Source organism: Moschus berezovskii, chromosome 11 (assembly GCF_049115385.1).
Source record: "Moschus berezovskii isolate FMDL1 chromosome 11, NW_MosBer_1.0, whole genome shotgun sequence".
Lineage (NCBI taxonomy): Eukaryota > Metazoa > Chordata > Mammalia > Artiodactyla > Moschidae > Moschus > Moschus berezovskii.
In genome coordinates this window covers 7,167,291-7,238,854 of record NC_142470.1, presented here as the reverse complement: position 1 = coordinate 7,238,854, position 71,564 = coordinate 7,167,291, and the positions used below count along the sequence as shown (strand labels likewise).

At 50.0% G+C, this 71,564-nt stretch overlaps 1 long non-coding RNA gene across 1 annotated transcript; it reads left to right on the top strand.

Moving 5' to 3' along the window:
• The first annotated feature begins 31,175 nt into the window (after positions 1 to 31,175).
• Positions 31,176 to 64,109, top strand: LOC129539807 (uncharacterized). The gene is made up of 3 exons (XR_016038518.1): positions 31,176 to 31,473; positions 58,483 to 59,939; positions 61,286 to 64,109. It is a non-coding gene; the product is annotated as an uncharacterized LOC129539807 (long non-coding RNA).
• Positions 64,110 to 71,564: the final 7,455 nt, after the last annotated feature.

Genomic DNA, 71,564 nt, shown 5'->3' with positions numbered 1-71,564 from the left:
GTTCTTTCGGGGGAGAAAGAAGAGATTTGCACAGGAAGGGTTCTGGATTTTCCCACCGCAGCCCTCAAAATCACTCCTTGAATTTCAGAGATTACAGTGCATTTGTCTACACTCTGTCTGTCTTCAGCTCCGAAACAATCACCGTCTCCTTCCCTGTCTTAAAGCCTTGTGCTGTACTCCTGCAGACCCAGCGCAAGTAATTAAGTATTTGTGCGGTTAAATCTCCCGTCTGTCTCGCTGCCTGGACTGTGTGCCAGCAACGGCGGGGGACCATGTCTGTCTTCACCCCTGTCTTCCAAGAGATTAGTTCAGGGCCTGGCACAAAGTAGCTGCTCACGAAATAGAAAAGTTTGTGATGCTGCTGCAGCTGATGGTGGTGACGACGACGATGAAGATAAAGAAGAAATGATGCTGGGAGACACAGCTACTGGAGTGGAGGGAGCCCCAGCCCGGCCGCCAGCGTCCTCAGCCCCTCCCCACCAGCGGGCAGCGGAGGCTCCGGATTTCCCTTAAGAGACCGCCCAGACGCCTCAGTGCCCAGGCCGCGCCCCTCTGGGGAGAACTACAGTCCCCAGAAGGCCGTGAGGGGCGGTGCTGCCGGCGCTCGCTCCGCCCGGGCACACGACGGAGCGCGGCATTATGGGAGTTGTAGTCCAGCCCCATTGCCCCGGGCGCACTACCGCCGGCGCAGGCGTGCGCCGAGCCGCCGGGCACCCGGGCACCCGTGGGGCTCGTTGTCGGCGCGGGAGCGCAGGCTCCTCTCCTGGATGGAGGTCACACTCGTGGAAGACCCTTTGAATTAACCCTCAGGACGCTGAAGACCCCTGGATAACTGGCTCGCATTCCCCCGGGAGCTCTTTAAGGGGCGGAGCTGGGCGCCTGCCCCCATCCCTGGTCACCCACCCTCCTCTCACTGACATCAGCCCCCAGCGGCGTCCGAGCCCGCGCTGTAAAGCCCGTGATCTCACGGAAAGCTTTCCAGTCTCCGTTGGCCAAACGTTGTCAACTGTGTGTCTGATGCTTTGGGGTTAGAGTGCGTATGAAAGGGGGATCACATTCAACCATCAATAACACGATGATGACTCCACCTGAATTGTAGGGAGGGTGGCCCAGGGGCCTGAAAAAGGCCCAAGGTACTGGACGGTGTTATTAAGACTGGGCCTGGGCTGGCCAGATCAGGAGCAGGTGAAGGTGTTCCAGTCGGAGGGAACAGCACGAGGGAGGGCTCTCAGGCTTATTAGAGGGGTCTCCGGGCTAAGGCCAGTGTGAGAGGTGGTGAGTCAAGTGTGGGGCCTCCCAAGGACCTGGAATCACGGGGAGGAGTGTTCATTTGATCTCAAATGGATGGGTGACTGTTTCTCAGGCAGGATGTCCGGCCTAAGGGGTCAGTGGCAGAGCCTGGACCCAGCCCAGGGGCCCCTGTTTCCAGGTCCTGGCTTGTTCCAGGGCAGGGTTGCAGCAGGAGCCGGTCTACTGCCCTCCTGGAGCTGTTCCAGGAGTCAGGCAGGGAGAGGGCAGAATTGTGGGCTGGGGGTGGAGGAGGCTCAGCATCCCTGTTACTGGGAGGGGAAACTGAGACTTTGGCAAATTTCTGCTGAATGAGCTGCTTCTGTGTGAGATCCAAGAGGAGCCTTCTCCTCCTCCGACTCTTCCAACTGTCAGGGACCAGCCCTGGGTAATAGGGGAGGTCATTTTCACACTCTCCCTCCCATCCCAGATGTGGCAGAAGCAGGCCAGATGTTGGGGGTCCGCAGGCCCAACTAGTTGCATGGGGGTGTGGTGGGGGTGTGTGCGTTTGGAGCTCTGCTGTTGAAAATGAGCTCTGACTGGGTCACTGCTCTGGTTTGCTCTGCTCTGGCCCTGTGGCCAAGAGACCCTGGGGACGTGCTCCTGGGCTCTGGTCACATCTACAGGGACTGGCGGGAAGCCCTGCCTTACTGCTCACAGCACCTGGGTTTTTTGCTTCCAAGGTAATCTTGGCAGATTGTTCTCAGCCTACTCTCTTCCCCTCTGCCTGGAACCCAGGCCCCCTAACTGGCACCTCGGGCTCCCGGACTTCTGAGGAGTGTTCTGGATTCTCAAGAAAGTCCAGCAAGAACGAAGCTCCCGGGATCCCCTCAGAAGCGTTGGGTGTCTGTGGTCTGGGTGAGGATGGGGTTATCTCAGAGTGGCCACGTCCCCCAGATCAGAGGCCTGGCTGGCTATAGTTTGTCTTTGATTAATAAAAAATGGGGAAGTGAATCAATGACCCTTTCACAAGTGCAATTCAGACGGTAGGAAAAAAATCTATCTTGAGGGTCGAGGGCCTTTTCTTCGTGAGAAGATTGGAACACACAGAAAGTGTTGGCCTGAGACCTTCCCCCCATGCCCCCTGAAATCCTGGTGGAAACTACACATTTGTGCTTGAACAGGGGTGGGGACTCTGAACATTTCAGTTAAAAAATTGGAAATTGTGGGGCCACGAGGAGGGGGAAAGAAGGCCAAGGGGGTGTTTCTCACTGAGGTCCTTCCCCAGGGGGGCCCCTGGGGACTGTCTCTGCCTGGCTCCTCACCCTTTTGATGGGGATGTTCTGGAAACTGAATGGTTTTCCCAGCCTCCTGCTAGTCTGGCTGTATCAGAATCTACCCGGAGACTGGCAAAATGCAGATTCCTAAACTCCTTCTGTCCTGAGACACTGGTGCAGAGGATCCGAAGAAGGGTCCAGGGATAAGGCTTTATACACAGCTCTCCAGGCAGTGGTGACGGGCATCTGAGTGTGGAGACAGTGGGCTGGAGTGAAAGGCAGCAGCAAAACGTTGAAAACACAGCTCTGGGGTCACCCAGACCCAGGCTGCAGTCCCAGCTCTGCGCTTACTGTGGGACACTGGGCAGGGGACGTCCTTCTCTGGCCCTCGAGTCCTTGTCTGGAAATGGTGATAACTTGGTTGCAGCAGCTTCCCAGGGTTGCTCGGGGTGTGGTGTGCGTATTGTTATTGTTATTGTCGTGGTTCCCAGGAGGATGGAAGAGGAGGTGACAGCTTTTGAATTGATTGCCATCTAAATGACTCCAGTTCTTATTGCCTTGAGTGCACACTGTGGGGGGCAGTGCCCTTCTCTCGTGTGTTGGGGGAGACCACCCTCCAGATCAGAGCCAGTGGGAGCTGGAGACCCGTGGGCCTCATCATACGCGGTCTGGGTGTGGCCTGATGGGGGTGGTGGTGGCAGATGAGCCCGTGGGAGGAGGATCTGGGATGCCTGGCCAAGGTGGGTGTGATGACCCTTCTCAGCTTCTCCTGGGGATGCCCCTCCTGACCACCCAGGAGGCTTCCTCCTTGGTTGCCTCCTTCAGGCCATCTGCATGGCTCCTGTGGCCGGACAACGAGGCTCCTAGTGATACGTTTACCCATCTGTTTCCTCTTTGGGGCTGAGTTCTCTGAGGAGGGCCCTCTTGTCTACTCTTTCCACTTTGGTCAGAGCCAGACCTGGCCTGCAGATCCACTACTGGGGCTGGGGCTGGGAACATGCGATGTGGCTGTTGTTTTTACCTGTCTAGCACCCCAGCCTCACCCTCAGTTTCCTGGTTCAAGTGGTTTCCTCATCCTCTGTTGGGGATGAGCCTGTGATCCTGGCCTGGCCATCCCCCTGGCCATAGGACTTGGTGGGTGTCATCATGTGACCCAAGGCAGGCCAACAAGACATAATCCTGATACGTGGGCTCAGATAAAGGGGAATGTGAAACTCTTTTCTGCTGGTGGTCAAGGTTGGTAGGGTATAAGATATATGGTCAACCATCAGTGGACAGCCTGGGGAAAGATAAAGCCTACATAATAGAGAGTAGTGCTGAGAGATGGAGAGAGATAGAGAAAAAGAAAGAGAGGCCATTGTTTGAACACCTGGATCCGGCTTTGCCTGAAGCAGTCTCTGCCTTCTGGTTTACAGTAGTTTGAGTTGGGTTTCTGTATTCGCAACTAGTTCTGACTGATGCAGAAAGCTCATTTCATCCATTCTTCTGTCCATCTGTCCACACCGCCATTGACTGAACTTCTGCTCCATGCCAGCACCTATGATGGAATCTCAGCCCTCAAAGACCAAAGGGGGAGGTGACAAGGTGACACAAGCTTCTTACCTAAGGGAAACTGGGCACTGCCACCAGAGGTGAGCCCTGAAGGCTGTGGGTGTGAGAGTCTCTGTGTTGAGGGGAGGGGGAATCCAGGCAGGCTTTGCAGAGGAGGTGACCTTTGGGCTGGGCTTTGAGGCACAGGCAGGATTTCACTGGCTTGAGAATCAGGGAGGGGACTGTTCAGAGCAGAAAGAGTCACAAAAAAGCAGGTAGCAAAGGCCAGGAACACTTGAACCAAGCTGCTTGCGGTGGAGGGCTTGAGAGTTTGTGAACTGCTGGGACGTGCATTGTGTTAATACTGCTACTGATGATCGGTAACTAACCCTTGCTGAGTGAGCACCGTGGTAGCCCTGGATTTCATTTTCTCATGATTGTCTCTGCCTCCCTGAAGGGGAAGCACATTCATTATCTCCATTTTATAGGCAAGGAAACCGAAGCCCAGAGAAGTGATGACCTTACGGCTTTGCAAATGCCAGGTGTGCCAGCCAGTCTCTCTGATCTCCATCCCAAGTTCCTAACCTTTCAGGCCCATGTGGACTCTTTGCAGCTCTTCGGTTTTAGCCATGTCTTCCTTAGTGCCCTGGCAGGGGACTGGGGTGGAGGCCAAAGAAGTGGCCCTGGTCATTTCTGGAGTTTTCCAGTGCCGAGGGTGGTGGGGAGGGGGTTTGCCCTGTAGGTAGTTTCCCAAGAAGGCGCTGGCGACCCTCCGTGATGCTGTGGAACCCTCCAACCCATCTGCCATCTTCCACCCTGCCCCCCTCCTACTTCCCTCCTTTGCCACAGCAGCTGGAGTGATGGGACTTCCGAGGGCATATGTGCTTAGTTCTCCCTCTCTTACTGAACAGTCTTCGGTGGCTCCCTCATGCCTTTGGGTAAAATCCAGACCTTTTGCCTGCAGGCCCTTCATTCCCTGGCCCTGCCCACTGCTCAGCCTCTTTTCTGGAGCCCCACTTCACCCTGAACCACGGCCACCCTCCCCTCTGAGCCCCGAGAGGCACACTGCCTCCCTGTGCTCCAGAGTCTGCCCAGGTGTGCCTTCTGGCCCGGGTACCCCCTTGCAGCGGGCTTGGGGCCCTCTTTGTGCCTGTACTTCTCCCATCATGGCACTTGCTGGGATGCATTGCCATTGGGTGTGTGTCTGGCCCTCCAATTAGACTGCGAACCCCTTGAGAACAGAAATCGGGATGTGTCCACCTCTGTCTCCCTGATGGTCCCAAGTCTTGGCACATGCGGGCTCACAGTGAGCAGATAGAATGCATTGGCCCAGCTTTCTTAGGTTCTGAAAAGAAGCCATCATCACTTCAAGAACCACCCTCCTTTCCTGGACGCCGATTAGGAAAGAGAGAAGAAAGGCATTCCACTTCTCTCCAAAAGCTTGTCTGTAGGGCAAGCCCTCTCCTGTAAGGGCTTCCCTGGTGGCTCACGTGGCAAAGAAACCACCTGTCATGTGGGTGACCTGGATTCCATCCTTGGGTCCGGAAGACGCCCTGGAGAGGGGAATGGCTACCCACTCCAGTATTCTTGCCTGGAGAATCCCACGGTCAGAGAAGCCTGTAGGGCTACAGTCCATGGGGTTGCAGAGTTGGGCACGACTGAGTGGCTGACGCTTTCACTTTAAAAGCGGAGGTGACCCCTTGAGTCTTGCTGGGCTGGCCGGCCTGACAGGCAGGGCTGCCTGAGTCCAGTGTTAGGAGGGAGGGATGGAGGGGAGGGATGAGTGGTCACACCCTGGATGGGTCAGGACAGTGATCTTGATGGGGTGTGTGGAATGGCTCTGCTGTTGCCCTTTGCTTGGCTGGTAAACTTGCTCCCTTTCAGCCTGACACCCTGCCAGAACTGCCTAAAGCACAGGCCTGACGTGCAATGCCCTGTCCCCATGCCCTTGAGGCCCCTTGCCCTGACAGGTCCCGTGGGACAGGCAGCTCCACTCAGCCAGGGGTGTCTCTGTCTTGCTCAATGGGGGATCCATAGACTCTAACATGGCGCCTGGCATTTAGCAGGTGTCCAGCAATTTTCATTTTTTTATTTAAAAATTTTTGATCATGCCACATGGCAGACAGATTCTTAGTTAGTTCCCTGATTAGGGATTGAACTGGTGTCCCTTGCACTGGAAGCATGGCGTTTTAACCACTGGACCACCACAGAAATCCCCTAATGTGTCTTATTTTGTACGTTGCAGGAATGTCAGGCCATGAGTTGCCACTTCTGATGTGAAAAGAATGGCTGCCTTAATTATCTTCTTCAGTGCAGTTCAGTTCAGTTCAGTCGCTCAGTCGTGTCCAACTCTTTGCGACCCCATGAATCACAGCACGCCAGGCTTCCCTGTCCATCACCAACTCCCGGAGTTCACTCAAACTCATGTCCATCGAGTCGGTGATGCCATCCAGCCATCTCATTCTCTGTCGTCCCCTTCTCCTCCCGCCCCCTATCCTTCCCAGCATCAGAGTCTTTTCCACTGAGTCAACTCGTTGCATGAGGTGGCCAAAATATTGGAGTTTCAGCTTTAGCATATTCTTAGAGAAACTTAAAAGGATATTTATACAGCCATGTTCATCACAGCATTATTTGCAATAGTCAAATTGTGGAAGCCACCCAGGTGACCACGGATGGATGAATGGATAAGCACAATGTGGTCTATACGTGCAATGGAATATTAGCTTAAAGAGGAAGGAAATCCTGACTCATGCTGCAGCATGAATGAAGCTTGAGGACATTGTTGTTGACTCACTAAGTTGTGTCTGACTCTTTGCGATCCCATGGACGGGAGCCCGCTAGGCTCCTCCGCTGTGTGAAATAAGTCAGTTACAAATGGACAAATGCTGTATGATTCCAGTCCTGTGTGAGGTACCAAAGGTGTCAAATTCATAAAGACAAAATAGAATGGTGGTGTCCAGGGGCTATGTGTGGTGTCCAGGGCCTTCTAGAACTAACAGCAAAAACAAAAGATGCCCTTTTCATCATAGGGGACTGGAATGCAAAAGTAGAAAGTCAAGAGATACCAGGAGTAACAGGCAAGTTTGGCCTTGAAGTACAAAATGAAGCAGGGCAAAGGCTAACAGAGTTTTGCCAAGAGAACACACTGGTTATAGCAAACACCTTCTTCCAACAACACAAGAAATGACTCTACACATGGACATCACCAGATGGTCAATACCAAAACCAGATTTATTATATTCTTAGCAGTTGAAAATGGAGAAGCTCTATACAGTCAGCTAAACAAGACTGGGAACTGACTGTGGCTCAAATCACGATCTCCTTATTGCCAAATTCAGACTTAAATTGAAGAAAGTAGGGAAAACCGCTAGACCATTCAGGTATGACCTAAATCAAATCCCTTACGATTATACAGTGGAAGTGACAAATAGATTCAAGGGATTAGATCTGATAGACAGAGTGTCTGAAGCACTATGGACAGAGATTTGTGACATTGTACAGGAGGCAGTGATCAAGACAGTCCCCCCAAAAAAAGAAATGTAAAAAGGCAAATGGTTGTCTGAGGAGGCCTTACATATAGCTGAGAAAGAATAGAAGATAAAGACAAAGGAGAAAAGGAAAGGTAAATCCATTTGAATGCAAACTTCTAAAGAATAGCAGGGAGAGATGAGAAAGCCTTCCTCAGTGATCAATGCAAAAATATAGAGGAAAACAATAGAATGGGACAGACTAGAGAATCTTTTCAAGAAAATTAGAGCTACCAAGGGAACATTTCATGCAAAGATGGGCTCGATAAAGGACAGAAATTGTATGGACCTAACAGAAGCAGAGCCACTCCAGTACTCTTGCCTAGAAAATCCCATGGATGGAGGAGCCTGGTAGGCTGCAGTCCGTGGGGTCGCTATGGGTCGGACACGACTGAGCAACTTCACTTTCACTTTTCACTTTCACACATTGGAGAAGGAAATGGCAACCCACTCCAGTGTTCTTGCCTGGAGAATCCCAGGGACGGGGGAGCCTGGTGGGCTTCTGTCTGTGGGGTCACACAGAGTCGGACACGACTGAAGTGACTTAGCAGCAGCAGCAGCAACAGAAGCAGAAGATATGAAGAAGAGGTGGCAAGAATGCACAGAAGAATTATACAAAAAAGATCTTCATGACCCAGATAAAACCATGATGGTGTGATCACTCACCTAGAGCCAGACATCCTGGAATGTGACGTCAAGGGGGCCTTAGAAAGCATCACTATGAACAAAGCTAGTGAACAACAGACTGGTTCCAAATAGGAAAAGGAGTACGTCAAGGCTGTATATTGGCACCCTGCTTATTTAACTTACATGCAGAGTACATCATGAGAAATGCTGGGCTGGATGAAGCACTAGCTGGAATCAAGATTGTTGGGAGAAATATCAATTACCTCAGATATGCAGATAACACCATCCTTATGGCAGAAAGTGAAGAAGAACTAAAGAGCCTCTTGATGAAAGTGAAAGAGGAGAGTGAAAAAGTTGGCTTAAAGCTCAACATTCAGAAAACAAAGATCATGGCATCTGGTCCCATCACTTCATGGCAAATAGATGGGGAAACAGTGGAAACAGTGGCTGAGTTTATTTTTTTGGGAGCTATGGTTTTTCCCGTGGTCATGTATGGATGTGAGAGTTGGACTGTGAAGAAAGCTGATCGCTGAAGAATTGATGATTTTGAACTGTGGTGTTGGAGAAGACCCTTGAGAGTCCCTTGTACTGCAAGGAGATCCAACCAGTCCATTCTAAAGGAGATCAATCCTGGGTGTTCATTGGAAGGACTGATGCTAAAGCTGAAACTGCAATACTTTGGCCACCTCATGCGACGAGTTGACTCACTGGAAAAGACTCTGATGCTGGGAAAGGTTGGGGGTGGGAGGAGAAGGGGACGACCGAGAATGAGATGGCTGGATGGCATCACCGACTCTGTGGACATGAGTTTGAGTGAACTCCGGGAGTTGGTGATGGACAGGGAGGCCTGGCGTGCTGTGATTCATGGGGTCGCGGAGAGTCGGACACGACTGAGCTACTGAACTGAACTGAACTGAAACTCACTGCAGATGCTGATTGCAGCCATGAAATTAAAAGACGCTTGCTCCTTGGAAGGAAAGTTATGACCAACCTAGACAGCATATTAAAAAGCAGAGACATTACTTTGCCAACAAAAGTCCGTCTAGTCAAGGCTATGGTTTTTCCAGTAGTCATGTATGGATGTGAGAGTTGGACTATAAAGAAAGCTGAGTGCCAAAGAATTGATGCTTTTGAACTGTGGTGTTGGAAAAGACTCTTGAGAGTCCCTTGGACTGCAAGGAGATCCAACCAGTCCATCCTAAAGGAGATCAGTCCTGGGTGTTCATTGGAAGGACTGATGTTGAAGCTGAAACTCCAATACTTTGGCCACCTGATGGGAAGAACTGACTCATTAGAAAAGACCCTGATGCTGGGAAAGATTGAAGGCAGGAGGAGAAGGGGACGACAGAGGTTGAGATGGTTGGATGGCATCACCAACTCAATGGACATGAGTTTGAGCAAGCTCTGGGAGTTGGTGATGGACAGGGAGGCCTGGTGTGCTGCCGTCCATGGGGTGGCAAAGAGTTGGATATGACTGCGCGACTGAACTGAACTGAACTGCCCAGGGGCTGTGGGGAGGGAGAAATAGGGAATTGTTTGACGGGGACAGAGTTCCAGTTTTGCAAGATGAGGAGGATTCTGGTGATGGATGGTGGTGATGGTTGCATAACAGTGTGAGTGTGCTTAACGTTACTGAATGGTAGACTTAAAAATGGCTAAGGCAGTAAAATTTATGTTTCTCTGTGTTTCCAATAAAAATCGGAAAAAAACCTTTCTAAATTTTTTTTTTATTATGGGGGTTATTTAGGTTTAATCTCTCAGGATGGAAAATGTAAAGCGTTTACCAAAAGTGGAGAGGACGGTGCAGTGAGCACGTGTGTCCGTCACCCGGCTCACGATCAGTGTCATTTCACCTCTTGTCCCCACCTGGTTTTCCTCTCTATTTACCTTGAAGCAAATCCCATACATCATATTGTTTCATCTGGAAATACTTCAGAATGCAGCTCTGGAAAATAAAGCCCTTTCCAAGTGGATGGACCTAGAGACTGCCATGCAGAGTGTAGTAAGTCAGAAAGAATAAGTGTTGTATATTAATGCATGTATGTAGAATCTGGGGGCTTCCCTGGTGGCTCAGTGGTAAAGAATTTGCTTGCCAATGCAGGAGACTCAGGAGCCTCAGGTTCAATCCCTGGGTCGGGAAGATCCCCTGGGGTAGGAAATAGTAACCCACTGCAGTATTCTTGCCTGGAGAATCCCATGGATGGAGGAGCCTGGTGGGCTACAGTCCACGGGGTCACAGAGAATCGGACACCACTGAGCGACTGAGCACACACACATAAAATCTAGAAAGACAGTATAGGTAATCTTATTTGCAAAACAGAAATAGAGACATAGAAAGAAAAGAAAAAGATAGCACTAAGTCGTGTCCAACTCTTGTGATCCCATGAACTGTAGCCTGCCAGGCTCCTCTGTCCCTGGGATTCTTCATGCAAGAATACTGGAGTGGAAACAGATTACTAATGATACTAATGAGAACCTACTGTATAGCTCAGGGAACTCTACTCAGGGCTGTGTGGTGACCAATGGGAAGGAAATGCAAAAATGAGGGGAGATATACATATATACACACACACATATATATGTATAGCTGATTCAATTTGCGGTACAGTAGAAAATAACACAACATGTAAAGCAACTCTACTCCAATAAAAATTAATTTAAAAAGAAAAAATTGTAACCTATCACTCTAACACCTAAAAACCCCAAATCAAATAATCACATTTCTAAGTATAAATATATTTCATACTTAATTATATACAAAAAACACACGGTGTCATTACATTTCCAAAGATCTCAATTTATGTTAAACATATAAACACTTATCTATTTAATATAATATTTAGGGTATTCTTATATTAGATATTTAATGTATACTTATATTTATGTATTTAATATGTGAAAATACATACAACTGCATTCATGTGATTATTTTCATTTGAATCAGCATCTAAATAAGCACCACACACTGAAATTGACAAGTGTTTTTAATCTGCTCTTAAATAGGCTCTCTGAGTCTTCTTGTTTTCCTTGCGATATATTTGTCATGAAGAGTTCCCCTTGATCTGGATCTTGCCGACTACATCTCTGCGGCAGTTTCTAACCTGTTTCTGTGCTCTCTGCATTTTCTGTAAATTGGTATTTGGGTCTGAGGCTCTTCCAGATTTGAGTTCGCTGTTTTTAGTAAGATGACTTCACAGTGGTGGCGCGTTTCCCCGCCGGGCATGATACCCTCTGGTTTCTGGTTTGGGGAGGTTTGCAGCCGGTTGCCATCATGGCCCAGACCTATTAAATTCATGGGGGGCCGCCCAGTGCAGCTGGCCCAGCACTCTCCTGGCTTCACCAATTAGCTGGGATGTTCCTCTTCTATGTTTGGGCACCAGGTGATACAGTTTGCTAGGACAGGTACAGCAGATGGTCCAACCTTTCCCTTTATTTGCCACCTCCTCTCCTGCCCTCTTATTTTTAACTGAGGAGGGATCTGGGGCTCCGAGGCAACGTGTGACCCAAATTCTGGGTTGCGAGGCAAAGGGTCCTTTCTGGGCAAGGGCTACATCCTCACTGTGGTCACCCTTCTGCAACCCAGGAGGTGCAAGAGCAGATGTAGTGTTGAAATTGACCTTGGGCCACAGCCTTGGCCCTGTCCCCTGCATCTCGCAGACCACCCCAGCTCACTGGCTGAGTGCGGAGCATCACTCTCTTTGGTTCAGTGCGAGGGATGTTTGGGGCAGACCCGAGCAAGCAGTGCACCCACCTCTCTCCTTACCTCCTCGATGTCCAGGCTGACTATAGTCGCTCGCTCTCAACCTTTGGTTCTGAAGAATGAGACCTTCTTTGGACTCTTCTCCAGAGCAGCCTTACCGTGGAGGCCTGACCTCCCCTGTGAACAGCCCCTTATGGACGTCACAGAGACTTCTCGGTTTTCACTGTGGAAGCTGAGCTCTAATCCTTTGCTGACATGCTTCAAAACCAAGTCTCACACCAGGTACTAGCAGCTAATGAAGGCATCGACTGATCATTTCTCTCTTGTTCTTTAAATTTTCTTTTTAAAGATAGTCTAACAGTTTCATTGACTATAATTGACAGGCAAGAGTTGGACTGTGAAGAAAGCTGAGCGCTGAAGAATTGATGCTTTTGAACTGTGGTGTTGGAGAAGACTCTTGAGAGTCCCTTGGACTGCAAGGAAATCCAACCAGTCCATTCTAAAGGAGATCAGTCCTGGGTGTTCATTGGAAGGACTGATGCTAAAGCTGAAACTCCAATACTTCGGCCACCTCATGCAAAGAGTTGACTCATTGGAAAAGACTCTGATGCTGGGAGGGATTGGGGGCAGGAGGAGAAGGGGACAACAGAGAATGAGATGGCTGGATGGCATCACCAACTCGATGGTCATGAGGTTGGGTGAACTCCGGGAGTTGCTGATGGACAGGGAGGCCTGGCGTGCTGTGACTCATGGGGTCGCAAAGAGTCGGACACGACTGAGCAACTGAACTGAACTAAAATTGCATCCGTTTGAAATGAACACCTTAACAATGGACTGATAATTTATGTATGTATCAGGTTCTTGCCCTACAGCCTGTGGGAGCAGAGAGCTTTGATGTCAGACCACCTTGGTCAGAATTTGGGTTGGAATTCCAGTTACCAGCCATGTGACCTTGGGCCACTTGTATCGTTAGGTGAGGCTGGGTTCTCACCTGTGACACCTCTTGGGGGTAGATTGGATATTATTCTCAAATTTTCATTCCCTCCTGTAACAGGATGATATATCCATGCTCTTTGCCATGTGAGTTTGTGGTGCCTCCCACTGCAGTCGCCAGAGTGTAATCCCCAGCCCACTGAAGTGTGGGCTCAGCCATGTGACTTGCCTCGGCCAGTCTGACATTAGTGGATGTGACCAAAGCACCAGCTTGATAAATGGTTGAGTTTGGGGCTTGGCTGCCTGAGCTTCTGGCACGTGCTACAAGGCAAAATGTACCACATAGCTGATGGTTCTAGAAGGAGTCACTCATGGAGGTGACCTGAATCTGACCCATGGACTGGAGCTAGATCAAGCTGACCCACAGAATGCAGCAGCGTCACCCAGGTTGAGCTGCAGGCCTATGAGAGAGGAAGAGAAATTGTGGCAAGCCTCTGGGTTGGTGGGGCAGTTTGTTACACAGCAGGATTGAAACAGAAAGCTGACTAATCCACACATATGATCATAGGATCATACACAGGATTGTGTGTATGATACACTACACAGGATTGCAGTGTGGATTAAATGGGATAATATATTTAACTAACTTGATATAGTAAAATATTTGTTATAGTCTGGCATGTAGTAACTCCATGAAATATTAGATATTATTAATGAAAATTTTTCTTATGTAAAAATAAGTGTGTTTCTCAGTGTATGACATGATATGCTAGTACATTTTTTTAACCCTTTGGGTTATTTTTTCTTTTCTAAGCCTTGAAATATAGAGTAACTGTGTTGCTTATGGAAGAACAGACCCACAGTTCACAGCTTGTGGTACAGATCACAGAATCAAAAAGTCAGCATTGAGAGCCTAACGTCCCTCTAGGTAACACCCACTCTTGCCCAGTGCAGGGACCTGGCATCCTGTCCATCTCGGGGTTGCTAAGCCTCTGCTTGAATATTTCTAGTGATGGAGAGCTCCCTGCTTTACATAACAGCCTGTTTAATTTTTTAATTACAAAAGAATTTTGGCCACACTCAATGGCATGTGAGATCTTAGTTCCCAGACCAGGGATCAAACCTGTGCCCCTTGCAGTGAAAGCATGGAGTCTTCACCACTGGACCGCCAGGGAAGTCCCCAACCTGTTTAATTTCCGAATCTTCCTTATGGTGAAGAGGATTTTCTCTTTGCCCTGATGCAGGATGACTCTTGGGCAGGGCTGAAGATTATCAATAGGTTACTAATGGCAAGAGTTTAGGCACTAGGGTCAGAGCTGGGTTAGAATTCTAAGTCCCATACTTTGTACTGTGTGTCCTTGGGCAAGTGTACTCACCTCTCTGAGCCTCAGTGGCCTTCTCTGTTAAATTGGGTAAAGAGATGGTAAAAACATTCACCTCCCAGGGTGTTGTCACATCAAATGAGACACACCCAACAGGTCAGCAGAGGAGAGTAGAGGTTTGTATTTAAACCAAAGTTCTTAGGATACAAAGGTTCGCTCTTGCTATGGAGCTGTTCCCTTACCTCTCCCTTCCACTTCATGTTTCCTTTCTCTAATTTTTAACATCTCCCACAACTGCCCAGGTTGTTCTGGATGAGACAGGGAGAAGCTGTCAGTTTGCTGAGGTGCCCCCAGGGCCACGTTAGAGCCTCATGAGTGAGTGAAAGTCGCTCAGTCGTGTTTGACTCTTTATGACCCCATGGACTATAGCCTGCCAGGCTCGTCTGTCCATGGAATTCTCCAGGCAAGAATACTGGAGTGGGTAGCTGTTTCCTTCTCCAGGGGATCTTCCCAACCCAGGGACTGAAACCAGGTCTCCCACGTTTCATATGGATTCTTTACTGACTGAGCCACCGGGTCTCCCTCGTTGCCACCAGGGAGGCCCAAGAATACTGGAGTGGGTAGCCTATCCCTTCTCCAGGGGATCTTCTCGACCCAGGAATCAAAGCAGAGTCTCCTGCATTGCAGGCAGATTCTTTACCAGCTGAACTACCAGAGAAGCCCTGTTGAGCCTCATGGTTGTGTATTAAACTCCCGGGATGTGCCAGGTAGGACTCCAGATGTTTCAGCAAACCCTTTGCCCTCATGGAGCCCCACTGTGTAGGTGGTGGGGAGATGCATGTGAAACCAACCAACATGGCATTGAAGGTAAGTGTCACGGAGAGAACTGGGCAGGAAGGGGCAGGGGTGGGAAAGCCTTGGGGCATTCAGCCTTAGGTGACGCGAGGAGCAACGTGGTCTCTGGAAGGAGGAAGGGGAGTGTCCTCGCCTACTCTCCTGGCTCAGCGCTGTTCTGTGCTGAACATCGGCTGCCCCTCACGGGTGTCAGAGCGAAGGGGCAGACGTCCAGAGAGGGGTGACCTGGGTGGTGAAGGGACAAGGAACTGTGCCGCCTTAGTAATCTTAGGAACGGCTGCCACCTACGGAGGCGGGTGCTGGGCTCTGGGCGCTACCTGCATTTTCTAATTGATTCTCACTGCCAGGTCCACAGCAAGGAGGGAAGAGGCAGGATCGGAGCCCAGGTCTCCTGGGCTTGGAGCTGAAGCTCGCGATCTGTGTTTAAGCAGTGGTGGCATCCATCCATTTTGTGATGTCAGTGGCCCGTGGTGGTCAGCTTCACGCTACCGAAGGGAATGTGGCGGGGACAGACGTGACAGGACTTGGCGTTGGACGGGGCCAAGGGGAGTCCACAGGCTTCAGATCCCTGCAGTTACAAAGAGGAAGGGTCCCTGGGAGGCTTGTGGACCCCTGGGAATCCAAGCCTGGACCTGTCTTTCCTTTACAGACGTAGCCTGTTCTAGGCTCCGGGGCGGGGGCGGGGGCGGGCCCTGCTTTCATGGTGGCTCAGTCTAGGAACACTGGTCTCAGCAGCAGTGCTCAGTCACGGTCCACTGCAGTGGGCTGTCTCGAGGGTCTGGAAAGGACAGGGGGCATTGGGAGGCGGGGCCGTGTCACAGTGAAGGGCGTGGCACTGGACCCGCGTTCGCACACACACCGCGCCACTCACAAGCGCGTGTGATCCTGGGTGTGACGTCCTCCCGCCCTGGACCTCAGTTTCTCCCTTAGTCAAATGCAGAGGTGGGAGCCAGGGGTTCTGAGGTCCTGGCGGCTCGGATCTCCCTCCATCGGAGCTGCTGCGTGTGGAAGCCCAGCCCTACGTGGGGACGTGGGGACGTGGGGACGTGGGGACACGGAGCTCCTGCTTGCACGTGTTTCCCCGCCTCTCCTCCCCAGGCAGTGCTATTTAAAGTGACGGTGGTTTGGCTCGCTAGTTTTTTAAAAAACCATTCCCGTACTCGAGCCGAGTTCCACAAGGCCAGCTGTCACCACTAAAAATGTCTATCGTGTGACAGCCACCAGTGAGGAGATGGGAGGAGGCAGGGGGCCCCGGATGGGACGACAGCGTGGCTGGATTTAAAAAAAAAAATGTAAAAAAACCTCCCCCAAACCCACCAAAAATCAGAGCTGCAAAGAAGAGACAAAAGCTGGGAGGGGGCTGCTCTTTCCTCTCTGTCTAGTTTCCTTTGCCAGATCCTCGCAGCCCTGCTGGAGCGTGGATGGCAACAGGCACCACGTCCCCGTGGGGACAGGTGGGGAGGGGGTCCAGGGTCCTGGCACGTGGGCTGTCAGCCCCAGCACCTCCCCACTCCGGGCTTGGTGGGCACCGCGCCCCTGCAGGTCCCCCCAGCCATCCTCCATCTGTGCCTCCCCACACCCTCATCCCACTCCCACGGGAAACGGAAGAAGCCACTCTTCCAAGGCTGCTGTCCCTGGGAGCGGATGCAGGCCTTCCCATGGGAGGGAAGGAGACGTTTGACGAGCCCCTCCTGGGTCAAACGCTTCCGTGAGTCATTTTTCAAGTTATTCGGTGTTCACAATAAACTTGAAGAGGAGCCTCTGTCCCCCTCATTTTCCCGATAGGGAAACTGTGGATCCCTGGGCAGAGCACCTGCCTAAGGCAGCGTGGTAGCGGATGGGAGCACAGGTCAGCTGGGTGGGAGACCTGGCTTAGGACGCTCTTATATTGTGTGAGCAAGCGATTCTCTGGCCTCAACCTCCCCAGCTGTGAAATGGGGCAATAGCACAACTGTTTCCCAAAGATGTGGGGGTGAAATAAAACCAGGCATATCCAATAGTGGGTAAGGTGACTGAGGCATAGAATGTACTGGAAGGTCGAGAGCCGGGACAAGATCCAGATTCTAGAAGTCAAGGTCCGTCCACTGCACATTTGTAGCCTCTCAAGGCAGCTAAGCGGAGAAGGCAATGGCAAGCCACTCCAGTACTCTTGCCTAGAAAATCCCATGGATGGAGGAGCCTGGTGGGCTGCAGTCCGTGGGGTCGCTAAGGGTCGGACACGACTGAGCGACTTCACTTTCACTTTTCACTTTCACACATTGGAGAAGGAAATGGCAACCCACTCCAGTGTTCTTGCCTGGAGAATCCCAGGGGCGGGGGAGCCTGGTGGGCTTCCGTCTAAGGGGTCACACAGAGTCGGACACGACTGAAGTGACTCAGCAGCAGCAGCAGAAGGCAGCTAAGAGTAGGGCCTGGAGGAGCCCTGGGGGTGGATGGGGAGTAAGAGACAGTCACTCCCTGCTCTCCTAGTCCCCAACACCTAGGTGTGGCCCCTGTGGTCCCTTGGGGGGGCTGTGGGCTTCCTGACCATGAATCTGAAGCTGTAGCTTCTCAGATGGGGGCTCCTGTCTAGATGTCCTACAGCAGGGAGGGGAGCAGGCAAGCAGAGGCCCACACCAACAGACGATTTTTGAAAAGAAAAAGGAAATGATACAGTTATTGGAGAAAAACTCCAAAGAAGATTTTTGTGTCTCTGGAACTGCTTCCTCCCAATCTTCTTAGGGCTCTCTTCTTTCTACTCAAAGAAAGAGACTCAGGTAAGTCATTTACACTTTAGTATAATTATAGTCACTACCACATATGGCATGGGCTTCCCTGGTGGCTCAGGTGTTAAAGCGTCTGCCTGCAATGCAGGAGACCTGGGTTCGATCCCTGGGTCGGGAACATTCCCTGGAGAAGGAAATGGCAACCCACTCTAGTATTCTTGCCTGGAGAATCCCATGGACGGAGGAGCCTGGTGGGCTATAGTCCACGGGGTCTCAGTCGGATACGACTGAGTGACTTAACTTAACCACATATGGCATAACTCCTGTATGCCAGTAGCTCTTCTAGGTGTTTTCCTCTTAAAAGGTTCTGCTTGTCCCTCTGGAAGGTATGTGTCCATCTATTAAAAGTTCTTTTAGACATTCATTTCTTTATCCACTCAGCAAGCATTTACTGAGCACTGATGGTGTTCCAGGTTCAATCTTGGGTGTGACATCAACCAGCCCTGGGTAGTGGGGGAGATGCACACAGCTGGGCAGGTGAGCAACTCTTTGATGATTTCCACTCTTTCCCTCTGGGATCTATGACACATTTCTGACACTGGGGCAAGATATGGTCCCCTGCTCACAGGGTGACAGTGCAATGGGAGGGATATACAATAATCAGCCAATACACATTTAAAATGATGGTAGTCAATGACAGGAGTATAAATAAAAATAAAGCAGATGAGGGTATGAGAGTGATGAAAAGGAGATAGTTTATTAAGGTTGGTCATGGAGAATGTCTCTAAAAAAGTAATTAAAAATTTTAAAATTTATTTATATATTTTATTTATTTTTGGCTGCACTGCACGGCTTGTGGGATCTTAGTTCCCTGACCAGGGATTGAACCCAGGCCCTTGGCAGTGAAAACTGGAGTCCTAACCTCTGGACTGCCAGGGAATTCCCTAAAATTTATTTATTAAAAAAGCTTTTTTTCAAGTTGTGAGGTCACTTTTATTTTAGGTGATAGTTCACCCTTTTACAAAAGTTGAATGAAAGCGCCTTTAAATTCTATAGTGTGTTACAGTTTTCAAGTTTCACACACACGATTTCACAAATCCCATAATAACCTCTTTCTCCCTTCCTCTTATATTGCCCCCTCCTTCTTCTCTCCACGCTGACAATCACTATTTCATTCTCTATATCTGTGAGTTTGCTTCTTTTTTGTTTTATTCACTAGTTTGTTATATTTTTTAGACTCTGTATATCTTACAGTATTTGTCTTTCTCTGACATTTCACCTAGCATAATGTCTTCCAAGTCTATCCAAGTTGCTGCAAATGGCAAATTTTCATTCTTTTTATTGGCTGCATAGTATTCCACGGTATATGTATGAGTGTGTGTGTTGTGTGTGTCTGTGTATTCATGTGTGCGTGCTAAGTTGCTTCAATTGTGTCCGACTTTGTCCCACCCTATGGACTGTATCCTGCCAGGATCTTCTGTCCATGGGATTCTCCATGCAGTAATACCGGAGTGGGTTGCCATGCCCTCCTCCAGGGATCTTCCCAACCGTGGGATTGAACCCATATCTCTTAAGCCTCCTGCATTGGCAGGTGGGTTCTTTACCACTAGCACCACCTGGGAAACCTATGTATGTGTGTGTATATATACACCACAGTTTCATCCATCTGTTGATGGGCACTTGGGTTGCTTCCATATCTTGGCAATTGTAAATAATGCTGCTGTAAGCACTGGGATACATGTATCTTTTCAAGTTAGGGTGTTCATTTTTGGACACCCAGGAGTGGGGTTGCTGGGTCACATGGTGGTTCTTTTTAGTTTTTTCAGAAACCTCCATATTGCTTTCCACAGTGGCTGCACCCATTTACACTCCCACCAAGAGTGTAAGAGGGTTCCCTTTTCTCCACACCCTCACCAGCATTTGCTATTTGTGTTCTTTTTGATGACAACCATTCTGATAGGGGTGGGGTGATATCTCAGTGCAGTTTTGGTTTGTATTTCCCTGATGATCAGCAATGTTGAACAACTTTTCATGTGTCTGTTGGCCATCTGTATTTCTGCCTGGAGAAATGTCTATTCAGTTCTTCTGCCCATTTTTATCTGTTTGGTTTTTTTTTTTTTTTTTTGATGTTGGGTTGTATGAGCTGATTATATATGTATTGAATATCGTTGGAAAAGACCCTGATGCTGGGAAAGATTGAAGGCAGGAGGAGAAGGGGTCAACAGGGAATGAGATGGTTGGATGGCATCACCGACTCTGTGGACATGAGTTTGAGCAAGCGCCGGGAGTTGGTGATGAACAGGGATGTCTGGTGTGCTACAGTCCATGGGGTGGCAAAGAGTTGGACATGACTGAGCAACTGAATTGACTGACTGATTAGCCCCTTATTTGTCATATCATTTGCAAAATCTTCTCTTACTCAGTAAGCTGTCTTTTCATTTTTTTCGATGAAAAAAGTGGAGACTCTTTTAGAAGAAGTATCTGTCCATTTATTTAGACTTTTTTGGGTGAATATATAAACATTTATGTGGCTCAAAGTCCAGAATAGATTTCCTATCTGCCTGGTTCCCAGTAATCACTGTTCTTAGTTTTTAAAGAAGTTTTCAGAGTTTCTTTTGGTAGATACAGTCATACCTTGGAGATATTATAAATTTGGCTCTGCTGCTGCTGCTAAGTCGCTTCAGTCGTGTCCGACTCTGTGCGACCCCATAGACGGCAGCCCACCAGGCTCCCCGTCCCTGGGATTCTCCAGGCAAGAACACTGGAGTGGGTTGCCATTTCCTTCTCCAAAGCATGAAAGTGGAAAGTGAAAGTGAAGTTGCTCAGTTGTGTCCGACTCTTAGCGACCCCATGGACTGCAGCCCACCAGGCTCCGCCGTCCCTGGGATTCTCCAGGCAAGAGTACTGGAGTGGGGTGCCATTGCCTTCTCCAAATTTGGCTCTAGACCACTGCAATAAAGTGAATATTGCAATCAAGCGAGTCACACGTATTTTTTAAAAAATTATTTATTTGATTTTGACTGCACTGGGTCTTTGTTGCTCTGCTGGCTTTTCTCCACTTGCGGTGCGCGGGCTTCTCATCGCCGCGGTTTCTCTTGTTGTGGACCACGGGCTCTGGGGTACGTGGGCTTCAGTAGTTGCGGCTCTTGGGCTCTAGAACACAGGCTCAGTAGTTGGGGTGTACAGGCTTAGTTGCTCCTTAGCTTGTGGGATCTTCCCAGACCAGGGAGCGAATCCATGTCTCCTGCATCGGCAGGCAGACTCTTTACCACTGAGCCACCAGGGAAGGCCGAGTCATAGGTACTATTTTTGTTTCCCAGTGCATATAAAAGTTATATTTACACTATAACATAGTCTATTAAGTGTACAATAGCATTGTAAAAGCCCTCAATGTACACACCTTAATTAAAAAAACTTTGTTGCCAAAAAAAATGCTAACCATCACCTGATCCTTCAGTGAATCATATTTTTTTGTTGTTGTTGCTGTTTTTGAAATATTTCAAAGACCAAAATGTGAGACAGAGATGTGAAGCGAGCCCGCGCTGTTGGGAAAATGGCACCGAGAGATGTGCTTGACGCAGGGGTGCCACAAGCCTTCGATGTGTAAAAACACCGCACCTGCGAAGTGCAATAAATGGAAGCCTGGTAAAACGAGGTGAGCCTGTTGGAACAAATGTACATAGTTTCTTCAACTGAAAAAAGTCAGCACACAATGGATACTAACGATTGGACTGGGGCCTGGATGGAAGGAGCCAAGCCAGGGAGGGTTCCTGGGCAGGGCAGACCCGTGAGCTAGGGGCTGGGTGGTGCGTGGGGCTGGGAGCACAGACATGGACAGCATCTCAGTGGTCCGGGGTGAAAAATAAGGCGGCCAGCCAGGAGGTCTCTGCAGGTTGGCAGTCGGGGTGTGACCTGATGGGATGCAGATTTTAATAGGATCCCTCTTGCTGCTCTGGGGGTGAAGGCAGATGCAGGGAGACTATTGGGAAGTGGAGAATTGGTGTCCAAGAGTCACGACTCATTGAGTGTTGAATGTACACATGTATTTTCCATCAATACCCCTGGGAGCAGGTGCTATTATTACCTTCCCTGTGCAGATGAAAGAACTGCGGCCCAGAGAGGTTGAGTAGCCTGTGGGAGGTCACACAGGCGGTGAGGTGCCAAGGTGGGACAGAAGCTCAGGTCATCTGAGTGGGGAGCCTGAGCTTTTAAACCCTGCAGCCACTGGCTGTGTGGGGCAGCAGTGGACAGCTGAAGGCCATGCAGCAGGGAAGGGGCAGAGGTGGGACGTGCCCTCACATCTGCCAGGCTCTCCATCCACACAGCGTGGGGCAGTGACGCCCTGCCGGGCCTGTTGCCCAGGAGTCACCTGGGTAGTTGGTTAAATGCAGGTTCCTGGAACTGGGCCCAGACGGACAGAATCAGAATCTCTGGAGCGGGGCCTGGGAACCTTCATTTTAAGCCAGAAGTTCCCCTACTTTTTCCTACCACAGCCCTTGTGGGCGTCCTGAAATCTGGGGACTCATTTGCTTACTCAGCTCACGTGTTTCCCTCTGGGGTATAAGCCAAGCCCAGCCTCACTGGGAGGATGGGTGGCAGTGTCTGCGCCAGTCCCTGCGGGTCAAGGTGGAGTTCTGGGACTGCTATTGCCTCTGTCCCGAAGCTGATCCTTGGTGGTGGGAGCTGCTAGCCCTGTCCGCCTTGGAGTGCAGTCCCTGCCCCCACAAATGATCCTTCTTCTTGCCTCGCCTCCCCCACCTCGAACCCTCAAGAGCAGGGACCCCCCACCCTCACTCAGCTTTGAACTCCACCACAGTAAAGATCCTGGAGCCCTGTAGGGTCGGGTCAAGCATCCTTGAAATGGACCAGGGCTCCTGGGCCTGTGTGTCCAGCCTGTTGCCACCTGCTTGGTGACTTTAACATCCCCGACCTGAGGCTGAGTTTCCTCTACAGGGAAAAGGCAAGAGAAAGCACATGGCGCCGCACCCAGCGTCAACACAGCCACCTTTTCCTGTTCTGTGCTGCTGCCCTCTGACGCTCCTGCTCACTGGGCACACACCTGCCTCGTCTCTAGGGCTCAGGACTCAACTGAGGCCTCTGGGCTCAGCTCCGTCTTCTGGAGCTCCCCGTTTTCACTGCCTGTTTTTGGGGTTGCTTGATCTAGAGTGGGGGACATCAGGCTCACAGTCAGAAACAGGAGGACTGCGGGCTGTGCATGTCCTGGCAGGGGCAGAGCTGGCCTGGACCCAGGTTTGGGCTCCTGTCCCTCTGCCTTTCCCCTTCTTACTGAGTTAATTTGGAGGGGGCGTGTGTCTCCCCTCTCTAAACCGGGACCTGTAGCTGTGTTGTATCTCTTTGCACTTCAGTCTCATCCGTTGAAATGAGGTCAGGTGGTATCATCTGTGGGTGACATGGTGTGGAGAAGTTTTGGTGTAGGCCAGGCACCCGCTCAGGGCTCCGGGTTGTTGCAGCTGTTATCCGGATTGTCAGGGCCTTGGGTTCCTGGGGCCCCTGGAGAAAAGGCACATCAGATGCTCTGGAAGCCCCACACCCCAGGTTCCGTGGATTGATGTGGTCTTGAGGCCAGGAATTGGCAAAACCTCATCAAAGCTCAGGCTCGCTTACCCAGAGCCTGCGTTCCTTACTAGGGTCTAGAACCAGAAGGAACCTCCCTATCCCTCCCTCCATCCCTCCATTCATCCTTCCAGCCATCCCTTCATCTCTCCATCCCTCTTTCCATCCCTCCACCTCTTCATCCATCCATCCATATCTATCCATCCATCCATTCCTCCATCCATCCATCCCTCTTTATGTCCATCCATCCTTCCTTCTGGGCTTCCCTCATAGCTCACTTGGTAAATCATCTGCCTGAAATGCAGGAGACCTGGGTTAGATTCCTGGGTCAGGAAGATCCCCTGGAGAAGGAAATGGCAAACCCACTCCAGTATTCTTGCCTGGAGAATCCCATGGATAGAGGAGCCTGACGGGCTACAGTCCATGGGATCGCAAGAGTCGGACATGACTTAGCAACTAAACCACCACCACCATCCCCCCTTCCACCTCTCCATCCATCCATATCCATCCATCCATCCATCCATTCATCCATCCCTGCATCCCTCCTTCCATCCCCTCATCTCTGTCTGCATCCAACCGTTCATTCATTTAGCAAATGTTTATTGAGTGCCCAATGTATGCCATTTCAGTGGCCTTCTCCCAGTGGCAACATATGGCCCTGAGCCAGCCACACTCTGCCTATGGTGAGGGGCTGATGAGATGCTGTGTTGTCTGGGTCCCAGGGCCAAGGCCGACCTTTTATTCCCTGTCGAGGTGGGTGGCCTCTGGAGAGGTTCCAAAGACTGACCTCCCCTGGAGCCAGAGGGCGTGTGGGGCCTCTGTTCATTCAGGATGGACTTTGAGTTTGTCCGCTGGTTCCCTGTGTGTTTATCCAGACACTCCTCACTTCATCTGAGCACTTATAGTTAATCCTCAGCCCCCGTGTTTCCCCGGCATGCTGTATGTGCCAGGCTGGGAAGGCACAAGTCACGGAACATCCCTGGGCCTTGCTCCCGGGAGGAAAGCAGGGAAGCCTCTAGATGGCAACTGCTCAGGTCAAGGGGTCTGCAGGGTGGGGGAACCCCAGGTGCCCTCTGCCTCCCATGGGGCGGGGCGGGCTTCACAAGAGGAGGTGATATTGGGCTCAAAGTCCTTGTAGAAGAAACAAAGGACTGCTTGGTGCCCACCTGAGTGATGAGAAGCCACCAGGGCCCAGGGTCATTTTGGCCACGGTGAGTAGAGGCGCATCGGACTTGACGTCCATCACCAGTCACACCCACAACTGGGCGATGTTTTCGCTCTGGCTCTGTCTCTTCATTCTTTCTGGAGTTATTTCTCCACTTTCCTCCAGTAACGTATTGGGCACCTACTGACGCGGGAAGTTCATCATTCAGGGTCATATCTTTTTGCCTTTTCATCCTGTTCATGGGCTTCTCAAGGCAAGAATACTGGAGTGGTTTGCCCTTCCCTTCTCCAGTGGACCGTATACATTTTCTTAGAACTCTCCACCACGACCCTTGGGTGGCTCATCGTTTCACTGAGTTAGACAAGGCTGTGGTCCATGTGATAAGTTTGATTAGCTTTCTGTGATTGTGGTTTTCATTCTGTCTGTCCTCTCAGGGAGAAGGATAAGACACTTGTGGAAGCTTCCTGATGGGAGAGACTGACTGTGGGGGAGACCGTGTCTTGTTCTGATGGGCGGGGCCGTGCTCAGTGAATCTTTAGTCCAATTTTCTGTTGCTGGGCAGGGCTGTGTCCCCCCCTGTTGTCTGACCTGAGACCAGACTACGGTGGAGCTGATGAAGATGATGGTGACCTTCCAAAGGCCCCAGGCACGCACTGCTGCACTCAGTGCCCCAGACCCTGCAGCAGGCCACCGCTGACCCACGCCTCCACTGGAGACTCCTGGACACTCACGGGCAAGTTTCGGTCAGTCTCTCATGGGGTCACTGCTCCTTTCTCCTGGGTCCTGGTGTGCACAAGGTTTGTTTGTGCCCTCCAAGAGTCTGTTTCCCCAGTCCCGTGTAAGCTCTGGCAGCTCTATGGTGGGGTTAATGACGACCTCCTCCAAGAGGGCTTATGCTATACCCAGGTCTGCTGCACCCAGAGCCCCTGCCCTTGTGGCAGGCCACTGCTGACCCGTACCTCCTCAGGAGACACTCAAACACGCAAAGGCAGGTCTGGCTTAGTCTCTGTGGGGTCTTCTGGTGTGCACAAGGTTTTGTTTGAGCCCTCTGAGCATCCCTGGCAGGTATGGGGTTTGATTCTTAATGCCATTTTGCCCCTCCTACCATCTTGCTGGGGCTTCTCCTTTGCCCTTGGTTGTGGGGTGTCTTTTTTTAGTGGGATCCAACATTCTTTTGTCGATGGTTGTTCAGCAGTGAGTTGTAATTTTGGAGTTCTCGCAGGAGAAGATGAGTGCATGTCCTTCTACTTTGCTATTTTGTAAGATCTAACTCAGATGACCATTATATCTACTACTGTGGGCAAGAATCCCTTAGAAGAAATGGGTTAGCCATCATAGTCAACAAAAGAGTCCAAAATGCAAGACTTGGATGCAATCTCAAAAATGAGATGATCTCTGTTCGTTTCCAAGGCAGACTGTTCAATATTACAGTAATCCAAGTCTATGCCCTGACCAGTAATGCTGAAGAACCAGAAGTTGAATGGTTCTGTAAAGACCTACAAAACATCCTAGAACTAACACTCAAAAAAGATGTCTTTTTCATCATAAGGAATTGGAATGCAAAAGTAGGAAGTTGAGAGATCCCTGGAGTAAAAGCAAATTTGGTCTTGGAGTACAAAATGAAGCAGGGCAAAGGCTAACAGAGTTTTGACAAGAGAATGTACTGGTATAGCAAACACCCTCTTCCAACAACACAAGAGAAGACTCTGCACATGGACATCACCAGATGGTCAACACTGAAATCTGATTGATTATATTCTTTGCAACCAAAGATGGAGAAGCTCTATACAGTCAACAAAAACAAGGCCAGGAGCTGACTGTGGCTCAGATCATGAACTTCTTATTGCAAAATTCAGACTTAAATTGAGGAAAGTAGGGAAAACCATTAGACCTTTCAGCTATGTCCTAAATCAAATCACTTACAGTTATACAGTGGAAGTGACAAAGAGATTCAAGGAATTAGATCTGATAGACAGTGTCTGAAGAACTATGAACAGAGGTTTGTGACATTGTACAGGAGGCAGCGATCAAGACCATCCCCAAGAAAAAGAAATGCAAAAAAGGCAAAATGGCTGTCTGAGGAGGCCTTACAAATAGCTGAGAAAAGAAGAGAAGCTAAAGGCAAAGGAGCAAATAAAAGATACACCCATTTGAATGTAGAGTTTCAAAGAATAGCAAGGAGAGATAAGAAAGCCTTCCTCAGTGATTAGTGCAAAAAAATAGAGGAAAACAATAGAATGGGAAAGACTAGAGATCTCTTCAAGAAAATTAGAGATACAAAGGGCACATTTCATGCAAAGATGGGCTCAATAAAGGACAGAAATGGTATGGACCCAACAGAAGCAGAAGATATGAAGAAGAGATGGCAAGAATAAACAGAAGAACTGTACAAAAAAGATCTTCATGACCCAGATAACCACGATGGTGTGATCACTGGACTAGAGCCAGACATCTTGGAATGCGAAGTCAAGTGGGCCTTAGGAAGTATCACTATGAATGAAGCTAGTGGAGGTGATGGAATTCCAGTTGAGCTATTTCAAATCCTGAAAGATGATGCTGTGAAAGTGCTGCTCTCAATATGCCAGCAAATTTGGAAAACAGGACTGAAAAGGTCAGTTTTCATTCCAATGCCAAAGAAAGGCGATGCCAAAGAATGCTCAAACTACCACACAATTGCACTCATCTCACACGCTAGCAAAGTAATGCTCAAAATTCTCCAAGCCAGGCTTCAACAGTGTGTGAAACATGAACTTCCAGATGTTCAAGCTGGATTTAGAAAAGGCAGAGGAACCAGAGATCAGATTGCCAACATCCTTTGGATCATAGAAAAAGCAAGAGAGTTCCAGAAAAACATCTATTTCTGCTTTATTGACTATGCCAAAGCCTTTGACTATGTGGATCACAACAAACTGTGGAAAATTCTTCAAGAGATGGAAATACCAGACCACCTTACTTGCCTCCTGAGAAATCTGTATGCAGGTCCAGATGGGAACTGGGCATGGGACTACAGACTGGTTCCAAATTTGGAAAGGAGTACATCAAGGCTGTATATTGTTACCCTGCTTATTTAACTCATATGCAGAATACGTCATGAGAAATGCCGGGCTGGATGAAGCACAAGCTGGAATCAAGATTGCCAGGAGAAATATCAATAACCTCAGATGTGCAGATGACACCACCCTTATGGCAGAAAGTGAAGAAGAACTAAAAAGTCTCTTGATGAAAGTGAAAGAGGAGAGTGAAAAAGTTGGCCTAAAACTAAACATTTAGAAAACTAAGATCATGGCATCCAGTCCCATCACTTCATGGCGATTAGATGGGGAAACAATGGAAACAGTGACAGACTTTCTTTTCTTGGGCTGCAAAATCACTGCAGATGGTGACTGTAGCCATGAAATTAAAAGACGCTTACTCATTGGAAGAAAAGTTATGACCAACCTAGACAGCATATTAAAAAGCAGAGACATTACTATGCCAACAAATGTCCGTCTAGTCAAAGCTATGATTTTTCCAGTAGTCATGTATGGATGTGAGAGTTGGACTGTGAAGAAAGTTGAGTGCTGAAGAATTGATGTTTTTGAACTGTGGTGCTGGAGAAGACTCTTGAGAGTCCCTTGGACTGCAAGGAGACCAAATCAGTCAGACCGAATCAGGACTAAAGGAAATCAGTCCTGAATATTCATTGGAAGGACTGAGGCTGAAGCTAAAGCTCTAATACTTTGGCCACATGATGCGAAAAACTGACTCATTGGAAAAGACCCTGATGCTGGGAAAGATTGAAGGTGGGAGGAGAAGGGGACAACAGAGGATGAGACGGTTGGATGGCATCACCTAGTAGATGGGCATGAGTTTGAGCAAGCTCCGGGAGTTGGTGATGGACAGGGAAGTCTGGCGTGCTGCAGGCCATGGGGTCGCGAAGAGTCAGACATGACTGAGCAACTAAACTGTCTGACTGAGTACAGGAGAGACGGCCCTGGAAGGCGGGGCCGGGAGGTTGACTGAGGCCGACTCACTGGGTTCAGGGATTCCTGTAGGGGCTCAGGGGCCCAGGGCTGGCAGCTGTGACAGAGTGGACCAGAGGCCTGGAGGCCCAGGGGAGTCTGCAGTGGCCAGGAGCTCATGGAGTCCTGGGGCCACCCGGCTCTGATTCTGTCCCCTGATGGGGATCCCCTCTGCTGCCTGGGCCTAAGGGCTCACATGTGGTCCAGGCAGGCCCCTCCGTTGGGCTAGGGCACCAGCCCACCATTTTCTTCCAAGGATCTCTGCTCTAGGGTGGGGCGGGACATGGCAGGGAGGCCGCCTGGAAGAGAGGGCGGCCAGGAGCCACTTGGTGACAGCCGCACACCCCCCTTCTCTGGGTGCTCCCCGAAATCTTGAAATAAATTAGGCAGAATCAAAATCAAACTCTCTTCATCAGGAGAAATTACTCATTTCAAATATTTGCAGCCGCTTGAACTGAAATTTAGCGAGATGAGGACTTACTTAGATGAATAATCTGGGGCCTTTTCAAAGACAGCTTTTACTCAGCAGTTTTCCTGATTCCAGAGCCCCGTTCCCATCAGGAGCTACCCTCCTGCCTTCTCTCCCGGGCTCCCTCCTTGCACCCCCAATCCTGGCCTGTTTCTCCTCCTTTTCAGATCCTTTCTTCCCCTTTGATTTCATTTGCTAAGTCTGCAAATATTCTCTGAGCGCCTCCTCATGCCTGGCTCCGAGCTTGGCCTGAGGACCCAAGGTGACAGGCTGGTCCAGCCCCCAACCCCAAGGAGCAGTTGGGTCTTCTTGGCTGAGGACTGGCCCTACCCACAGGCAGGGTATCCACCCATAATTTGTCCTGTGTGACACTTCTTAATGTTTGGAGAACATTCTTTTCCACGCTTTTTAAAAAGAAAGCTTATATAACCACCTCTCTGGAGGCCCTTTGGAGGCTGGGAGAAAATCTGGAGAATTCCACCCCCTCCTCTGACCCCTTCTTCCTCCGCATCAGCTCATGCCCTTCGGGATGGGTGGTTTTGATGAAAGCCAGGCCTGAGCTCGACCACCCTCGGCAGACAGACCGGTGTAGGAAGTGGACAGCGTGCTTGGTGCACCCACCAGAGGAAGGGTGGGATGGGAAAGCAGGAAGGAGACTGAGGCCATTCTTGGAAAGAAGCTTCCAGGCTGGTTGTGGATGCTTAACATACCTCCTGGCTCCCAGGGTTCTGGGCTGTTGTGTCTGCTCCGCCAGCTAGTAGGGACATGGGGTGGACTGTGCTAGTCCCTGCTTCCTTGTTCGGATGAGAAGCGTGTGTGAAATAGGAGAGGGCTTCCCGGTGGTTCAGTGGTAAAGAATCCATCTGCCAATGCAGGAGACATGGGTTCAGTCCCTGGGTCGGGAAGGTCCCTGGGTCGCGAAGATCCCCTGGAGGAGGAAATGGCAACCCACTCCAGTGTTCTTGCCTGGGAAATCCCATGGACAGAGGAGCCTGGAGGGCTACTGTCCGTGGGGTTGCAAAAGATTCGGACATAACTTAGCAACTAGACAACAACGAAAACAAAAAGGGCTGCGCACAGTGTGCTGAACACGTACAGTCAGGAGTGTGTGTGAAATAGGAGGGAGAGGAGAGGAGGGAGGTGGGGAGCGAGAAGGGTGAGGATGAGCAGGGAGATGCGGAAGGACAGAGGGAGAGTGGTTTTGGGAGGCGAGGGCGTGAATTGGCTGGAAGGATAAACCCCGCTGTGAGAACACACAGGCCCGAGTTGGTGCCTCTGGGGGATCCTGGGGTGTAAGGTGGAGGCCTCTATGAAAGCGCGAGCATCTGTGCCCCGGGGACCGCAGAGTCCTTGCCGCTGCACAATCTCACCCTTTTCAGTCCCTTCCCTTTTCCTTCTCTCGGCCATGGGAGGAGCGACTTTCAGTTCCTGCAATGGGGAGGGCTCATGTTGGCCTCAGGGCCTTTGCACACACTGTCTCTGCTCCTTGAATGTTCTTTCTTGACCTGTTTCCTGGGTCTCAGCCTAGATGTTGTGGGGGCCCTGAGGAACTTCTGTCATTTGACCAGCAGCTGGGTAAGCTGGGCTGAAGACAGAAGCCTGGGAGTGGGTAGATGGGGCTGGAGCCAGACCTGGAGGGGATCTGGGGGTGGGGGAGAGTGGAATGGAGGAGTGAGGAGAGGACCTGGGCCAGAGCCCTAAGGAGCAGACAGTGAGGGGACCCTCAGAGGAGGAGCGGGTTGTAAAGGAGCAGCAGAACGTGGAAGCCAAAGCTTTTTTTTTGCCTTGGGTGCACCACGCAGGGATCAAACCCACACCCACCCCCCGCAGTGAAAGCACGGAGTCCTAACCACTGGGCCGCCAGGGAAGTCCTGGCAATGCTTTTACAGGTCATGAAATCCCTCTCTCCCATGCTCATAGAAAGTCAGGGTATAGAGTGTTGCCACAACATCCAGGGGCCCCCTTCCCCTCCGCACTGCTCTCACTGTGCGTCCCTTACTGTTCACAGCCCCTTTGCCTCCCCTAGAGGCAACCCCTATCCTAACTTTTGGAGGAATCCCTCCCCTGGTTCCTCTAGAGTTTCATGCATCTCTGCCCCGGGATTTAGGCTGGCCTGCCCGTGACCAGGAAGTAGGCACTGTCTGCTTCCTCATCGGTGCAATGAGCCCAGCCTGAACCACCCGCTCCCCCGCCCCCCAGGGAGACGGAGGGAACACACGCAGAAGCGAGATATTGCATTTCCTGATGTTGGCTCACTGGTTAAATTCCAGGAACTGATTTTATGGTGCTGACGAGGGAGCCCTGGTTGCTTCGACACAGCTTCCTGGGGGGTCCGCCTGGAGCACAGGGGGCAGAGCGGAGAGCGGGTCAGGCCAGACGCCTGCTCTCACAGAGTTCACGGCCCTCCTCCCTCCTCTGTCCCACGAATCTGCCCTGAGTTCCTGCTCTGTGTCCGGCATGGTGCTGGGTGCTGGGGGTCTGCAGGGAGGAGGACAGATGGGCACCAGCGCCTCCCATCCCCAGCAATGGGGGAGACAGACCTTGACCACATCATTCCCCAAGTAAGTAAATGAGACTGATGGGCCCCAGGTCAGGGGCTCAGATATCGGTCACTTATGGACCCAGCTTGCTCTCAGGCGACGGTGAGAAGGTCTGCTTGGAGCAAGTCTTAAAGGATTAGATTTGCTTGTGAAGCACGCGTGTGTGCATGAGTGTGTGCTCAGTCACATTTGCCACGCCATAGACTGCAGGCCGCCAGGCTCCCCTATCCATAGGATTCTCCAGGCAGGAATACTGGAGTGGGGGGCTATTTCCTTCTCCAGGGGATCTTCCCAACCCAGGAATCGAATCTGCATCTCCTGCACTGGCAGGCAGATTCTTAACCACTGAGCCAGCTGGGAAGCTCCTGCACCATGCCTTATAAACGCCCCAACTGTTGCTGCTTTGATCTGTTCTTTTAGGGTCTCATTCCTGCATTGCACCCCAAGTCATGCCCCAGGTTGGCCTCTTGCTCAGTATGAAGGCAGGGAGGCCCGTGGCCTTTGGAGCTGGTCCAGGATTCTGGGAAGTGGGCGTCTCTCCCTCCCGTGGCCAGGAGCATAAAGGGCGGGATGACTCTGCCCAGCGATGCCCTTGGGAACTCTCTGAAGTCAGCGGTTCAACTGCGACTCAACTTGAAATGCCATGTGAATTTTTGGGTCCCTTTGATCTGAAACCAGGGGTTTCCCACCCAGGCAGAGGAGGAAGTAGGGGCTTAAAACAAAAAGAAATGCCTTTTTAGGCAAAAGTCTGTGATGGGGATGAGATTCGTGGTGGGAATCCAGGCCGGCCACAGCGGGAGGGTCGCCAGGCCTCTTCTGGGCTCAGCCACTGGGACATGCATGGAGGGATTGCTCTGTTGCCCTTCCCGTCAGGGGGCCACTGCAACATAAAAGGGCCTTTTCTGACCCTTTTTACTCTCTGATGAGGGCAGGGTGCCAGGATGGGGGTGGGTGGCATGGGGTTTTCCTTTCTTGTTTCCTTATTGTCTTCAGAAAAGAAAAATTGACACCCCTCCACCCTGTCCCTGACACGATCTTCACGGCTGTTCATGCTCTGGGCCCTACTGCTCCTTCCTGCTGGGGCTGACACAGAACAGGAGTCTCTCTGCTAGGTTTCTGTCATCCCACAAGCCACAGGCTGGACATTGGCCTGAGGCACTGGGGAGTCATGGATGGATCTTTAGGAAGGGTATGACATAAAGCCATAAGGGGTTTAGAGTTGCCACATAAAATACAGGACATCCAGTTAAATTTAAATTTCTGGTAAATAGTCATTTTTCAGGGTAGGTATGTCCTCAATATTGCATGGGACAGACTTGAATTAAGATTTTATTTGCTGTTTATCTGAAATCTCAGATGTAACAAAGCATCCTATATTTTTATTTGCTAAATCTGGCAACCCCAAACAGAATGAACATTTCTCTAGGCCCAGGGTGTGAGCTAGAGCCGGCCAAGAAGGGGAGGGGCAGGAGGCCACAGCCCACCACGGGATTCTGGAATCTCCTGGGGGTTGCCTCACCCCTGTCCTTGACTTCAGGAACTTTTTCCTGAAACTGAGGGCAGACGGGAAGGGCCACAGAGGTGTGGGCATCGCTGGGTGCAAGGTTGGGGGGCGGGGTGGAGGCATAAGACAGTTTTCACAGCTTGTTAAACTGTGGTTCCCAGACTGCCTTGGTGGTCCAGTGGTTAAGACTCCGTGCTTCCAACGCAGGGGCATGGGTTCAGTCCCTGGTCAGATACATTTACACGGTGGTTCCCACAGAGATGCCGGCGCTGCTCGGCACTAGTGACAGGATGGGAACACGCAGTGAGCCCTTGTCCTAATCCGCCCTCCGGGGTCCCACACCTCTGTCGAGGCTGCAGAGGCTCCAGGGGCCCTGACCGGCCCCATCACCCAGCTCTAAGTGGCAGTGTGGGGACTGGAGCCCATTGAGGTTTGTCCGACTCCAGGACTGGCCTCTCAATCCCAAGACTCATTGCCCCTCCCAGGCTTGGGGTCTCCTCTCTGACCCCTGACCCCTTGCTGGCCTGGCCTAGGCCTCTGCTTGCTTTTTGCAGCTTGCCTGCCCTGAGCCTGGGGCTCTGTCTCCTGCATCCTGCCCTCCAGGTGGGGTCTCCTTGAGAGCAGTGCCTTTTGTTCCCAAATGTCAGACAAGAGATCTCCCTTGATCCCACCACTCCACAGCCCCTCAGTCCCAATGACTCCAGCAGCCAGACAGAGGGCTCTCACCAGAACCCTACCATGCTGGCACCTGACCTTCCACTCCCAGGCTCTAGAACTGTGAAACACCCACGCCTGCTGTCAAAGTCCCCCAGTCTACGGAATTTCATCCAGCAGCCCAAGCTAAGAAAGGAGGGCAAGTGGTCAGGTACAGTCGGCAGGGCCCTGGCCGATAAGGGCTTGGAGATAGCACACAGCTCTGTGTGTTTAAGGAACCATAGGTCATGGTGAGCTGAAGGGCAGTTGAGGAGGTGCAGGAGAGTGGGCTTTAGCTGGGAGGCTGGGGGCCCTGAGTAACATTCAGACTTGCTGCTATGTAGGAACACCCTTTGTTCTGATTTTAGATGATAGAATGAAAACATTCTGTGCCTAAATGGGAATTTGCTTTCTTTCCTGAGATGGTTTCTAGAGGCAAAGGCTGCTCATTGTTGTGAGCTCCTTGTTGGGTAGGACCGTATATCCTACCTTATATCCCTAGAAATGCCTGTAGCCACAGGTGTTAGACAAACTCCCAGACCAATGAAAGTTTACCTAAAAAGAAGACCAGGGAAGACGTTTACAAGGCTTCTTCCACCTTAGGGTCAGGATCAGGGCCCTGGGTTGCTTCTCTGTGATTCTCTTGGTATATCTTTCATGGTGACAAGATGGCTGCCACAGCTCCAGCATCCCTGTCTTCACCAGACCACAAGCCCAAGTGGGAAGGGTGAGGGTGTGTGTGACAGACGGTACAGTGAGGGTGCGGAGACAGTGTTCTCCTCCTGTACTTCTCCCCTTTCATCAGGGAGGAAAAGGTTTTCCCCTGAGGCCCCTGCAGCCTTTGATTCATATGCCCTTGGCCAGAGCATAGTCCCATGGCCTCTTCTGGCTGCAAGGGAGGCTGGGAAAGTAAGCACATGACTTTTACAGCCTCTGTGATGGGAGACAGTTGAGGGAGTCACTGGCAGGAGAGTTGACCTTCGATGTCTGTTAGTTTCCCTTTTTCCAAGATGTGACTGTTCATACTTTCGTGTATGTGTTAGTCACTCAGGCGTGTCCGACTCTATGACCATCTGTAGCCACCAAGCTCCTCTGTCCATGGAATTCTCCAGGCAAGAATACTGGAGGGGGTTGCCATTCCCTTCTCCAGAGGAGCTTTCTGACCCAGGGATAGAATCTGGGTCTCCTGCATTGCAGGCTGATTCTTTACCATCTGAACCACCCGGGAAGCCCTTTCAGGTCAGCCCCCAAAATTCACCCTTTCGGGTCAACCCTAAATATTGCCTCTTCTGTGGAGCCAACTTCCCTTGGCAACTAGTTAAGCCTTCCTCTGCCCCTCACCCCTAGGACACCTGGAATCCTGCCATAGGAACCCCTTCCTTTCAACATATGATTTCCTGGAGAAAACTCTTGGCAGGTGGATATGTGAATGTGACACACACTTGAGTGTTATAATGGGGTTTCTGTTCCCCTAAAGCAGCAGCTCCCTAGTGGCTCAGACGGTAAAGCATCTGCCTACAATGCAGGTAGACCCGGGTTCGATCCCTGGGTTGGGAAGATCCTCTGGAGAAGGAAATGGCAACCCACTCCAGTACTCTCGCCTGGAAAGTCCCATGGACGGAGGGGCGCGGTAGTCTACAGTCCGTGGGGTCCCAAAGAGTCGGACACGACTGACTGACTTCTGCTTCAGTTTCAAAGCAGCAAAAGACAGCTGTGTCTTCTTAGGCACAATTGTCAAGGTGGTACAGGTTCAGGAGCTTGTGTGTACATCCGGGGCTCGGCCAAAGGACGATCAGCGTCCATAGTTCCTGTTGTGTTTCTGCATGTCTGCCCTTGGTCACGTTACACCAACCCTGCCCACTCCTCCCTTTGTGCTCATGGTTCTGCTCGTGCATTTTCCAACTCATTTTTATAAAATAAAAGCAAATGCAACAAAAATGTTTTGACAGTTCTCACTAATAACCATTGCAGTCAGAGACGGGAGGAGGAACCACACACGCACGCACAGGGAACAGATGTCTGTGGGCCTCGTGCAGCAGGAAGCGCTTTGCTGACTCTACTTCTTAGCTCCCCACTCCAACCCAGCGAGGCCGAGACCACCCGATCCCTGTTCCACCAGCCAAGAGATTGGGACCCTGACAGGTTAAACCGGAGTGCCCAAGGCCCCCAGGTCCGGGGCCCCACATGAAGGATTCTCATCACCGCTTGCGTCAAGGATGGTCACGCCAAGCGATCCATCTATGTCTCCTGCCCCAGCCCCTTTGCTCTGTCTTTGTCTGACGGGCTGAGATTTGAAGTGACAGCGGTCCCCTCTGGACTGAATACCAACTTCCCTGTTGTGTCTTCTGACTCGGTGACTGAGAAAGCCCCCTGGGGAGCTACCAGCTGGGGAGTCCCTCCCGGCCTGGAGCCCTGAGTGACTCTGTGGAGCAGAGCTCTGGCCAGGAGGTGTTAGCGAAACACACAACTTCTGTTGTGCGGTGCCACCGAGATTGAGATTTGGGGGGTGTTTGTTCTAGCGGAGCCCGACTTTCCCATCTCTGAGGCCCCAGCCCGCCATGTGTGAGAGGGTGGCCAGACACTGTGCCCCAGCCCTGCGCCCTGGGAGCCCCCCGGAGGGCTTGAGTGTCGCTTTCTGGGACAGTCTGAGCGAGGCCAGGCCGCACAGCTGCACAGAAGACCCAGGCCCTCTCAGATGTGGCCTCGTCTCCATGCCAGGACAGTGGGGGCCTCAGCTCTGGGCTGGCACAGGGCAGCCTGCCTTCTCTGCTGGGCCTTTCTGAACCTGGCAGAGCCATGCTGAGCACAGCTGGGGTCCTTCCCGTGTGCGCCCCTCCGGAGTTAGGCACTTCCACGAAAGCCCCAGCTGTGGCTGGCAGGGTGAAGAGACGTCCGTGCCACGCTCACCCAGGTGCCTCTTCCATCGCCGGGAGCCAGGCATCACCCCCTCTGCCAGCGAAGGGCCAGCTGGCAGGAGACGGTCTGCAGGGAGCCCGTGGCTCTGGGCCCAGCCAGCCTCACCCCTGCCTGCCCCCTCCTCCCTCCACCCGCCTTGACTGTGCCCGCCGCCTGGTGCCACCTTCTGTCTCGGACCCTGGCTCGAGCCATCCCCTCTGTCTGGAACGCCTCTCCTGCCTCATCTGCCTGTAAGCACTTCCTTCCTGCCCGTACTCATCCCTCCTTTTTTCTCCCATCGCATCCCACTCACCCAGGTGATGTGACGCTGGTCACCTGGCTTTGCAGCCCACGGTCAACTTCTCCGTCTGCCCTAGAGACCGTGGCCCTCGAGGACAGGGAACGTGCCATTTATGGGTGTCCTCTCAACCCTGCGTGGTGTGGATGAATGGGTGCTGCCATGCCCTGGGGAGCTACACCTGGTTATTAGGCACCTGCCATGCGCTGGGCCCAGCACAGTGCAGTGCTGGGGACCCGCGTGGGCCACCATCAGCTCAGGTGATCATCACGTGTGCTTAGGAGAACGGTGCTGCTTCCTGTCCCTGTCTGAGCCCAGAGAAGGCCTGGGTGCAGATGGTTTGCTGGGAAGGACTCCCAGGGGACTGCGTGAAGTGGGGGAGAGGGAGACAGAGAAGAAGCAGAGGCCCTTGCAATGGGGGGTGGTCTGCATGCCATACACCCCACCCAAAGCAGCTGCCGGACCCTGAGTCTCCCCCAAGCTTTCATGCTACTCATGTGGCCCCCCTCACCCCAAACCCTTTCCACTCCTTCATCGTGTCCCTGCTCGCCCTGCAAGGAATCAGCAAAGAGGCTGCTTCCAGCTCTGTACTCGCAAAGAAGTGTCTGACCAGAACCAAGTTTGGGGTGGGGGGGGATCCAGCTCTTGCCCCTGCAGAAATAGGTTTTCTCTTTTCTGAATGTTGGCAGGGTCCAGGGTTTGACAATGGGACCCACATTCCTGCATCGCCAGTCTTTTCCCTGCTCAGGTAGTGAAATTTTAAACAGGCACATTCCTGCTGCCCAATTTTCATTAATTGGATCTAAAAGGGTTTCTATTTTCTCCCCAAACGTTGATTGATCCAGCCGAGGTAAACAGCTCCTCCAAAAGTGAGCGGGGAGTGAGGCTGCTGAAGGGGACGGGATAACTGATGTTACTTGACATTTACTCAGAGAGAGGAAGGGAGGGAGGTGAGTCACATGCAGTCTCAGCCCACAGGTTTTGTAGAAACGAGCTGCTGCGAGGCAGGCGGGAGCAGGAGGGCTCCGAGAAGCTTCAGTTCCCAACTTTACAGGCTTTGGGGAGCCCTGGAGTTTCTCTGCCCTGGGAGGAGAGGTCTCTGTGTCCTTAGATGGCTGTGCATTTAGCTCTGGAGGTGGGACCTCTGGGGACACCAGCAAGGCTAAGCTGTTGGCTTTCAGTTTGTGATGAGGAGAGATGAGAATATATGCCTTTCTCTGTAGACGTCCTCTCTGGGTGAGGCGAGGAGGGTTCATTGGGTTAGCAGGAAGACAGGCACGAGGGGCTGGGTGCATGGAAACATATACACTAACATATGTAAAATAGATAGCCAGTGGGAATTTGCTGTGTGACTCAGGGAACTCAAACTGGGGCTCTGTGACAACCTGGAAGGATGGTATGGGGTGGGAAGAGGGAAGAAGTCTCAAGAAGGAGGGGACATAGGCATACCTGTGGCTGATGGCTGATTCATGTTGATGTATGGCAGAAACTAACACAACATTGTAGTTATCCTTCAATCCAAACTAAATAAATTTAAGAAAAGAGAAAAAACTCTGCTAAGCAGTCATTGCTTCTGATTGCCTCAGTGTTCCGACTTGGTGTCCCACCTGCTGGAGTTGGCAGGAGGCGTTACTAACGGTTCAGAAGTCGCCACTGAAGGAGAAGCTAACAGGTGAGCAGGGCTGGCTCTCTGCACCAGGATGGAGAAGGGAAGCCAGGCGAAGCGCTGCTCTCACTGTGACCTCCAACTGTGATCACCACCATGTGTGGAGCAGATGTTGCTTTACTTGAGGGTAAACTTGAGGGCTGGCCGAACACATGTGTTCAGCCAGGCTCTGTGGGTTGCAGGGGCTCTGCCCGCTCAGCCTCCCTGTCCAGGCTTGCTCTCTCTCATAGTCTCCTGTCAACTTGCTGCCTCCTGGATCTGTGAGTGCCTTGCTCTGCATACCTGCCACCGTGTAGATCTCCCTGCTCCCACCTCCTGCCCTTTAGAGCTGCCTATGTTTCCTCTTGGTCTTCCCTGGTGGCTCAGCAGTAAAGAGTCTGCCTGCAATGCAGGAGCCGCAGGAGATGTGTGTTCGATCCTTGGGTCAGGAAGATCCCCTGGAGAAGGAAATGGCAACCCACTCCAGTACTCTTGCCTGGAAAATCCCATGGATGGAGGAGCCTGGTAGGCTGCAGTTTGTGGGGTCACACAGAGTCGGACATGACTGAGCGCCTTCACTTTCACTTTTCACTTTCATGCATTGGACAAGGGAATGGCAACCCATTCCAGTGTTCTTGCCTGGAAAGTCCCAGGGACGGGGAAGCCTGGTGGGCTGCCATCTATGGGGTCACACAGACTGGGACACAACTGAAGTGACTTAGCAGCAGCTTAGCAGCAGCAACTGCAATTAGATATCTTATCTCCTTACCTTTGGCTTTCTGCAGGTTCACAATGCTGGACTGAGGTGTAGGTTTTGTTTTTTTTTTAAATTAATTTGGCTGCATCAGGTATTGGTTGTGGTATGTGAACCCTTAGCTGTGGCATGTGGGATCTAGTCCCCTGATCAGGGATTGAACCCAGACCCCCTGCATTGGGAGTGCAGAGTCCTAGCCACTGGACCACTAGGGAAGTCCTGAGGTGTGGATTTTTAAAATTTATCTTTCCTGGGACTCTTTGGGTGTCTTGATGCTGCTAATTATTTCTGGAATATTATCAGCCTTTATCTCTTAAACATTGCCTTTGCCCAACTATCTTCTTCTATTTTTCTTTCTTCTAATTAAACTCCATCTTTTCAATCCTCTCTGTCTCTTACTGTCTCCTTGCCCCTATATTTGGGTCTCTCTGCAACACATTCAGGATACTTTCTTTTTGTTTATCTTCCTTTGACCCAGTTCTTTCTTTGTCTGCATTTAACCTGCTCTTACACCCATTCACTGAGTGTTTTTTACCTTTGGCTATTTTGAAATGTATAACACATGCATAAAACACATGAATTATAAACATACAGCTCTGTGGAAGAGTATGGGACCATCACCAAAAGGTCAAGAAGTAAAGTCTCAGAATGTTTAGATTTCAGTTATTGATATGTTCATTTTTAGACCTTCTATTTGGTCAGTTTGCCGTGTCACTTATAGTTTTATGTTCTCTGTTGATGTTTCTTGTGTTTTTATTTTCAAAAGCATAGTAAACATAGTTGTTTTAAGCTAACTCCAATATCTGAAAACTTTGCAGGTGTGTTTTTTCTTGGATGTCTTCTTTGGGCCAGTTTTCTTTGTACATTGGTTGTAGTATTTGAAAACTTGAGTGCAACGAAATCTAAGGCATGGGATGAAGTTGCCTTCTTCCAGAGAGAATTTTGGCTGCTTCTACCATGCACTTCATGATGGTTCGTCAAAGAGTATGTCAAGGCTGTATATTGTTACCCTGCTTATCTAACACGATGCAGAGTACATCATGAGGAACGCTGGGCTGGAGGAAGCACAAGCTGGCATCAAGATTGCTGGGAGAAATATCAATAACCTCAGATATGCAGATGACACCACCCTTATGGCAGAAAGTGAAGAAGAACTGAAGAGCCTCTTGATGAAAGTGAAAGAGGAGAGGGAAAAAGTTGGCTTAAAGCTCAACATTCAGAAAACTAAGATCATGGCATCCAGTCCCATCACTTCATGGGAAATAGATGGGGAAACAGTGGAAACAGTGTCAGACTTTATTTTTTTGGACTCCAAAATCACTGCGGATGGTGATTGCAGCCATGACATTAAAAGACGCTTGCTCCTTGGAAGGAAAGTTATGACCAACCGAGACAGCATATTAAAAAGCAGAGATGTTACTTTGCCAACAAATGTCTGTCTAGTCAAGGCTATGGTTTTTCCAGCTGTCATGTATGGATGTGAGAGTTGGACTATAAAGAAAGCTGAGTGTTGAAGAACTGATGCTTTTGAACTGTGGTGTTGGAGAAGACTCTTGAGAGTCCCTTGGACTGCAAGGAGATCCAACCAGTCCATCCTGAGGGAGATCAGTCCTGGGTGTTCATTGGAAGAACTGATGTTGAAACTGAAGCTCCAATACTTTGGCCACCTGATGCGAAGAGGTGACTCATGAAAAGACCCTGATGCTGGGAAAGATTGAAGGTGGGAGGAGAAGGGGACGACAGAGGATGAGATGGTTGGATGGCATCACTGACTCAATGGACATGAGTTTGAGTGAACTCTCAGAGTTGGTGATAGACAGGGAGGCCTGGCGTGCTGCGATTCATGGGGTCACAAAGAGTCAGACATGACTGAGCAACTGAACTAAACTGAACTGAACCTAGTTCTTCACAACTGGCAAAGGGAAAACTCCTCTGGGCTTGGAAAAGCTCTTTAGGCAAGAATGGTCTCTATGTACATTCTCTTCTCTGGGTTCCTACTTGACCTTCAGGTATGGTTTAAAAGTTTTTTACTCTCTTGTGAACTTTCAATGCTTTTGGAAATGTAGATCTCTATCTCTGGGCTTCTCTGTTGGCCCAGTGGTAAGGAATCCACCTGCAATGCAGGAGACGTGGGTTCGATCCCTGGGTGGGGAAAATCACTTGGAGGAAGGCATGGCAACCCACTCCAGTATTCTTGCCTGGAGAATCCCATGGATGGAGGAGCCTGGTGGGCTACAGTCTGTAGAGCTGCAAAGAGTGAGACACGACTGAAGCGACTGAGCGTGCACACATGCACGGATCTCTATCTCTGCACTGAATATAGATACTTCAGCTTTTTATCTTCAGTGAGAAGCCTGGTCAAAATGACCCAGTCCCCGCTGAGCAGAAGCCTGAGTTATGTTTCTAAACAGGAAGTCTGGCCACATCTCTCCTCTGTTTAGAAGTCTTGACAGGCTCCCACTGCTCTCCAGTAAAGACTGTAGTCTTCACTGCTCTCTCAAGGTCCAGGCAGACCTGGCCTTGGCCATCCTCCTCTGTAAGCTCACCTCTCATGCTTCCTATCTGATGTTCTCTGCTTCAGTCGCATGGAGCTGTTCTGGTCCCTGAAAGTCACGCACCTCTGAGTGTAGGCAGGTGCTGTTTAGTTCCTTCAACCTGTGGACCAAGTCCTGTTTGCCCTCTAAGTATCAGGCTAGGCATCACCTCTTCCAGGAAGCCTTCCTTGACTTCACTACTCCAACCCCTTTCTATGTTAGGTGTCCCCTCTGGGCTCCCACGGTACCCTGTACCCCCCATGATAACACTGACTATAATTACATACTTCTCTGTCTGTCACTCCACTAGACTATGGGCTTAATTAATAATCTGGAATGAATGAATGGATGTACAGATGGGTAAATGGCTGGATGACATCTCACTTTTTCCCTGACATTGTCAATCATTCTGGCTCCTTGGGGACCCTTCCCATACCCCGCAACTGAACTGTATTGCCTGCTAGAAGGTATCCCCTCTTTGTTCTTCCTCTACATTACCTGCTGGATCCTGTGCCCAGAGTGACTTCAAGTTCCTTCTAACACACACTTTCCTTGAAGTTCATACCCTCTCCCTGGCCCTTAAGTCAAGAAGTGGGACTATAAATCCCAGAAATAGGAGAATATATCAGACGGGACAGTTCTAATTCAAACTATGGAAAACCCTATTTCTTATAAAGTTCCTTCCTGTGCACACAAATTCCAAGGCCTGCTTCAAGGAGAAAGACAAGCAGGGAGGCATTCAGTTCAGCAATGATGTCTCTGACGTGGGTTAGAATCCCTGGCTGTGGGACTTTCCCCAATCTGTACTATTCATCGCAGAGCACTGAGGCAGGGCCGGGCTGATGGGGCATTCCCACTAGATTCTAGCCACTGTCCTTCCATGACCTTGTCCCACCCTCCCTGTCCCTCTGCCTTTCCAGAACGTCCTTTCCCTTCCTCTGACTAGTCACATCTGCCAAGTCCTGTGAGGCCAGGCTCTGCTCCTCAGGAAGCTCATGCTGACCGCCCTGGTCCATGCAGGTCTTTGCTGGCATCATCCTCCCTGATGTGAGGAGCAGATAGGTGGGGTGGGGCCTCACTGTTCATTTGGAGCATTGATTGAGCACCTCCTGTGTTCAGGGCCCTGTGCTGCGGGCACTGTGATGAGTGAGACCTGCAAGGTCCCGTTCTCTTGTCTTTTCCTTGCTTCTTACAGAAGCTGTTTGCTTGGTCTCTTGTTGGTTCCCATCTCCTCTGACCCCTAGCTGTGATTTGGAGGAGGCTGGCGGGACTCGGGGGGCAATGTCGGGTGGAGACACATGTTCTCCTCCTGGAATTTCCAGGAGTGATGGTGACATTCTCAGACACTGGTATAAGCTTGAAGATACATAAAATGCTTCCCTTTCATTCCCCTGTGAGTCTCAGTGACAGAGGGCAGGGTGGGCTATCATTTTAGAGATGAGGAGACCCAAGGCCAGAGAGGGACAGTGACTCCTGAAGCTCACACAGCACGTTATTTCACTCAACTCAGTCTGCACAGCCCGAGACGCCCGCTTGACAGAGGCCCTGGGTGGACCTGCCCTCTTCCTCCTGGGATCATGTCCTTGGAGGCTGCTGAGCAGAGGCTGGGGTTTCTGAGGGCTGGAGGCATGGTCTCCCAGCAGCTACTCGGGACCTGGTGTTCTGGGCAGGAGGGGGCTCACTTCCTGTGCAGCGGGAGCACTGGAAGAGTCCACAGCCAGGAAGCCAGTGTTGGTGAGGAGGCTCGAGGTGATGAGCCTGGGGGCGAGGAGGAGGCTGGAGGGATGGAGACAAAAAAAGGCGTTTGAGATACCTCGCCTAGAAAATCGCATGGACAGAGGAGCCTGGTGGGCTGCAGTCCATGGGGTCGCTACTAGTCGGACATGGCTGAGCGACTTCACTTTCACTTTTCACTTTCACACATTGGAGAAGGAAATGGCAACCCACTCCAGTGTTCTTGCCTGGAGAATCCCAGGGACAGGGGAGCCTGGTGGGCTGCCGTCTATGGGGTCGCACAGAGTCGGACACGACTGAAGCGACTTAGCAGCAGCAACAGCAGCAGCAACAGCAGAAGTCAGGCAGACCTGGCAACAGGTTGGACATGAGGCAGGGGTACTCAGCTTCGGGAGGATGGCCGATAGGATGATGGGGTAGTTTGTGGAGTGAGGGGCCCTTGGAGGAGGAACCTCTCTGACAAGGGTGCAACAAAGGATCTGGTTTTTTATTTTTTCTGTTTTTTGGCCTTCCCATGTGCCATGCAGGATCTTAGTTCCCCGATCAGGGATTGAACCCCTGACCCCTGAAGTGGAAGGATGGAACTTTAACCACTGAACCACCAAGGAAGTCCCTTGAGCCAGGTTTTGATCAAGACATGTGTGGGGCATTCCTGTAGACATCCCTTGTCCATGAAGGTGGCTGGGATTTAGGGGTGAGTGACGACCAGTTGAACCCCTCCCCAATCCCAACCTCTAGCAGCCTCAGCCCTCTGGGCTGGTTCCTTGGGGTCTTGGGAACATGCAGACCTCATTTCCTGCTCAACAGCCTCCCTGGAAGGAAGACACCCAGGGACTTGGCTGAACCTTGGAATTAATTTCAATTCGAAGTGTCGCCTGGCGTCTGATCACGTGGGACTCCCATAATAAGATTACTTAATCACATGCTTACTCCGTGATGAGGAAGGTGCAGCCCTGGGCTTGTGGGAGGACTCTGAGGCCCACGTTCGGTCCCTCCTGCCTGTTCCACCTGGCAGTGCACTTCAAATGAAGTTCCTGCCTCAGATTGTCTGCTGTCCTGGGGATTCAGACACTCATGACGAAGGGAAAGATGCCAGTGATGCAGCCATAGATGTAGGTGACTCCACCTCCCAGAAGCAATGGCTGCAAAGCATAGACTTGCTATCCCAACAGCATGGTGCTTGGAGCAAGAGGGTCTGGAGGCTTGTCCTCCCTGGCATCCAACGCAGCACATTTTCCCTCACTCACTGTCGTCTTCCTGCTAGGACATAAGCCCCATGAGGACCCACATTTGTGTCTGTAGCTCATCAGTGCCTAGACCGTGTCTGGCATGTGGTGGGATCTATTGGGGTTGGATGAGTGAATGACTTTCCATTTGTCTTAAATCCAGGCCAGGGCCTTCCTGCCTCTTTCTGGGTTTAAACTGAGGGTCATGAACGGTTGCTGGCTGCCCACCTTCCCATAAAACAGAGCTAACGACCGTAAAGCTTTCCGACAGGACTGCTGTGGGGATGAACTGTGACAATCCATGTAAGACCCTTGGTATTGACCTGGACACAGCAAGTGCTCAATAGTGTCTGCCACAAATATTACTAGGGGGTTTATTTCTCACTCCCTAATTTTGGGAGACTTCGGGCTGACCATTTTGTCATCAAGCCTCAGTTCCCCTTCAGCAAGAGGAGCACGTGATGGGGCTCCCGCTAGGCACTGGAGAATCCCAAAGGCCCACAGATGCCCCATTAGTAAGGGCTTGGGGGCGATGAAGAAGCCTGTTTCCCCTGCACCTTGTAAAGTGCTTTAAGCTAGATGAAATGCTCCCTCACAGTCTCATATCTGACCTCAGTTATGGAGGACAGGACGGGGAGGATCATTTTACAGACACAAGCGCAGAAAGTCACAGAGACTGCCCAGTGTCACACAGCTTGTTGGTGGAGGGTGTGATATTTCCTCCCGCCTCCCCCGCCATGGCAGAAACGGGAGGAAGGAGAGGATGAGGACAGGGCTGCCTGCCTCTCCAGCTGGCCCAGCATCCTTGCCGGGGGTGGACATGGCCCGAAGCTCTGGAAAGGAAGCAGACAAGACTGGAGTGGTTTGAATGTTGCCTCTTCAGACAGTCCCTTCCCCGATCAGCATACTTAAAGTAGGTCTCCCGTGTTGCCTTCCCAAAGTCTTGTCACCCACGGTGTTTACTGCATTCTGCTGCCCGCCTTTCCTCCCTTTCTTGTTTTCTTCTCTTGTTCAGAGTCTGCCTCTCCTATTGGGGACCATCTTTGAAGGAAGCAGGGAGGGGACTTAGGGAATCTTTGCCATCATTGTGCACCCACCCCCTTGCACAAGTCAAGCACTTAGCAGCTGCTCAAGGCATATATTTTCAGGGTAAAGTGACACATTCGTCCATGAAGTAGTGATAACACATACTTCCTGGCATTGTTCTTGGGCTTTTCAGGGGTTGGTGCCTGAAAGCATGAGGCACGTGGCTCTTGGCAGGAGCAGGGGCTAAAGATGGAGGCTCGTGTCCCTCTCCTGGCTTGGGAGTCAAGAGCCTCGAGTTCCTGCCACACCTGGTACAGCTGCACAGTAAATCTGCGGACCGATTGAATGAGAGATTTACAAGGCAGAGAAATAGGGTTAGAGTCCGTGTGCTCAGCGATGGTTTTTGTTGCCTAGGAACGCCCACCCCCATCCTCAGAGGTGAGTGACTCTGTGGGTGAAGAACCCAGGAAGTAAATAGCCTCCATCGCAAATGAGCAGAAGGGAGAGGGGCTTGGGAGGGTTCCCAGCTCTGCAGGGCCCAAAGCTGGGGGAGGTGCTGGTTCCTGTTGGGGCAGAATTAAGATCCACAATGATTTCTTGATTTCTCTGGTGTCTACAACTTACCGAGGGAGTTTATCATAAGGAATGTTAGTATATGCATTTTGGGACTTCCCTGGTGGTGCGGTGGATAAGAATCCGCCTGCCAATGTAGGGAACATGGGTTCAGTCCTAGAAGATCCCACATGCTGTGGAGCAACTAAGCCCGAGCACCACAACTACTGAGCCTACGTGTGGCAACTACCGAAGCCTAGGCACCTGCAGCCTGTGCTCCAAAGCAAGAGAAACCACCACAACAAGAGGCCCGCACCTTGCAACCAAGAGTAGCCCCACCCACCACAACTAGAAAAAGCCAGCCCACAGCAACAAAGAGCCAGCACAGCCAATAAATAAATAAATGGTCATCCCTTCATCAGTGTTCTAAAAAAACCTACCTGCATTTTGGCTCCAAAAATCCAGCTGAAGGATGGGGTTGACAGTCGTCCTGTCAGTTGACAGGAAGACTGCTCAAGCCAGGCTTCAGCAATACGTGAACCATGAACTTCCAGATGTTCAAGCTGGTTTTAGAAAAGGCAGAGGAACCAGAGATCAAATTGCCAACATCCGCTGGATCATGAAAAAAGCAAGAGAGTTCCAGAAAAAGATCGATTTCTGCTTTATTGACTATGCCAAAGCCTTTGACTGTGTGGATCACAATAAACTGTGGAAAATTCTGAAAGAGATGGGAATACCAGACCACCTGACCTGCCTCTTGAGAAACCTGTATGCAGGTCAGGAAGCAACAGTTAGAACTGGACATGGAACAACAGACTGGTTCCAAATAGGAAAAGGAGTACGTCAAGGTTGTATGTTGTCACCCTGCTTATTTAACTTATATGCAAAGTACATCATGAGAAACGCTGGGCTGGAAGAAGCACAAGCTGGACTCAAGATTGCCGGGAGAAATATCAATAACCTCAGATATGCAGATGACACCACCCTTATGGCAGAAAGTGAAGAACTAAAGAGCCTCTTGATGAAAGTGAAAGAGGAGAGTGAAAAAGTTGGCTTAAAGCTCAACATTCAGAAAACTAAGATCATGGCATCTGGTCCCATCACTTCATGGGAAATAGATGGGGAAACAGTGGAAACAGTGTCAGATTTTATTTTTTTGGACTCCAAAATCACTGTGGATGCTGATTGCAGCCATGAAATTAAGAGACGCTTACTTCTTAGAAGGAAAGTTATGACCAACCTAGACAGCATATTAAAAAGCAGAGACATTACTTTGCCAACAAAGGTCCATCTAGTCAAGGCTATGGTTTTTCCTGTGGTCATGTATGGATGTGAGAGTTGGACTGTGAAGAAAGCTGAGTGCTGAAGAATTGATGCTTTTGAACTGTGGTGTTGGAGAAGATTCTTGAGAGTCCCTTGTACCGCAAGGAGGTCCAACCAGTCCATCCTAAAGGAGATCAGTCCTGGGTGTTCATTGAAAGGACTGATGCTAAAGTTGAAACTACAGTACTTTGGCCACCTGATGCGAAGAGTTGACTCATTGGAAAAGACCCTGATGCTGGGAAGGATTGGGGGCAGGAGGAGAAGGGGACGACAGAGAATGAGATGGCTGGATGGCATCACCGACTCGATGGACATGAGTTTGAGTGAACTCCGGGAGTTGGTGATGGACAGGGAGGCCTGGCGTGCTGCGTTTCATGGGGTTGCAAAGAGTCGAACATGACTGAGCGACTGAACTGAACTGAACAGCAAGTTATCTGGAAGCTCCATGGGTCTTGTGTTGATTACAGAATAGTAGGGACCCCCAGGGGCTTTACCGGGTGGCACTAGTGGTAAAGAACCCGCCAGCCAATGTTGGAGACATAAGAGAGGCGGGCTTGATCTGGGTTGGGAAGATCCCCTGGAGAAGGGAATGGCAACCCATGTCAGTATTCTTGCCTGGGGAATCCCATGGACAGGAGCCCGGCAGGCTAAGGTCCATAGGGTCTCAAAGAGTCGGGCATGACTGAAGATGACATTGCACGCATGCAGAGGCCCCCAGAGGTACCCAGATGGACCCTCAGCCCCTGACAGCTAACCAGGGCAGCGTCTCTGTGGGCACTTGGGGTCAGAATGATAGGTCCTTGGGGCCCAGTACATCACTCTGCATTGCTGATGTGGGCTCTGCTTTGCTCTCTTGTCATGGACCACTCTGGGACCTCTACCTGGGCCCCCTTCTCCTTGTCCCAAGGTGACTTCTTGAACTTTCCAATTTGGCCAATGAATGAGAAGAGGGGTGTAGCCCAGTCGGTGAGGGCAACCCCCTATGATCAGGTCTTGTCTCTGACTCTTACTAGCTAGGGGATCTTAGATGATTGCCCAACTTCTCTGAATCTCAGTTTTCCCTTTTGTAAAATGGGGTGAGCAGTCCATGAGGCAACATCTCTGGAGTGCCTGGTATAGAGCCTTACAAAGACCTTGGGGAGCCTCCTGAGCTCTTGCTCTGGTGGAAGAAGCTTCCTCTCTCAAGTTGGACCCCACATGGGGTGCAGTGTGTGTAGGAATGTGGGAGACCTGGGGCTGCTGGACCGAACAAAGGCCGAACACCAAACAGGGGCTGAACATTCAGGAGGGCTATTTCTCTCCTGGCAATGCTGGATCTGCCACCATCATTCTAGCAGCAATACTATAGCTGGAGGTGAGAGTAAAGATGACAACCATAAAGGCAGTAATAGCCAGAATTACGGAGCGCCAGAATGTGCTTTATGCTGTGCTGAGCACCTGACAAGTATTACCCCGAGTCATCCTCACAGAGGCCCTGAGAGGTGGATTTCGTCACATCCCTATTTCACTTTGCTTATTTTTTTCTCTTCCATGGAATTCTTTCCCCTAAAGCTGGGGCTTTATTTTATTTTTTAATTTTTAAATTGAAGTAGAGTTGATTTATTTATAATGTTGTGTCAGTTTCTGGTGTATAATAGCAAAGTGAGTGAGAAATATATATACATATATATATTCTTTTTCATACTCTTTTCCATTATGGTTTATTACAGGATATTGAATATACTTCCCTGTGCTATACAGTAGGACCTTGCTGTTTATCTATTTTATATATAGTAGTTTGTATCTGCTAAGTCCAATTCCTACTTTATTCCTCCCCTATCCTTTTCCCCTTTGGTAGCCCTAATTTTATTGTCTTTTTTTTTTTTTTTTGCTACACCATGAGGCATGTATTAATAGGATCTTAGTTCCCAGACCAGGGATCAAACCCATGCCCCCTGCACTAGAAGTGCAGCGTCTTAACCACAGACCACTAGAGAAATCCCTTAACTTTGTTTTTCACCTCCGTGAGTCTGTTTCTTAGATAAGTCCATTGGTATCATATTTTAGATTCTACATGTAAGTGACATCATGCGGTGTTTAACTTTCTCTTTCTGACTTCGTATTCTGTGGGTCCATCCATGTTGCTGTGACTGGGATTGTTTCACTCTTTTTAATGGCTGGGGAATGCTCCGTTGTAGTCATATATAATACATGCATATATAAAGTTCTTTATTCACTCATCTTGTCACATCAACAGACGTTTAGGTTGCTTCCATGTCCTGGCTATTATTGTAAATAATCTGCTACGGACTTTGGGATGAATGTTCCTTTTCAAATTTTGGCTTTCTCTGGATGTATGTCTAAGAGTGAGATTGTGAGATTATATGGCAACTCTATTTTTAGCTTTGTGAGGAAACTCCAGTCTGTTCTCCATAGTGGCTGCTTCAATTTACATTCCTACCAACAGTGTAGGAAGGTTCCCTTTTCTCCACACCCTCTCCAGTGCTGGTTATTTCTAGACTTTTAAATGACGATCCCTATTTTAAAGATAGAAAACTCGTACTATGGGAGCTGAAATGACTTGGCCAAGGTCATTTCCTTGGTACACTGTGTGGAGGAGTGTCAGGCTTGAACGCAGAAGTCCAGCTCCCAAGTCTCTCAACCTCTCCACCTGGCTGCCTGTTTCCCCCACCTTCTCCCTCCCTACCTGTGCTGATATCAGCTGTTCCCACTTGCTTTTTCCGTGGACATTCTGTCTCAGAGCAGCTTGGGAGGCAAGAGGGTATGTGCTAACATTGCAAGGAAATGAACATTGATGACGACCTCAGAACTCTGATACTGGGTTTCTCATGTTTGTTCTGCCTGGCCAAGGGCTCTGTGAGATGACAGGACGATGGGGACAGGGCCCACTGGCAGTGGGACCTGGTGTTCCCTGCTGGAACCGACTCCTCCCAAGTCACCCAGACCCTTCACTCCCATCTTGAATTTGGACAGCTCTTTGAGCCTCTTCCTTGCTGACCTTCCTGACAAGGTCACTGCTCTTATATCCTAGGGCGAGGATAAGAGTCAAGGTTTTAGAATCCCTCACATCTGGATTAAAATTCTGAGTGCATCTATGAAAAACCTGCAGCTAACATCACGCTTAATGGTGAAAGACTGAAAGCTTGCACCAAATCAGGAACAAGAGAGGCATTCCCAGTCTCCCCACTCTTGTTCAAAATTGTACTGGAAATTCTAGCCAGCACAATTGGGCAAGAAAAAGAAATGAATGTCATCAAGATTAGGAAGGAAGAAAGTAAAACTATCTTTATTTGCAGGTGACATGAGCTTATGTATAGAAAACTGTAAGGAATGCACTGAAAATATATATTAGAACAAATATATGAGTTCAGAAAGGTTTCAGGATACAAGGTCAAAATACAAAACCAAGTTCTATGTACTTACAATGAGCACTGTATAATGAAATTAAGTAAATGGTTCCATTTATATTTGAATTTGAAAGAATAAAATACTTGGGAATAAGTTTAACAAAAGAACTGTAAAATTTGCACGGTGAAAACTACAAAACATTGCTGAAGGGAATTGAAAGAAAGAAGGCCTAAACAAATGGAAAGATAGGCCTAAATGGAAAAACATCCTATGTTTATGGATTAGAAGGCTTAATATTGTTAAGATAGCAACACCATGGTTGGATGGCATCACTGACTCGATGGACATGAGTTTGAGCAAGCTTCGGGAGTTGGTGATGGACAGGGAAGCCTGGCGTGCTGCAGTCCATGGGGTCACAAAGAGTCGGACATGACTGAGCGACTGAACTGAACTGAGTAACACCACCCAAATCGATGTATAGATTTAATGCAATCTCTATCAAAATTCAGTTGGCATTTTTGTAAAAATTGATGCTAAAATGTACATAGAAATATGAGAGACCTAAAATCTTCAAACAATTTCGGGAAAAGAAGAACAGAATTGGAGAACCACACCTTCTAATTTCAAACGTATTGCACAGTTACAGGAATTGAGACTGTGTGGCGCTGGAGTAAGGCTAGACTTTAGATTGATGGGTCGAATTGGGAGTCCAGAAATGAATCCATATATTTATGTTCAGTTGACTTTGGACATGGGGGCCAAGATCATTCGATGGGGAAAGAAGAGTCTTTTTAAGAAATGGTGGGACTTCCCTGACGGTTCAGTGGTTAAGACGTTACCTTCCAATGCAGGGAGTGAGGGTTTGATCCCTGGTTGGGGAGCTAAGATCCCACACGCCTTGGAGTCAAAAAAACAAAACATAAAGTAGAAGCAAGGTCATAATAAATGCAACAAAGACTTTAAAAAATGGTCCACATCAAATAATCTTAAAAAAGAAAATGGTAGTGACAACTGGAATCACACACCCAAAGAGTAAGGTTGGATCCCCACCTCACCTCATATACGACAGTTAACACAGAGTGGGTCATAGTCCTACATGTAACGGTGGGAGCTATAAACCCTTAGAATAAAACAAAGGAGTTAATGTTCATGAGAAACCTGAAATCTTCAAATAATTTCAGAAAAGCAGAACTGGAGAGCTCACACCTTCTAATTTCAACCTAACTGCACAGTTACAGGAGTTGAGACTGTGTGGCATGGCGTAAGGCTAGACTTTAGATTGATGGGTAGAATTGGGAGTCATGTGACACAAAGCCCACAAGGATGCAAAACAGGTAGATAAATAGGCTTCATCAAAATGTTAAAGCCTTGTGCTGCAAAGGATGGCACGAAAGTAAAAAGACAACCCATATAATGGGAGAAAAAAATTTATTAATCATGTATCTGATAAGGATCTTGTCTATACAGAGAATTATTTACAAGACAAATAATCCAAAAGAAAAATCCCAAGGAAGACACACAAATTGCAATAAGTCCATGAAAAGATGCTCAACACCATTTGCCATTGCTGCTGCTGCTGCTGCTAAGTCACTTCAGTTGTGTCCGACTCTGTGTGACCCCATAGACGGAAGCCCACGAGGCTCCCCCGTCCCTGGGATTCTCCAGGCAAGAACACTGGAGTGGGCTGCCATTTCCGTCTCCAATGTGTGAAAGTGAAAAGTGAAAGTGAAGTCACTCAGTCGTGTCCGACCCTTAGCGACCTCACGGACTGCAGCCTACCAGGCTCACTCTCTCTAGGATGACTCAATTAAAAAAGATAGACCCTTGCAAGCACTGGTGAGGATGCAGAGAAGACGGAACCCTCACACGTTGCTGGTGTTGTTGTAAAATGGGTAGTTACTTTGCAAAACAGATAGGTGATTCTTCAGAATGCTAAAGGCGGAGTTCCATAAGACCTGGCATCCATTCCTATGTATATACACCCAAGAGGATTGAAAATAAATATTTGCACAAACACATGTACACACATGTGCATAGATATTTTATTTTATATTTATGTTAATGTATTATATTTATATGTTCATTATTTATAAGCGGCAAAAAGTAGAGACAACTTTAATGTCCATCAACAATGGATGGATAAACAGCATATGGTATATTTATACAATGGAATGTGATTTGGCAATAAAAAGGAACAATGTACTCAAACATGAGAAAACATGGATGAAAATATTGGGTTGGCCAAAAAATTCATTTGGGTTTTTCCATAAGCTCTTACAGGCAAATCCGAACAAAGTTTTTGGCCAACCCAGTGTTATGCTAAATAAAAGCTACCTGTCACAAAAGACCTCATATTGTGTGATTCCATTTATACTAAATGTCCAGCGTAGGCAAATCCTTAGGATAGTAGATCAGTGGTTGCCGGGGCTGGCAGCAGGGCAGGATGGGGAGCGACTGCCAATGGGTTGGGAGTTCCTTTTCGGGGTGATGAGAACATTTTGAAGTTGGACAAGAGTAATGGTTGCACAACTCTGTAAATGTACTAAAAAGCATTGAATCGTACACTTTGAAAGGGTGATGCGTGTGATATGTGAATCATATCTCAACAAAATGGTTATTTAAAAGGGGAGGGGCTCAACTTCACGGGAAATATAGGGATAGAGAAACAGGTTAAGTGACACTACGAGGAAGCAAACAGACAACCAGTCTGTGGACACGTCACAGGACCACGGACTCAGTTTCTTCAATAAGTCAACGGCGTGGAAAAACTAAAAAAATCAACAAGACACAGGAACTGAATGCTATGTGCAGACCTTCCAAGGATCCTAACTCACACAAATCACCTGGAGAACCACGCTGAGAGCATCAGATAACTAGATTATGCTCTGGATATTGGATGATGCCGTGGGATTGCTGTTAATTTCGCTAGGTGTGACAATGAATGCTATTGATATTGATAGGAACGCGGAAGTGCGTCGGGATGAGATGACGTGTCCAGGATTGGCTTTATCTATTTATACGGCTGTGCCGTGCAGCATTCAGGATCTTATTTTCCCAACTAGGGCTTGAACCTGTGCGCCCTGCAGTAGAAGCACAGAGTTCTAACCACTGGATATCAAGGGGACTCCTCCCGGGTTTGGCTTTATATTCCCTTTCATGGCAACAAAATAATGGAAAGGGACAAATAAAGCAGGTGAAATCTCAGTAATCTTTGAATCTGAATGATGGTCTGTGGGGATTTATTATGCTCTTTCTACTTTTGTGTATGTTTGAAACGTTCCTAATATGAAGTTAAAAAAATTATTTTTTAGTTTTGGTTGCCCTTGGCTTTGGTTGCTGTGTGCAGGCTTTCCCTAGTGACAAAGAGTGGGGGCTACTCCCCAGTTGTGGCGAGCGGGCTTCTCATTGCAGTGGCTTCTCTTGTTGCAGAGCACAGGCTCTAGGTGCGCAGGCTCAGTAGTTGCGGCCCATTGGCTTAGTTGTCCCGCAGCACATGGAATCTTGCCGGCCCGGATCGAACTCGTGTTCCCTGCCTTGGCAGGCAGATTCTTAACCATTCATTGGAAGTCCCCAAGCTTTTTTAATGTTATGAAAAAGATCCTGCTGTGTGGCCTCAGGCAAGCCCCTCCTCTGAAGGTGGGTTTGCACATCTATAAAATGGGGTTGGTAGCTGTCCCATTTCACAGATGAGGAGACTGAGGTTCAGAGGGTTGGTATAACCTGCCCAGGTCAGCACTAGAGAAGCCAGTATTTGAGTCTGAACTCACTCAGCTCCAAACCCTGCCTGTCACCTCCTTGCTTCTCCGAGGACGTGGTGGCTGCCCTCAGCAGTTTTCACCTTTGGGGTGTATGTGTGTGTGTGTGTGAGACCTCAGGGCCTGTCTGAGGCAGCCTGAGGCCCGTCTGGAGGTGGAGTCTGTTTTCTTTCCCTAGTGGGCACGGTGGACACTAGAACATCCTTTGAGCTGGCAGCAGCTCTCACACAGGCCCCTCAGTCCATCCTGCCCTAGGTCACCCTCTGCCCCCTACTCCGGATGTCCAGGAGCCAGGCTTGGTAGCCCAGGCAGCCGGACAATGGACCCTTTGGAGGCCTGACCAGGGCCTGGGCCTCGGCTGTGGGCTGTGGCCGAGGCCGCCACAGAAGGTTGCTTGTGGCTGGTCGAGGATGCAGCCAGAAATAGGTCCTGCTGGGCACGAGCTCCTGAAGGCCCCACCCTGGATTCAGCCTGGGAATGTGGGTATTTGTGGTGCTGAGGGGAGGAGAGCTTCATCAGGAAAGCAGGCCTATTTTGGGGCGTTCAGAAGGCAGGGAGGAAAATGGGCGCCGGCCCTGAAAATATTCATGCTCAGCCCCTCTCCTTAGTGCAGAGGCATGAGCACAGGCTCCTGAGTCCCTCTGGGTGCAAACCCTGCCTCTGTGCCTGCTGGGCATGTGGTCTGCTGGCCATGCAATTGGTTATTTCCTGCCTTGAGCCTTACTTTGCTCATCTGTATGGTGGGGCAAACCATGAGGCCTTCATGGGTTGCAAGGATTCCTGTGGCGCACACGCAGCTCCGGGGATAGCCTGTACTCATGATGTACCTGTTATTAAAGTGTTTCTACCACCTCTCCTTCCCGCCTCTGGCAGGGGGCTGCTCCTGTTCCTGGATGGGCCCTGCAGGGCCTGAAAGGTGATCTGTAGCACAGTTTTACCGCATCCCTATTTGGGGGAATCAAAGCACTGGAGCCCAGGCAGAGGCCTGCAAGCCCCCCACCTCGCTTCCGCTCCCCAGCACGGCTCCCCGGTTCTCCTGCCGGCTCCCCAGGCCCGCCTTGTTCTGCAGCCTCCTCCCATGATGCACTGCAGGAGTCGTGCTCAGAGCCGGCAGTGGGAGGGATTCCAGGCGTTTTTTTCCCCTGCATGACTTTTACATCTGCCTCTCTTTGCCTGAAGCTGGGTGATGGGGGCTGAACACCAAGGAGCTTTGCAAGTCTAGGCCTGTGGTTCACAGACAGATACAGACCCAGGTTCAAGTCCAGAGTCACTGGGGCAGCCGTGGGCCCTTGGAAAAAGGAGAGATGGAACTTGTACTTATATAGTTCTTCTGGAAGCCAGGGGACCAGGTCTCCCTCCTCCCGCTCCCCTGGATGTCCTTGAAGCTATTTTTATGTGTTGCTAGAAACCTGAATTGTAGACAGAGCCAAAAGCACGGGGAGGTTTCCCTTGTACTGTGGGTCCTGCCCAGCGGAGCTCGGGCCCTTCCTAGCAGACTGATGGAGTCTGTCCAAATGCCCCACTGTGTGTGTGTGTGTGTGTAGTGGGGAGCCTGGCCCTCGTCCCCCTACAGCCTGGAGGTCACTGTTGCGAGGGCCCTGGCTGGTTGGCACAAAGATGAGGAATGAGGATTTACAGAGGCTGTGTAAAGGGTGCAGTCGTCCTGGGGTCTCTGAGGCCTGCGTGAAAATTTAGAATGCTCATGAATTTTAGTCATCCATCATCCATCCATCCATCCATTCATTCATCACATATTGAACCAGGATCTTCTTGGTGTAGTGGGGGGGTGGCGATCACCCACCAAACACATGGAGCCCTGCTTCCGAGGAGCTGACAGATCTGACTGCTTCACTCTCCAACTCAACAACCCCCACTACCGCCAGTGTCCACGGGAGATGCTGTAATCTTTATGCTGTGACAGGGACGAGACACGGCAATGTTCCCTGGCCCCTCACTTAGGCCTCGTAAAAGAGGATCTTAAACTTGCCCATTCAGCGCTTCCTTCTCCCCTCTGCAGAGAGCTCTCCCTTTCCCAGCCTGGTTCTCCAGGAGACGGGGGAATGCAGAGCAGAGGGGCGCTTGCTGGGGCAGTTTTGGGCTGTTCTTTACCGGGGGCTCTGCCAAGCAGAGAGCGCAGGAAGGGACTGGAGTTCCTGAGGCTGAGTGGAGCTGTAAATGAAGACTTCAGTGGGCAGAGAGAGGCAGGAAGCCATGTTCATTCCAGGGCTGCCAGCGAGGGGTTCTAGAGTAGAATTTGATACGAGAGCCCCGCAGGGACAGGAGAGGGGATTGGAAATGGTTGCTGAGGGGTAGAAACAGGACCCTCCCTGATCTTCTTTGCAAGACAAAAAATATTGAAGGGACTTCCCTCGTGGTACAGTGGATAAGAGTCCCCCTGCCAATGCAGGGGACACGGCTTTGATCCCTAGTCTGGGAAGATTCCACATGCCGCGGGGTGACTAAGCCCATGTGTCACAACTTCTGAGCCTGGGCTCTAGAGCCCGCGAGCCACAGCTACTAAGCCCACATGCTGTAGCGACTGAGCCTGTGCGCCTAGAGCCTGTGATCTGCAACAAGAGAAGCCACTGCAATGAGAAGCCCACGCACTGCAGTGAAGAGTTGTCCCCTCTCTCTGCAACTAAAGAAAGGCCACGTGCATCAACGAAGACCCAGTGCAACCAAAAATAGCAAACAAATATTTTTTAAAATTGGAAATCCCTGTAAATAATATGTGGGTGCTGTCCCAAACTCTTTTTTTTTTTTTGTCCCCCCTACACCTTGAGGCATTTGGGATACAGGATCTTCTTAGTTCTCTGACTAAGGATGAAACCTTGGCTCTCTGCAGTGGGAGTGCAGAGTCTTAACCACTTGATAGTCAGGAAGGTCCCCCAAACTCCTTTAATGAGACTTAGTAGGGAAGGGGCCACGTGGGGCCCAGCAGTTACTAGGGTTACGTTACATGGCTTACTGGGCTTTCCATGATCTGTGGTCTGCCCACCTTTTCAACTTTATCACTTATCTCTGCACCTTTTCCCTCCCCGGACTCCTTATCCAAACCCCGCATTGCAGCCTGATCCTTTGACCTCCCTCTGGCCTTGCTGTGACCTCTGCCTGGAGCCGCCTCTGCCCCCACACCAGGGCTGTTTTGAAGCATTTGGTCTTCCGTGTGCACTCTCTCGCTCTCTCTTTTCTGCCCCGGTCATTGGGTTGACATGCCCAGACCACTTTCCTCTTGTTTTCTCCTTTAGTGTGACTTTTAATGCAGTCTTAGACAGATGAATGTAAACGTAGCTCACAGGTGAGTTTTACCAGTCTGTTCACACTCAGAACGACGTGCAGACAAATAAGTAGAATATCCAGGGAAGTGGCATTGCCTGGCACTTTGCCTTTCTGGTTCACAATAAACCACAGTAATTAATTTATAAAAAATATCTTTGGGGCACCTACCACCTCCCAGATATTCTGTTGAGTGCTGGCAATAAAAGTATCCTTAGTGGAATTCAAGTCTACAATCCAAACCCTAACCCAACACCAACCTTAAACACAACCCTTACCCCAATACCAGCCCTAATCCCAATGCCAACTCCAACCATAAACCCGATGCTAACCCTGATCTAACCTCAATCTTTTCCTGACCAAAGCCAATACCAAGTCTACCCTGAACCGAAACCTAACCCCAACCCTAATTCTAACCTTTGGGTTAAAAACCTTTTAGTAAATGTTTGTCCCCTTTTCTGTTGTAGACAGTGGATTGTGCCAAGTAGTAACGAAACTCACCTGATTCTGGATGAGCCAGTGCCTTCAGACTGGAAAAGGTAGAAGGCAGGTGAGACCAGGATGAACACCAGCCCAATCCAGGGGATAACTTTGAAACACAGGGGTGTATATTTTCATGTAAGTCCCCAAGAGCCTATGTCACAGGCCATTTTCCAAAATTACGATCCTTAGTGCAACCCTGCCTGACTCAGCTGGTATCTTCTGACTCCTCCCCTTGCTGATCTCTGGGTCACACAGACCTCTTCTTTCCGTGAACGCCTTGAGCTCCTTCTGCCCTGAAGGCACCCACATGTTGTTCCCCTCGCCTGAAATACCTTTCCTCTCCTCCTCACCCGGCTGACTCCTGCTCAGTCCTCAGGTCCCTCTGAAATGTCACTTCTGCCCTGCCTGCCCTCTCCCCCCAGGCTCGTTTTTTATATCTTTCATGCTCATGAATCCCAAGGTTTCCTTTCAGGGCATTTGTGGATATTTGTGGCCATGTGTTTGTTTGCATGTTTATTTCTTTAATGTCTGTCTCCCCAGCCAGACGGTGACCTCTTTCAGGGCAGAGATGTTGTTTTGTTCACTGCTCTAGCCCCAGGAACCAGCACAGGGCTCGGCACACAGCAGACCTGCAGAGAACTTGGGTGATCGAATAAAGGAATGAATGGACTGCAATTTCCGCTTCTTCATAAAAGTGAAAGAAAAGTTCCAGCTAACAGCAGCTCCTGACTAGGCAGTTTGTCCTAGGCCCTTTGCTGAGGCCTGGGGAAGCCAGGAGAGAGGGGAGGTGTCTCCCAGAGCAGGCGACCATCCGTTTCTGCTTCCAGGCTTACTTGGAAACAAACAGAGGTTTTTTGAGAATCCATTTCCTCATTTCAGAGTCTCCAGAATCCTGAGTGGGTTACAGGTATCGTCCTCACTGTTCTACAAGATGCTTTTGCCCAGAGAAGTAAAAATGCTTGTGTGGGTCACCTGGCTGGTTGGCAGCAGTGCCTAAACCCTGTCTCCTGGTCCCTAGCACTTGGCGTTGACTCTTCCTTTCCTTCTGCCCCTGAACCTGAAGGTGCTCAGCTCTGTGTCTGCCTCCACGAACTCAGCAGCACACCTGTTGCCATGGGAACCCTGACACACTCCAGGCCCAACTTCCCATTTTGTTGACAGTCATGTTGACACTGGTGGTGGAACCAGACTTAGGCAAATGAATCAGAGGTTAGTACCCTGGGTCCTCAGGAGATTCTTAACACCTAAATTCTTCCTTCTTTCTGGAGGGTCAGAAGAAGGACCTGAGTCACAAGGATCACTGTTGTTTATTGAACACCTACTGGTGACACGCCTGGGTGAACCGCTTGTTATCTTGCTGGAACTTTACAATTATTCAATTTACCAGCTGAAGAAATGGAAGCACAGAAATTTCCAGTCACTTGTGCAAGGCATGCAGCTGGTAAGTGTTACTGGTGGGATCTGAACCCAGATCTACTGGGGTCTAGAATCTTAACTTTATACTTAAAGACAAAGAAAATCCCAGAAGTGTCAAGGAAACGCTGCCCAAACGTTAGCAAAGCTGCCTGGTCCAGATAACTGCACAGCGTGGCCTGGGGAGCATCCTGTGAGGCCGCGGGTGATCTGGGCCCCGCCCTCAGTTCGCTGACAGTTCGGCCCCGCCCCTCTAGCTCTGGCAGCGATTGGCTCCGCCCCCGCAGGCAGAGCGTGACTCCCATTGGCCACCGTTTCCATGGTTACGTGGGGCCTGTGGAGCGTTGGTTTCCCGACACGTGTCCCCCGGAGCCGCCCGGAATTTGACAGGGGACCACGTGCGCGGCAGCGCGGGAGCCAGACAAAGGGCCGGGGAAGGCGGGGAACGAAGCCTGCCGAGAGGCCAGCGTGGCCATCGGATCTGGCGGGGGTGAGCTCCACGCTCCTCCTGAAAGGAGGAGGAGCCCTCCACCTCCGCCTTTTTGTATTTTTGGAGGAAAGAAAAACAAAAAAGAATTAATGCGGAAAGCGCTGGGGGAGAGGATTCCAGCCAGTCCCACCTGCCCTCCTTCCTCCCAGAAAAATCTGGTACGTGGGCATCTTTTAAGGCGTGAGAGTCCACAGGGTTCTTACTTATGCACTGGTCTTCTAACCCCGCCTTGACTTTAGTCCTTGAGGTTTCAGTTCTCTTTCGCTGGCTTGTTCGGGAAGCAGAAGCTTAAATATGGTTGTTTTGATGCTTGAAAAATGAAACCCAAGGAATTGTGGGGGATTTTGTCATCCATCCATCCTACAAGAGCTACTGCATCCCCAGTCGTGATGATGTAACCCCTGCCCCCAATTTCTTCACTGAGTCCCTGGACTCTGTGCCTAGCCAGGACCTGGGCTGGACCACTAAGGTCAGTGCAGTAGACAGATACTCATCCTGTCCTCGTGGCTCTGGTTGGGGGCATTGCCATCTTGCCAGTCTCCAGGCCAGATGCCCTTAACATTCCCCTACCCCCATTCCCATCACTAGTTGTTTCTGGTTCCTATTGCTGCTGTAACCACACATCACAAATTTAGCAATTAAAACAACACAGATGTACCGTCTTGCAGTTCTATAGGTCAGAAGTCTGACACAAATCTCACTGGACTAAACTCAAGGTGCTGGCAGCCCAACTTTCCTTCTGGAGGCCCTGGGGGAGAATCGTTTCCTTGCCATTTCCAGGTGTAGAGGCTGCCCTTGTTGCTCAGCCTGTGACCCATTTCATTTCCAGAGACAGAAGTGGGGTCTTCCTTTACTGTGAGACTGACTCTTCTTCCCTCTTCCAGGTTAAGAACCCTTGTGATCACATTGGCCAACTGGATCATTCAGAATAATCTTATCTCAAAGCCAGGTGATCAGCAATCTCAATTCCATCTGCAATCTTAATTATCCCTGCCAAGTAACATAAAATATTCATCCGTGTGGGGATCAGGATGTGGACATCTTTGGGGGCACTATTCTGCTGACCACACTAGTCCTGACAGTTGGACCTTCCAAACCTCCGTGCAGTCCTCTTCTTCTCTCCTCTGTTTCTGGCTGCCCCCGTCTCTGGCAGGATACTCACAGTGGCCACCTTTCTATCATCTTCCTATTTCTCATCCCTTCTCTGTTCTCAGCCACTAGGGTGAGTGCCTCAAGATACAAGCCCCAGGTTTCCCTGGTGGTTCAGTGGTAAAGAATTCACCTGCCAATGCAGGAGACACGGGTTCACCCCCTGATCCAGGAGGATCCCACATGCTGAGGAGCAACTAAGCCCATGCGCCACAACTACTGAGCCTGTGCTCTGGAGCTGGGAAGCTGCAACTGCTGAAGCCCGGGTGCCCTAGAGCCCCTGCTCCACAACAAGAGAAGCCTCTGCAGTGAGAAGCCCATGCTTGCTGCAACTACAGAAAAACCTGCATCAAAGATCCAGAACAGCCAAAAGTAAAAAAAAAAAGAACAAGCCCCATGGCCCCAGACACCTGCAGGCGAGAGTTCAGACTGCACTTGGACACAAAGGGCCTCCACCTGCCTTCCTGCCCACTCGGCCCTGTTGGCCCCCCAGGCCCACCCTCACCCTCCCTGCCTCACTGCCCTTTGCCCCTGTAATACTAAACCACTTCCGGCCTCTTTATTTCCCAGGGCATCTGACACCTCCTGGCCTTTCTGGATTGTTTGCCCATCTTTATTTATCTCCCCCTGGAAACCTTCTCTGACCCCTAGGTCGAGTAAAGGGGCTGCTTCCTTGTCCTGCCCAGGACCTAAATGTGCACTGACCATGGCGACTTTCAGAGATCTCACCCCTGCCTCCTCGTGTCTCCGTGAGCCCCCTGTGAGGAGCCCCTGGCTGTATGCCACTCGCCTCTTTTGCCCACATCCACTAGCATCTGTTGGCCACAGTCAGTTCAGGGGCCTGGTGGCGGGTGTGAGGAGACCAGCTGGGCTATGCTGGGAAGGATAAAATGGATGGAAAAGCCCTTTCCTTCCTGCTATGAGAGGACCTTTGCTTGGATTCTGGCTGCCGGGATAGAGTAATAATAGGCACAAAACGGCAGCCGGCACTGCCCGCTGCGCTGCCTCAGGATCTGCGATGCGATTTACACCTGTGTTGTCAACCGATTTGGACAACAGCCTTGGTGGGGCCAACCTTGTCTGCAGCCTCATTTAACAGCTGAGAATCTGAAGCTTGGGAGGTTAAGCTTGGGCCAGGAAAGCATCTTGGCCATCCCAGGGCCCTGTTTGGAGCGAGGAGAGTGGGAACCAGTGGACGGGTGGTCAACAGTGAGGAGTCCCCCTCCTTGGGCAGGGAGCTATGGTTGGCTCAGCCTTGGGTGGAACTGGCCTGACCCACCCCCCTCACACCGGGGAGCAACTTCCGGGATGTACTTCCTGTGACCTCTCCTTTGCACTCACTTCCTGTTTCCGTTTCCTCATGCTTCTGCCGGCCTATTGTCCTACTCTTCCCTCTCTGGCTTGTTTGGCCTGGATATGTAGGCAAGAGGTTCGTTTTCAAAAGTAGAGGAAGAGGAATGGGGAGTTAGCGTTTGACAGGGACAGAGTCTCAGTTTGGGAAGATGAAAAAGTTCTGTGTGTGGACGGTGGTGATGGTACAACAGTGGGAATGCACTTAAGGCCGCTGAACAGTACACTTAAAGATGGTTCAAATGGCGTGTCTTGTGTTATGTATATTTTACTTCAGTGAATAAATTGCAAAAAAACCCCAAAACCAAACCAAGCCCCCAAAAAGGAAGAAAAGCGCTTCACATTCGCAGAAATTTTGAAGATCGGCTTCCCACTGCACCTTTGTTGTTTCTCATGACTCTCCTGGGTGCCAGGCCACATGTGTTCTCACTTCATCCTGAAACAACCTCCAGGAGAGAGGTGGCCTCCTCCCTGGACGATGAGGAGACTGAGGCTTAGTGACCAGAAGTGGTGAGGCTGTGTTTAAAGACAGTAGGCCTCTGGTTCTTAGGTGCAGCGTGAGGGAAGTGTTAGGAGTTTGGGCTTAAAATGGGCTCATCTCCTGACTGCCATGAGACCTTGAGCAAATGTTTCCCATTATTGACCTTCCTATTCTGACAACTGGGGACAATAACAGTGTCCTCCCAAGTGCGGTGGGAAGATTTGATGAGATGATGTTGGAAAACCTTGGCCACTATCAAGGGTAAAATTCCCTCTGGAGTCCTGTTGGGGCCCCCTCTTGGTGCTTCAGTGGACACAGGGCTGGCTGTGAGACCAGAAGACCCAAGTCAGCCTGACACTGATTTTCTCTGTGACCTTGGGGAGGTCCCCTCCCCTCCCTGGGCCTCACATTTTTCAATAAAGTTAGGTGGGATTGGTGCTTGGTGGCAACCTAAATGGAAAGGAAATCCAAAAAAGAGGGTATATATGTATACATATGTATGATTCAAAGGTGGCTCAGACAGTAAACAATCTGCCCACAGTACGGGAGACCCAGGTTCAACCCCTGGGTTGGGAAGGTCCCCTGGAGAAGGGAATGGCTCCCACTCCAGTATTCTTGCCTGGAGAAGTCCATGGACAGAGGAGTCTGGTGGGCTACAGTCCACGGGGTTGTAAAGAGTTGGACACAACTGAGCGATTAACACACTTTCACATTTTCACATGGATGATTCACTTTGCTGTGCACCAGAAACTGATATAGCAGTATAAAGCAACTAAACTCCAATTTAAAAAAAAGTTAGAGGGGAGTAGGTCTGCAGGGCTCTTTCCAGTTCTGGTTTTCTAGGGTTTCATTCATAGCCTAGACATCTTTGAATTAGTGCTCCCTGTCTGGCCCATCCTCCAGCTGGAAGGGCTGGGCCAGATCTCCAGTTACACTTTTACCTTCTGATTTTTTCAGGAGCGTTTCATCCCTAGCAAGAGGAAGATATCAGTTTTAGGATCCCAGGGTACCAATCTCTGCCAGCCACGTGGGCCAAGGTTGGGAACAGACTTGGGTTCTGGCAGAAGCACAAGCAGGAACTCTGGCCACTTCAGGGTGAATTCTGACCGGTTCCTGCCATTGGCTTGAATTGTTTCCTGGTGGTTCTGGGTACAAAACACTTGTATGGACCGCGTATAGACTCACAACTACATGTGAGTTTCAGGATCTCAGAGATGGCTTTGTTTTTCCCGTACCTCCCACCATCTTCACAGGGCTGGGCCCAGGGGTGGTTCCTCTGAAACCCCACAGTCCTAGGTCCCTGGATGTTGAGGTCAAGAAAAAAAGAAGGGTGGGGTTTCAGCTGCAGGCTGGAAGGCAAAACATGCACAGGGCAGGCAGGTGGGCTGGAGCACCCTGGGGACTCTGGGATGGACTGGGTGGTACAAGAGTACTTAGAAAACGAGAACTGGGCTGTGTGGAAATTCCCTAGTGGTCAAGTGGTTAGCGCTCTCAATGCTGGGACCCTGGGTCAGGGAACTAAGATCCCACAAGCCGTGTGGCGAAGAAAAAAAGAAAGGAAAAGAAGAGAAAAAAAAGAACTGACTGTCTGTGTGATGGCTGGTGTGACGGGAGTGGGGATGGGAAGAGGTGGGCAGCAACTGCCAGAGATGAGGGAGGAGAGGTCTCCTTCGGGGTGGGGGGCTTAGCAGCCACATGGGGCTTTGGCTGGTGTCAGCATTAGCTGATGGAAGAGGGTTTTTGAGAGAAGGCAGGGTCAAGGCTGACCCCAGAATTTTGGGTCTCGGGGGCTACTTGGTGGATAAGGAACCATTAGCTGAGATGAGAAAGCAAGTTCTGGTGGGGAGAACAGAAGTTCTTTTCCAGTATTTTACATTTGAGATGCAGATTAGACCACTAGGTAAGGTGTTGACAAGAGGCTTCCAGGTTCAGTGGGGAGGGCTGGCTGAAGATGTGAATGTGGGCTCCAGAGGGGTGCTGGCAGGCCCCAGATCTGATGAGACCACCCAGGAAGTGAGAGGAGAGGGGAAGCCTGCACTGTCTCCTGGGAACTGCTGTGACAGAGCACCAAAGCTGCTGAGAATATTAGTTGTTCACTTGGGTCCAGCTCTTTGCGACCCCGTGGACTGTAGCCCACCAGGCTTCTCTGTCATGGAATTCTCCAGGCAAGAATTCTCGAGTGGCTTGCCATTTCCTCCTCCAGGGGATCTTCCCAATCCAGGGATTGAACCCGGGTCTCCTGCCTTGCAGGTAGATTCTTTACCACTAGCCCCACCTGGGAAGCCAAAGCTGGTAGCCTAAAACAGTAGAAAGTGCTTCTTTCAAAGTTCTGGAGATCAAGGTGTCAGCACGGCCATACCTCCTGGAGACTCTGGATAGAATCCGTCATTGCCTCCTTCTGGCTTTGGGCGGTAGCCGGCTGTCCTTGGCTTGCAGCTGCACCTCTCTGATCTCCACCTCGGCTGTTACAAGGCATCTGATCTCTCGTGGTGCGTCTCTGTCCTCTTCTTGTAAGGACACAAGTCAAGTTGGAAAAGGCCCACCCTCCAAGACCTCATCTTGACTGATTATACCAACACAACCCTGTTTCCAACAAGGGCACATTCTGAGGTACAGTGTGAGGGTAGAACTTCAAATATCTTAAGAAATATATATATATTTATTTGGCTGCGCCGGGTCTTGGTTGTGACATGTGGAATCTTTAGTTGCGGCATTTGAACTCTTAGTTGTGGCTCTAGTGTGGGCTTTAGTTCCCAGACCAGGGATTGAACCCGGCACAAAGTGTTAGCTGCTGGACCATCAGGGAAGTCCCCAAAATACCTTTTAAAAAGCATTCTAATAGAATATTAGAAATATTTTTAGGTTATCTCTTTTGGTATATTGTGGAAAAATACACAAGACATGAAACTTACCATCCTAACCATTTTTAAGTGTAGACTTTTTTTTTTAATTGAAGTATAATTGATTTACGGTATCATATTAGTGACCAGCATAATGACTCAATATTTTTTAGATTATTCTAAATATAAATATATGCAAATATTATATATTTTATATTATATTTTATATATATACTCAAATATTTTATAGATTATACTCCATTTAAAGTGTACAGTTCTGGGGTTTCCAAGAATCCACCTTGCAATGCCCGGGACACTGGTTTGATCCCTGGTCCAGGAAGGTCCCACATGCTGGGGAGCGACTAAACCTAGATGTCATGACTTTGGGATCCATGTGCTCTAGAGCCCGTGCTCCACAACAGGAGAAGCCATCGCAACAAGGAGCCTGCACACTGCAACTAGAGCATAGCCCCTGCTTGCCACACCTAGCGGAGAAGGCACTGGCACGCCACTCCAGTACTCTTGCCTAGAAAATCCCATGGATGGAGGAGCCTGGTAGGCTGCAGTCCGTGGGGTCGCTAAGGGTCGGACACGACTGAGCGAGTTCACTTCCACTTTTCACTTTCACACATTGGAGAAGGAAATGGCAACCCACTCCAGTGTTCTTGCCGGGAGAATCCCGGGGACGGGGGAGCCTGGTGGGCTTCCGTCTATGGGGTCACACAGAGTCGGACACGACTGAAGTGACTTAGCAGCAGCAGCAGCAGCCACACCTAGAGAAAAGCCCGCTCACAGCAGTGAAGACCCAACACAGCCAAACATTTAAAAATGAAGTGTGGCATTAAGCACAGTCATGTTTTTATGCAACCGTCCCAACATCCATTCCCAGAACTCTTTTCATTTTGCAAAAACTGAAATTCTGTCCCCATTCTCCCCTCCCCCAATCCGTGGCAACTACTGTTCTACTGTCTCTCTTTATGACTCTGACTGCTGTAGTCTCTTTACGGAAGCAGAATTGTACAGTGTTTGTCCTCTTGTAACTGGTTTATTTCACTTCGCTTCATGTCTTCAAGGTGTGTCCATGTTGTAGCATGAGTCCGGATCTCCTTCCTTTTTAAGGGTGTTAACATTGGATGGCATCACCGACTCTGTGGACATGAGTTTGAGTGTACTCCGGGAGTTGGTGATGGACAGGGAGGCCTGGCGTGCTGTGATTCATGGGGTCGCGGAGAGTCGGACACGACTGAGCGACTGAACTGAACTGAACTGAACTGAACATGCTGGTAAAGATTGAAGGCAGGAGGAGAAGGGGATGACAGAGGACAAGATGGTTGGATGGCATCACCGACTCAATGGACAAGCTCCAGGAGATGGCAAAGGACAGGGAAACCTGGCATGCTGCAGTCCATGGGGTTGCAAAGAGTCGGACACGACTGAGCAATTGAACAAGGGCTTTTCTGGTGGTTTAGATGGTAAAGAATCTGCCTGCAATGCAAGAGACCTGGGTTCGATCCCTGCCCTGGAGAAGGAAATGGCAACCCACTCCAGTATTCTTGCCTGGAGGAGTCCATGGACAGAGGAGCCTGACGGGCTACAGTTCTTGGGGTTGCAAACAGTCAGATCTGACTGAGCAAATAACACTTTCACTTTAACACCCACCAACATATATTTTGCAGAGCGGTGGGGAGGGACACAATTCAACCCATTATTGGGGTCGGAAGACTGAGTCTTGGTCATCCCAATATTAAGAGGCAAAGAATATAACAGCAAAGAAAGTTGAGGAGTGGTGGGGAGGCAGAGGGAAATCAGGAGAATGTGCCTTCAGTACCGAGGGGAAGTGATGGTCAGCGCCAGGGCTCCTTCTGGTCAAATGGAAGGTGGAAGGAGACGGGCCATTGGGGTTAGCAACGGAGAGGACATTGGTGACCTGGACCAGACCAGCATTGGTGGAGGGGGAAGAGTGAAGCCTGTTGGCAGTAGGTTTGGAGAGACTGGGATGAGAAGCAGCAGGCACAGCAGGCAGATAACACTTTTGATAAATTTTGTAATAAAAGGGAGCTGAGAAATGGGGTGATAGCTGGAGAGACATGCAGTGGGAGGTTTCATAAAGACGAGAGTAGTTACTGGCTCCTTTGAATGCGAGTGAGGATTATCCAGCAGGGAGCGGAAATTGATGAAGGTGGAGGAAAGGGGCGTGGCTGCGGCATGTCCAGAGGGCAGGGGGGTGGGACTTGGTGACCAGGGCTGGGCATCTCTGGAAGCAGGAGGGGTCAGATGCCAGGGGTTGGGGTGGTGGTGGCAGTCCCTGGATATTCTTTTTTTAAAAAAATAATTGTATTAATATTTATTTTTGGCTGTGCTGGGTTGTTGCTGCTGTGAGCAGGCTTTCTCTAGTTGCGGCAAGCAGGGGGTACCATCCACTGTGGTGCTTGGACTTCTCACTGTGGTGGCTTCTATTGTTGAAGAGCACAGGCTCTAGGTCCCCTGGGCTTCAGTAGTTGCAGTACGTGGGCTCAGTAGTTGCTGCTCCTGGGCTCTAGAGCACAGGCTCAGTATTTGTGGCTCAGGGGCTTAGTGATCCCTCGGCCTGTGGGATCTTTCCAGATCAGGGATCAAACCCATGTCTCCCGCACTGGCAGGCAGATTCTTTACTACTGAGCCACCGGGGAAGGCCCCTGGATATTCTTATCATGTCCGTCTGAAACAGAACAGGGTTGCAGGTGAGAGAGTCAGAGAGGTGGTGATGCTGACATGATCTGGGGAGGGAGAAAGCACAGAGGAGGCGTGAGTGGGCCCGGGGAAGTATAGCGTGGGTGCAGAAAGAAAAGCAGCGCTATTTGTTAGCTGCAGATTTACCCCACGCCAGGCACCACACGAATGGTATTTCACACATTTTCTCGTTTAATTCTCCCATCAACTCTATGTGACATATATTTTTATTTTCCATTTTACAGATGTGGAGACTTTAAAACTTAGGAAGGTGATGTAACTTTCCTTGCGTCATATAACCTGTAAGTCTGACCTGAAGTCTGACTGCTGAACAAGTCTGTCCAAATCCCACAGGAAGCCTGGGGACTTTAATTTTGTCAATTATTAAATTACATTTTTTTTCCTCCTGTCTGTAGAAGTACTGATTGTTTATTTCAGAAAATTAGAAAATTCAAAGTCACATAAATCAGAAAAAATTTTTTAAAGGCTCTAATTTCACCACCCAGAAATAATTACTGTTAAATGTGATTTCTTTGCAGTAGTTTTTTCAATGCATATTAACAGTGGCAGATGTTATGTGTTCAGCAAATCCTGTTTCCTTTCTCTTCCTGGCAGGCAACTAGACTACATTTCCCAGCCTCCCCTGCAGGTGGGCATGTGATTGAGTTCTGACCAATGGAAGGTGGGAGGGTGTGATCTCACACACACACACACACACACACACACACACACACACACACACATGCCTGACCCATAAGCTCACACACACATACACACATGCACACACACCCATGCTTGACCCATAAGCTCTTCTGATCTTCTATGCTCTCTCCTCTTGCTGCTCACGGGATGGGAAGTGGGAAGGACTCGGTGAAGGACTCCAGGACCCTAGAGGGCAGCTAGACCATTGTCAGAGGCTCCTGTGTTCCCAAATGACTCAGTGGGATACAGATCCCCCTCCCTTGATAGTTCCATGAGGATGAATGAACCTTGGCTGTGTTATCACTGGACTCTGGGCATTGTTCGTTAAAGCCTGAGACAGTGACATCATATAAACATTGGAATCGTACTATAGATACAGTTTTAAGCTGATTTGTATTTATTATTACTATTATTATTATTATAAGAGAAGGGGACGACAGGATGAGATAGTTAGATGGCATCACCGACTCAATGGACATGAGTTTGAGGAGACTCCGGGAGATGGTGAAGGGAAGCATGGCGTGCTGCAGTCCATGGGGTCGCAAAGAGTTGGACATGACTGAGCGAATGAAAAACAAATTATTATTACTTACCATTTACTACAATCTTCTTTCCTATTATTAAGCAGTTTTGGATAGCTTGATTTTAATGGTAGTCCCTTATAATTATCTATTTATTCAGTCCCATATGGCTGGATATTTAGGTTGCTTCCAACATTTTGCTTTTATAAGTCATGCTCCAATGAACATCCTCATGATATATTAGGTCACCAGATCTGGATACGTTCCCATTCATTCACCTCTGTTTCCTGTCTGAGCCCCTTCCTTACCTGGGCTTAAGGAGGTGCCCCAATTCCATCGACACTATACATCAGAACGAGTGTAGTGGATGAAACATTTTGGATCAAGCTGTGTGAAAATCTTGATTTTTCTAGAACTGACCTCATTTTGCCTTTGTGTCCCCTTGTCTGCGACTTTGTGGCGGTGGAGGAGGTGGGGTGACAAAACTGAAAGTCAGTCTCTTCCTTTGTCAAACAGTCTCTTCCAGGTAAATATCTGGTCAAGTCAAAGCCTTGACTCCTGGTGAGGGTGGTTCCTCTGCCCCCAGGGTGTCTCCTTGCCATTTCCTTTTGTAGGTGGTGTCTGGCTGCAGGGAGAAGCTTATGTCGTCTAAAGGGGTTGAGGAAGCAGTGTCTTGTCCTACTTGCTGTCACTGCACCTGCTCAGGTGTGGCTGGTTTAGTACACACTGGCCTTTGGGCATCTTGCTGATGATGGTGACTGTGGACCTTGCTTTATGGACCATACTTTTTATCTCTGAGTCAAGCCTCTTCTCCTCCGAGTTGGTTTACAAGGGCTGTTACAAACTGGGTGACTTCAAACAGCAGATACTTACTTATTCTGGAGTCTAGAAGTCTGAGATCAAGGTGCTGTCTGTGCCATGTTTCCTCTGAAGCCTCTACAGGAGGATCCTTCATTGCCTCTGCCCACTGCTGGCAGCCCCAGGCTTGTAGCCGCATCACTCCGCTCTCTGCATGTGTCTCCCCCTCTTTTCATAGGGAAGTTGGTCATATGAGGGTGCCCACCCTGATGTCCTCATCTTAACTCAGTGACGTCTTTCAAGAGCCCGTTTCAAGTAATTCACATTGACAAGCACAGGGCGGGGGCGGTGAGGACCTCAACATAGCTTTCTGGGGAATACAATTCAACTGTGATAGCCTCCCTGGACCCTCAGGGCTCCCTCCCCTCAGTGTGCCAGTGAGGGTCCCTACTGTGAGACTGTCCTCAGTCTCACCTTGCCTGGGGACCCACAGCCGTTTCCTCTCTCCTGCAGCTGACCCTGTGAGCTGTAGCACCAGGCCCAACATGGACACATCCCTGGTGGGGAGCCCAGGCACTACCTTGGGTGTCCGCACATTCCCTGAAAGTGAAAG